The sequence below is a fragment of the Oryza brachyantha genome, chromosome 1 (assembly GCF_000231095.2).
Source record: "Oryza brachyantha chromosome 1, ObraRS2, whole genome shotgun sequence".
NCBI lineage: Eukaryota > Viridiplantae > Streptophyta > Magnoliopsida > Poales > Poaceae > Oryza > Oryza brachyantha.
In genome coordinates, this window is record NC_023163.2 from 11,835,063 (window position 1) to 11,902,256 (window position 67,194).

The window sequence follows — 67,194 nt, forward strand, 5'->3', positions numbered from 1 at the left end:
GGACAAATTCTCTGGCCGGATACCTGGGATCCAATTATCTGCAAGGATTTTAATAGTCCTTCCATCTCCAACTCCCCATCTCACCCCTTTCTTCAGTAAATCCCTTCCAAACAAAATGCTACGCCAGGTAAAGGAGGCAGACCTTGGTTTGGCGGCATCCCAGAAGCTTGTGGTTGGGAAGTATCTTCCTTTGAGTACCCGTGAGCACAAAGAGTCAGGGTCTGTAACTAGGCGCCATCCTTGCTTGCCCAGCATTGCTTGATTGAACAAGACAAAATCTCTAAAGCCCATCCCACCGAGGAACTTGGGGGTTGAAAGCCATTCCCACGATTTCCAGTGCATTTTCTCGCAGATCATGACAAAGTTGGGAATAGCTTGTACCACCGCCTTTAGCATTGTTTCTTTCCCTGCTCTTGACAGAGGTTTATCAGTCCAACCATTAAGGTGGTGTTTAAATTGAGAAAATTTTTGGGAGAAGTGTCACGTCAAATGTTTGACTGGATGTCAGAAGGGGTTTTTGGACACAAATGAAAAAACGAATTTCATGGCTAGCCTGTAAAAGGCGAGACGAATCTTTTAAGTCTAATTAATCCATCATTAGCACATGTTGGTTACTGTAACACTTATGGCTAATCATGGGCTAATTAGGCTCAAAAGATTCGTCTTAAGATTTCTTTCATAACTGTACAATTAGTTTTTTTGTTCATCTATGTTTAATGATTTATTTAGATGTCGAAAAATTCGATGTGATGTTTTTGGAGAAAAATTTTGGGAAATAAACAAGGCCTAACTCTCTTCCACACTCTGCCAGGCAAGAACGGGAAGGAATTTGTTGCAGCCCTACAGATTTCTGTTGGCAGGCCTAGGTAGGTGTCTTGCAGGGTTTCATTTGGAACCTGTAATTTTCCCTTCACCCTACTTATCTCTTCTGAGCAATGCTTGCCAAAGAAGATGGAGGACTTGTGAAGGTTAATCTTTTGTCCCGATGCCCTACAGTAAGTTTGCAGTGTGGAGTTCAGAGCATGAACACTTCTCTCGTCACTTCTCGCAAAGAAAATGCTATCGTCTGCAAAAAAGCAAATGAGAAATTTGTCGTTGATCGCAGTAATGCTGAATAAATTTGTGGTTGAACCTTTTATATGTAAACTCATATTATGGCAGTGGTAGTGTTTGTGTGTGTGAGAGTCGACGCTGTTGCCGGACTTTTGTTGTTCGTTTCTGAGTTTCGTGTTGCAATAAAAGTACTGCCTCTTCTAAGTGCTCCATGTTTTTTTTTGTCCCGTTAAATGTTTTCATGTGCTGCATTAGTTGATTATATTTTCGGAAATGCTAACTTATATTTTTCCGAAAAAACATTGAAAACGACTAGTGTGTTAGCTAACGCTATGTATGCATTAACAATCAGTATGTTTTATTTTGAAGACCTTTTACAGTATTTACATTCATAAACTAGCAAAGATCTAAAGGCTCGTAACGAAAAGTATCTCATAAAAGATATTAGAGGTACAAAGCTACCAGAATATAAGACGTAAGTGGATTTGAAGGTACCGCGAGGTAGTTTAGGAAGGTAATGTAAAATATAAATTACGTGGTGAGAACAGAAATTACGTCCTATACTATTTGGCTTTCAAGCTTGGATTGTTCGGTTTCTGTCGGTTACCGAACTTCAGCCCGTTTTACGTGCTACATGTCATATTTGCGTGATATTGATAATTCTTTCTAGTTTGTCACTGAAAAGCAAAAGAAAAAGAAAAAAAATCTAAAATGCATTTCCTGCACAGTGGAAAAAAGAAAAATAAAAAATAAAAATCCACGAAAAGATACCAACGCAACAACAGGCCAAGATAAAGGAAATAAAAAATATATAGTTACCACACCGTTACAATTTATTATTTTAAAGCTTATTTTTGTTGGTATGCTAAAAATAAAATTTATGATTTGATATACCTATTTCTGTATTAAATATATTTCCGTTACGAAGTACAACAATGTAAAATGGTATATATAAAGGATATACATTATATTATATGCATACATAATATATATATATATGTATATATGTATATACACATAGATGATTTTTAATTGGTCGTCAAGGACATCTGTTTTGAAAACAGGAAAAGGTAACCAACATCCATTAAGCACGTACACACTAAATTGTTTGACACCTATCACGCTTCGACCCTAGGAACCCCTGGTCGGTCGCCCATCCTAAGATTGCTCCAGGCCAAGCACGCTTAACTTTGGAGTTCTCTCGAGATAAGATTTCGAAAAAGAAATTGTAACTTATTGATATGAGTATCTATAGGTCCGGCCCATGTGCCATGCCGTGTCCCCACAGGGCCCACGCGCAATGCGCAACATGCTCGCGCCCATGAAACTGCGAGAGTCGGCTCTCCTCTTGGCCACGTCCATGTGTCCAGGTCCGGCCTATGTGCCATGCCGTGTCCCCGCAGGGCCCACGCGCTATACGCAACATGCCCGCGCCCATGAAACCGCGAGAGTCGGCTCTGATTCCATTCAGTCACGCCTCGACCCTAGGAACCCCCTAGGCCAGGCCCATGCTCTAGGACATCAAGACTTCTCTCACACAACCAACACACGTCTTTTCTGCGCACTTTGTCCTCACTCGTGCACATCTAGGAATGACTTCCCGTTCAGTCACCCATCCCAAGATTGCTCCAGGCCAAGCACGCTTAGCCTTGGAGTTCTCTCGTGATAAGCTTTCGGAAAAGAAGTTGCAACAATATGAGTATCTATCAAATCCTTTTAAACCTTGGGCTGGAATGTTACAACACCAACGACACGAGAGGAAAGCAAGGAAACGACCCAATCAGCTCCTCTCCTCTAGTCATGGAGATGAAAACTCCCGCATCGTTTAGTATAGCCAAATAACCATTCCCAAGTCATTTCATAGACGAACACTTTCCACGCAAAAGATGAGTGGTTCCTTCGGCGTCCACCGTCGCGATTGGTCGGAGCAATTCCAAAAAAATTGGTGATCTTACGGAAGATCTTCCGTATGTGAACCAAGAACACGTATTCCTACCTATGAACCAAACGAATTGAAGGTAACACTCTAAAACAATACAACGTAACAGGGTAATACCCCCACATACCTTTTTATTTGTGTGGAAGACACTTATGTCCTTCTAATATCATTGTATTTACATTAATGCCACCTATTACATTTTTTCTTTTCGCAGATCAACAACTCACGTCGTCTCACCTCCGTGTACCTCCTTCTACCTCGCCAATAGTGTAAACTCCCTCTTTATTTTTAGAATCAAGCATCTATTCAGATTTTAAGCAACCAGAAACCAATTGGAAGACTTATTGTATTGTTAACAATTATGCAGCCACGTGCAGAAAAAAACTTTCAGATTTGATATCTTCAAAAACAATCTATTTTGGTATGCACGTGTGCAAAAAAACAAAACTATAAAATTCATTTTTGTTTTACATTTTTTTTTGCAATAGTGCCAAAGAAATTCAAGATGCCCTTGTAGATGTATATGGGTACGACCCATTTAATTCACCTTTAGAGATGGAATACAACAATATATAGATAGGTGAACTAAACCTTGCCTTTATATGGGAGAAAATCTGAACAGTAATCAAAAATTGAAACTCGAGATAATAAAAGTAGTCCTCAGTTGCTAAAATAACACATGTTTTTGATATAACACCATAAAAAATTACTAGTGTTGAAGACACATATCAACGGTGAGAATCACGTATATATCTGTATGAAACGAAAACACTTCTCCATATATTTTTAATTGCTTATTTAAAATAATCAATATGCTCTCGAGTTCAGGCACCAAAAGTAGTCATGCAAGTGTACTTGTCGATCATCACATGTAGGAATATCAATTATATATTTGTTGATCCAGCTACTCTAATGTTAATGTTCCTCCACATGTCAGCCATAAAGTTAGACTAAAGTTACGTAAGAGAATCTCAATACCTTATCGGTGGCCATGTAGTAGCTAGAACACAAACAAACGTGGTCCATCAGATCAATCTGACCAAACCGTCCCCATGTAATTACAGCTCCATAAGAATATGCAAGTACAGACATGCCGCCCGTTGATATGCAATAAATGATGTAAAGTACTGTGAAGTATACACACAAACTATTTGCCATTACACATTTTACTAGTAGTTCTAACTGGTACCATTTTATTTTCTAATTCTATACTAAACAATAAAAAATTACCATGGAGTAGATTTAAAATCCCAACTTGAGAAAAAAATTACAAAAACAAAAAATGATCAAGAATTTCTGAAGGCCCGCCTCTAACTCCAACAACATAAATATCATTTCCATTATATGGCCCATCCGTGGTGAAGAAGACTCAATAACCTTTATTTTATGTAAGCAATCATGTCTCGTGGTTAAGCAGAAGAGAGTAATTTCTTCAAACATACCTTGACAGCCCTCCAAAACCACGAAAGGTTAAAGCTAAAGCAGTCCATATGAAGAGCTTCTTTAATTGGTACAATTCTATAAGAAAGGGCATTCTGATCATGTGATGCTAATGCTAATGCCATACTCCAATGGTTGCACCAATCATCCTGTGAAAAACCCTCGGCGGCGGTGATAGCGCACTCTGCTCCGCCGGTGCCATGTGACCTTCCCTAGCCTCCTCCATTCAGCAGTTTCCAGTCACATAAGAATGTCAATTGCAAAGCTATATGCATGGGTGACAATACTGGCAAAAATCTCAACAGTAGTATAAATTTGTAGGGGTATTATCGTTTTTTTAGTTACGAGCCTGAAAGTCATGAATGTATTATCTTCTCTTCTGCCGGGATGCGGCGGATTGTAACCTCACCGCCGCTTGTAGATGTGCACACATAGTAAATGATGTTCTCTTCTGCGAGACTGCCGAAACTCACTTACGTGTTACCTTTTCGTTTGCAAAAAAAATCTAAATTATAAAATACTATTGATTAATTAATTAACAAAGTACTAAAATAGTTTTTTTTAATCAATGACCCATTAATTCTACTGGTAATATAATAGTACCAGTAGAGAGCACTGGAAAGGGACCCTCAATGGAAAATCTAATAAACAACATTCCAAATTAATGTTGGAATACCTCAATGTGGCTCATTTTTTTTGGTATTCTACATCAGGCACCTCACATGGATCCATTTAGAACTTTCCAAGTTCAGATGAACACAAACGACAATCCTTATTTTTATAAATTTTTGCAGTAATTTTTGTTTGCAACTTTTAATTGATTAACTACGAAATGTCTCACAAACTCCGAAAAAGGTTTGTCCTGCAATTTAAAGTGAAGCCTATGAACAATATCAGCAAACCAAAAGTTGAGCGCGGCCTAAAGGCTCCGAACATGCTAAGTACTGTAAATGATGCGTAGAAAGCAAAACTTTTTTGCATGGATATGGTTAGCAAAAATCAGTTATATCACGCAAAGGGCTGGGGCTAGAGGGAGAGCGCGGTGTGATGGTTCTAGAATTTTAAATAAATGATATAGTTTGTCTGATTTGTCCCATTAGATAAGATAATAAGTCACACTAGTTGGTGCACTGTATGTAGCCTAGACTAACTAGATTTGTTCGGAGTATTGGCTCTTATTTATCGAAATGATTAATATAGGATCTTTTACATGGTACACCTAAACTTTAATGAACCGTCCATCATGAATTGATCTAACGGATAGTATTAGGTAAGCTGTGATTTTTTACCAGTAAAACTCTATTTTATCGATAGTTAAAAAAAATGGAAAGGTGATTAATGTTGTATCAATATACACATTCATTATTAATATAATACATTTTCGCTACTAAATTTTTAAATCTGAATGAAAATTACGATAAAACTAATTAAATTCAACAGAAAGTTTAATCTAAAAGCTTGCCGTATATATGTTTTTGAGGAGCAAAGGGAAGAGACAACAGGTTTACAATTTATCAATTGCTTGGAAATTTTTAATATATCAATTGGTCTTTGTTTTCCTTAGATGTGCTTTTTTAAGATTCGTGTTTGTTGTCCACATGCCACTTTGTTTGATTCCTTTTGTCACCGTTTGATCCTAATCCAACATCTAACAAAATTATTTGATGGATTTAGTTTGTTGAAGCGTTTGATCAATAGATCACAATGAGTGTGTCCGAGAGAAAATGTTGCTTTCTCGATGATATATATATGTCCATGTGCATGCATATATGCATGCAGAGGCCCATATGACTGGAAGCGCACAATACATACATAAGCATATCTATACTTAATATAAAAAGGAGGAGTTGGAATTTCTCTATGGCTACCCCAAAATATATACACAACATTGACTCAATCGATTTTTCACCATTAGATCAATATATCCAATGGCCTAGGAGGATCTAAAATGCCTCTCTCTTGCAATCGTTCACAGGGCACGCCCCTCAACTGCGCGCCCGCACCTGCCACGCCGGGAACTCAGCTCTGTCGCCCTCCACTCCCGCCGGTACGTCTCTTCCCCGCTACAGGCCGCACCAACGCCTACCGACGGCCGCAACCACGCTCCCGGCTGCCCCCACGGCTCCGCCGTCACCGACCATCGCCCACCCACCACTGGTCGGCACCCGTCCCACGGCGACGAGGCTACAATTGCTAGGTTCTGAAAGAGCCACTGGACCGTGGATGGCAGCGCATGCGAGAGAATGGGAATACCACAGAAAGTTTGCTTGTTCGCTGCCGGCCACGCCAACGCCCGTCGCCGGCCACCGCGCCACCCACTCTGCCGATTGGCGCCGACTCACCTCTATCGCTGGCCGTGCCCATGCTACCATCCGATGCAGTGTTTTCTCATAGAGTTAACAAATGGATTTGGAATTGTGTGTTTGGATCTATTTGCAGCATACTAATCTCAGCATTCTTTTTGTCTTTGCATATCAGTTTTTACTGTTTATCCCATGGCTAAAGATTTGGAGGAGGAATGAGCAACATGGGCAAAGCCATTGAAATTGACGATGCTAAATGCTTCAACCTATGAAGGCATGCATATTGTCAAATGATTAAGCTACTTAATGATTTCATGTTTTCATTTAGTAGTAAGATTTATGCTACCATGAGAACTACATTGTTACTATAGATCTTTCATTACAGCGTTAACCAATGGATTAAGAGTTCATTATGCCAAGGCTGATCGTCTCAAGTCTCAACATACTGATTTTGTTTTAATGAGGTATGAATTTTGGGGAAAAGGTATGGCTTGTAGTCCACTAATTTATGTTTAATTTAAAGTTTTGTCTGTTAATAAGAAGCCCCAATTAGAATTCATGGTCTGCTCCTTCACCAATACACTACATAGATTCCATCATGAATAATAATTCCTTATGGGAAGTATATGATTTTGTTGTGAATTTTACTTCCCGCTTATTCTCACTGTGACTACAACAACGATGGAATTCTTTCTTTGGTTTTTGTCTATATGAACAGATGTGGTTAAGTGCACAATGAATTCGATGTTGTTAAGAGTAACAACCAAGAAGATATTACTAGGTAAAATCACTTATTAAAAAATGTTCTTTATAGTATTTGTCAGATCTTGCTAATTCTAGATCCTTGGGGTGATGTTCTTGAATGCATTAATCTTTGAAAAATTAGGATCGACTGTATGAGTGTCTCTCTCTATATATGTTCTAGATGGATTCATATGCACTGCCGATGTGCTCTGATATGTAGAGGAGGGGTGTAAGGGCTCCTTTGGAATACATGATTCCCAAAACACATGAATAATAAAATGCATGATTAGAGTGGCCTATCAACATAAATACTATGAATTGGAGAAACACATAAAAACTGCACGAATAACCATTTGGATTGAGCATATGAAAAACACAACAATTAGAAGAGAGAGTATTTCTCTAAGAGGTTGAACCTCATATTGAAAATCCTCCAATTCCTATGTTTTGAGACATTCCTAAAGATTTTTTTTAAAAAAAATGGAAGATGCATTCGTTTGTTCCAAAGGGCCATATATGAATTTTTTTTGTAAGAATCTAATCCTTCAAAATTCCTTTTTTTTTCCCAAAGGAGACCTACATATATAATTGTGGACTTAAAAATTCTATATAGCCAGTGACACGAGAGTTCTATGCATGTCCATTTTTCACATGGTATTTTCAAATATATATTGCCGCAGTTACCACTTTTAGCTCCGCTTGTTTTCATGTCCCTTTACATCTAGGCCTGCTAATGGGTTGGATGAAAATGAGTTAAATGGGTTGGTTTTAATTTGGATTGTGTTTGGTTAGGCGCAAATAGATTGTAACTTCAAATTGTCTAGATTGGATTGGGTTACAGAGACAAATGGATTGGTATGGACTGGATTTGGTTAGGTTATTTTAGGTTCTAAATGGATTAAACCCGTGGAGGGTAAATGGATAGCTAATGGATAAGATAATAGACACACGTGGGGCCCACATGTAGAAATCGACCAAAATTTGCACAAAGTTGCTTTTATACATAACAGATCATCCCACTAAATTTCAGTCAAATTTGATAAACTTTTATAGTGTGAACGCGAGTTTTAAAATTTTAGGTCCGAGTTTATACATATCAAATGGTGCATCCATTTTGCAAGAGTGGGTTGAATCCATTTTAACCAAATGGGTTGGTGCGGGTTGGGCTAAAATCAAAGTTGAATTGGTTTGGATTGGATCCTAATGAAGAATAATTGGTGCGGGTTGGTTTGGTAGACTAATTAGCAAAGAAATAGATTGGAGCGGATTTGGATTGGATTACAATCCACTGGCAGGCTTATTTACATCCATAACTATTGGAGGAATCTCACTTAAACACTATTATTCCCCTATCACTCTCTCCCCTAATGCTTTGATATTAAAACATGCTAGGTGTTGTTCATATGCTAGCTAGATCAGGTATGTCTATATCCTACCGGACATTTGCTAGATAATGTCATGTGATTTTACTGAACTCATAACCCCGATTTTGAATATTTGTAGAGATTCACTTATAAGGATTATATATCGCTCTGAAAAAATAGGGGATTGAATAGCACTAAGAAAATGCAGCCATTTTTTTATAATCATTGTTTCATCAAAATTATGTGCTATTTTTCATTTTTCGAGCTGTTTATAAATTTTATGTGCAGTTTCAGACTCTTGAAGAACTCCATTGGACAATAGTTTGACTGCTATTCCAATAAAATTCTACAGACTATTAATCTATTATAATTGTGTAGTAAGCTTGCCTGCAAAAAGAAGTGATGTGCTGCCATTATCTCCTATATTAGTTTCCCCATCTATAATAGAGGCAGTTTCCACTGAAAGAGCTGAATATTTCTTTTGAAATTAGCAAAATAGTCATCAGTTGATGTAAGCTTCAGTTTAACAGCTTTTGACTACCACGGTAGAATATGTTCGACCAAGAATCCTTCATGTTGATTACCTTAAGCATATCACCAGCAGTAATTTTGTTGCTAATTACAGCTCAATAGGCACATATGTTTAAGCACAATATGAATATTTTTTATTGGGAAGAACATGGAACCAAAATTTGTGTAGATGTAGATTTTTCAGCATTAGTAAATCATGCTACAGGTCTTGGCCTTGATAGACTGTTGGTGCTGGATGTATCTGCCATTTATCAAATAAAGTTCCTGTGTTTCAAGTTACTGATTGCAAAGTTCTTAATTTTTTTCCCCTTCAAGTACTGCATTTCGATTTCTCAGTGACTCAGCGTTCGTTTATGCAAACCACTGTATCCTTTTCAAGTGTTCTTGAGGGAAAATAATGTTGCTCACATTGCCAGCTAAGCACTCTGCCTTATGAATTTAAATCTGGTATGGTTCCATATAACTCCCATGATAAAGAGTGAACCTATTTGTCAAATATTTAGATATCATGCTCTGTTTATCACAAATTATCAAGCATGTATATATACATGCTAGACAATTTCCTGTCCAATATGTTGTTGCTGGAGGGATGGGAGAAGAAAGGTTGACTGGTTTATGTCTGGCTTTTTAGTTTGTTCAAGTAAGAGATTTAACAACAATCTCATATTATTTTTTATACAACAATAAGTCATATGTCTAACTTGATTTCATTATCATCATTTTGAATAGGACTATGTTACTTTAATAACAATGCTTGATAATTAATTACTTGGGTTGGTAAAGATGACCTGAAACTATGTTGATGAACATAAACGTTCACACAGAAAATGTACTCCCCCATTCAAAAAAAACTTATATGGCTACTTTGGATTGGATTTACTATAGGATGGTTACCTTGAAGTCAGTTTATTATATTCCTTTAGTGTAGGTGTGGATTTAGCACCAAAATTCAAAATGACAGTAGCAAGATAATGTTGAAAACCTGTGGTGTAATTAGTGTAGATTAATGAAAAAACAGTTGATCTAACATGTTTGGTGCGACACGAGTAATTGATCCTTAGTTTAATTTGTATATTCCCCCAAAAGAATAGTAATTGATTATGCTAAATACATCATTCTAGAAAGAATAGAACGTTTGTTTTGTTACTATAGAGAAACTACACTTTATATCAACAATGTATTTTTGCCTTTTTTTCCCATTCTCTGAAATTTTCAGGGTTTTCAGACCTAAGAACAGTCAACAAGAAAGAGACCAAGGAAACTATAAGAGCAGGTACAATAGCAGGCTATAAGCCAGCTATAAGCATATTTTAAAGAGATAATAGAGGAGAGAGAAGAGAGGTGGACTACTAATTTGTAGCTAGCTGCACACGGACTCCAAGACATAGTGTGTGTATGACATGTGGAGCCAAGTACTAATGTTTTGTAGATAAGTATTATATGAATTAGCTATTAGATTGACTATAGATGAATTGGAGCTAGCAGTTGGCTATAACATTGAACTTGCTCTAATGTAGTGGATTTGTTTGAATGCCATATATATACATAGTTATCTTGCTTGAGGCTTCCTAACATTTATCATAGTTAGTGTAAAGAGAGAGTTACGTGGCATATTAACTTTTTTTATATATATTTCGTGTGACATGTGTTATGGAAAAATATAAAAACTTTGTTTATGATTGTCATATCGACATGGTGGGGAACATGTCTTGTACGTGCACGATTCCTAGTGTATATATATGGACGAGGGGACGGGCGCCCAGCACAGTATTTGGGCTGGGGCCGGGGCCGGCCCGTACCAGATCATTTTTCGATTCCGGCTATATGCTGGCAATTAATGCCGTTAACCCTTTAACTGGATCAGATCCCGTGTCAAGCTAGCCTCCTATGGTTGGTTGGTTGTCGACAGACAGGGCAGGCATGCACAGATCGAGCCTTAACAGATTGAAATAAAACATCATTCTGAAAACGAATACGATCGATCGAATCATCCGGTAATTAATTCCAACGATCTGGGGCGAGCTATACCTACCTACGCGTCGGGGGAGGGGACTCTATCTTGGAGCAAGGTCGATCGATCGATCGGCGCAGTCCCGGTGATGGCCAACGAAGAAAAGAAGGTTTAGTTAGTTGCTGGTCCGCGAGGATCGGCGGGGGATGAGCCGAGGTTCCAGGCCAGCAGCGGAAGGTTAGTTTAATTCAGGTTCCAGACCACCGCGCGATGACAAAGTAAGGTGCAAGGAAGTAGTAATAATTTCTTCGTTTGCAGACTGGTAATATGTAAGAAGTTAATTAGAAATTGATTTATTTTGAAACTATATTCAAATCGTACAAGTTGCTTTCTATGTTTTGTAACGAAGAGAGTATTTGTTAGTGCGTAGTAAGGGGTATTAAACAGATCAATTAAATTTGTTGATTTGCGAAATAGTACTAGATAAGAATGTAATAAGGCTAGTTTATTTAGGACAGAGGGAGCACATGCCTTTTTCTTTGACTTAATTAGACCCTATACAAGAAGGATGGTTGTGAAGGATCGAGACAGGAATGGTTGTGAAGGATATTAAATTAATGGAGATATTAAATTAACTAAAGCATGGTTGTGAAGGATCGAGACAAGAAGGTGTGTGAAGAAATTAAATATAATACAAGTTATGATTAGTTGAGAGTAGAGATTAGTCAAAGAACATGTGGTATGCTAGTTACCGGTAGCTTTGTCTGATATTTTTGGAAAAAGTACGAATTACCCTCTAAACCCAAAAACTAGACATCGTTTAACTCTCAACTTTCAATACTGGGCAAACTACCACCCTCGACCCAATCCAAAGCGGTATTGTCATACGTGGTATACACATGGTAGTCCAGTCAGCATTTTCTTTTTTTAATGATGGGACCCACCTGTCATATACCTCCCTCTCTTGGGCTGGAGGACAAACAGGGGCGAGGGCGGTCGGGGCGCATGGTGGGTGGGCGGGCGAGGGCGGAGGCCGTGCAGACAGCGGGCGTGCAGTGCGCATGGTGCAGATTGGGGGCGGGTGGTGAGCAATGACAGCAGGTGACCGATCTTGGTCGGCTCCGGTGGTACCGGCGGCGGCAGCGACCCCACCGTCAACGGTGGTGGGCGATGGCAACGGGTCGACAATCTTGGCAGGCACTACGGCGGCTGCTCCCTTCCCCCCGTGCTGCCGTCCGCCACCCTCACCCCTGCCCACTGCCATGCTCGACGGCGTATGCACGACCTCCACCCTTCCGCACCCACCCGCCGCCACCATTCTCAGCCCTGCACCCTCGCCCGCCCATCCACCGCTCTCGCCCCCGTTCTCCCTCTAGCCCGAGAGAGAGGGAGAGAGAGAGGTATATGACAAGTGGGCCTCACCATTAAAAAATAAAATGCTAACTAGACTGCCACGTGTACGCCACGCATGACAAAACTGCTTTGGAATAGGTTGAGGGGGATAATTTGCCCAGTATTGAAAGTTCAGGGTAAACGATGTCTGGTTTTTGGGTTTAGGGGGTAATTCAGCCGATCGCGATAATTCAGGGGGTAATTCGTACTTTTTTCCTTTCTTTAAATATGGTACGAATTAGACGCTTATAAGATGTGCACATTTTAGCATATAATAACACACTTTAATTTTATGTGCACCTCCGAAAATCATGCTATCATATTTTTAGATGGGTAAGGCCACCACCAAGATGATTCTTGTGGTCAACTAGTACGTCTTCTAAAAGGAAAAGTTAATTAGTCGTAAATAGCATCTATATTAAATTCATGATTTAAACCCTTGAAGACAGATTAGGTTATAAGAGCATTCTCAACAGTTCATGTAACCCATCCTCCATCCTAAAAATAGAGGACGAATACTACAAATTGAGCTCCAGCAGAACATCCACCCTATCATCTATTTTTTGATATCATCTATATTAGGAGAGAGGAACTTCATATTTAGATGTTGTCTCCATTCTCCAAAGAGATATAGAGGATGTTACATATGGATGATCTGCTGTAGTATAAAGAGATATAAAGGATGAAACTAGTTTAGATAATTATCCAAATAAAGATATAGATGACCAGATTTAGATGAGCTGCTAAGGATGCTCAGTCTAACCAGCGTAGTCTTATTAGCAATGGGCACCCAACTCGGATGAGTAACAATTTGGGTGAACCTTGACCATTTCACAGGATTGAATGTAGAAGAGATTTGTCTTCAGCTTGTTGCACAAAATCCTATAAAAGATTCATGGTACTAGTAAATAATGATACAACAATAGACACAACTTGAAATATGTGAGTCAGTTAATGATAAAACTGAAAGAAGACAAGCTGGAATAGCTCAGTTGGTTAGAGCGTGTGGCTGTTAACCACAAGGTCGGAGGTTCAAGCCCTCCTTCTAGCGGAATTTTAGAATATTTTTTAATCACAACCTGATCAATAAATTTCACCATAACTTTCAAGTTTACAAGTCAATCAACCAACTTACCATTCAATTTTTTTATTACAACCCAATCAATATAAATCTAACCATGACAATATGTTTACAGCCGAACAAACCAATAATCTGATTGTCCATAATGAACGTTGAATTGGCGAAATTGGATGATTGGGCTGTAACTAGGCCCACGACATTCAAGTTTACTGCAAAATCAACCAACTTATCATTCATTTTTTTATTACAACCTGATCAATAAATTTCACCATAACTTTCAAGTTTACAAGTCAATCAACCAACTTACCATTCAATTTTTTTATTACAACCCAATCAATATAAATCTAACCATGACAATATGTTTACAGCCGAACAAACCAATAATCTGATTGTCCATAATGAACGTTGAATTGGCGAAATTGGATGATTGGGCTGTAACTAGGCCCACGACATTCAAGTTTACTGCAAAATCAACCAACTTATCATTCATTTTTTTAATTACAACGTAATCAATATAAATATAACCATGACTGCTGTATCTACAGCCCAACAAACCAATTTGTCTAGTTTCACGACAACTGTGATAATTACAGCTAGGGATGTAAGTGGGCAAGTCCGCGGACCCACTTATAGGCCAATCAAGTGGGTAACCAGCCAATTAAGTGGATAACCCATGGTTGGTGGACTAGTCCGCTTACACCCCTAATTACAAACCAACAAACCAATTTAGCCAGTTACAGCCCAATCAACCAATTTCGCCAATTATCTATCTGTATCAGTCCATTCAGCCGTGACAGACAAGTTTAGGTTTTAGTAACCTTTTCACTGTCATGGGCCCTATACCCGTGACTGATACGTGTTTCGATCCATTACGGATAAGGGGTTCTGCAGTTATGTCAATAGCCTTATTAACTCCCCGTCCACAAATATTGCAAGTAAAAGAGAATCCCAAAGAATAAAAAAAAATCAATTAATGGTTCTACTACCAAATTAATTTAGGGATATTACCATAAAAATAGTTCCACGGTATTTATTGCTTCTACTCTCTAACCCTACAGTAGTTGTGTCATTGCACTAGCATGCTTGTAATAGTCCAACAACAGTCATAACACCTATCTCGACATGCAATTAACCGCAACCTCACGCAATTAAAATCAGGCTAAATCATACACCTCATGGAATAAATTTTAGGCACGGGCACAGACTTCTAGGACATTCTCAACCCATAACACTAGATGTAGTTTCTATAAACTCCACATCATTAAGGAACTAGTACTAGACACTACTCTTCCAACACAAACACTACTATTTCATACTTCAATTTAATGCTACTTATCTCACATGATATCTTGAATGTTATGTAGGAACCATGTCTCATGCAAGACATGGTTTCATTTTCTTTTCTCATTTATTCACTTGCCACATCATCTTTCATCCTAAATGGCAACTTAATTAATGTTATAGACACCATCCTAGTTATTGGGTTGGGAATGCCCTTAATAAGTTGTGCAATTAAATGGGTAGAGGTGATCGTTGGTTGAAGGGAAAAAAGTATAAAGAAAAAACTATTAGTGGAAGCTTGTGATTGGTTAAAAAGAGAATACGGCCTTCTAACTTGATATATATTTTATGAAAAAAATTTAACTATGGAACTTATTATATTTTGGGATGGATGGGTATATATAGATGATTTCTGGATATTAAAAAATCCTTATATGTAGAATGTTTGTGGATGGATCGAAGAGATCATCTATTGTTCTATGATTTCACTGCCAGATAACTGCGAGCTTGTTTACAAATTAATAAGTGCTCACCACTTGATTTTTTTAATTTCTTCTGCACAATATTTATCTTACAAAATCAGTAGAATATGACTCGTTTGATAACTTGACTAATCCCAGGTCTTGTGTAGAAATAATGTACGTATTTCGATCGCCATCGAACCGAACTCGAGTTGCCTTGCCTCGACGGCATGTCTTAATTGTTCGTGGAATTCTATGTGCATGCATACTTTGCAATAACTTTTCTGCAAGTGCGTCGCCAAAAATTCGTCCAACATTTTTCCAGGCAACGTCGAGAAAATTCTTACACTTCCCGTCTATAAATACTCATACGTTTCACAAAAATTACATACAACATATCAAACAAACCTACTTAGAATCGATCATATAACATAAGTGCGTGATCGAGTAGGCTGGGCATAATTAATTATGGGGGTACCCAAGCTGGCCACCATTTTGCTTGGTTTGGCCATGGCGGCCGCCATGGCGCTCCCGTCTCAAGCCCAGAACTCCCCGCAGGACTACGTGCGCCTCCACAACGCCGCCCGCGCCGCCGTCGGCGTGGGTCCGGTGACCTGGGACCCGAGCGTGCAGGCGTTCGCGGAGAGCTACGCCAGGCAGAGGGCCGGCGACTGCAGGCTGATCCACTCCCCGAACCGGGACAACCTCGGCGAGAACCTCTTCTGGGGCTCCGCCGGGAAGGACTGGACGGCGGCGGACGCGGTGAACTTGTGGGTCGGGGAGAAGGGCGACTACAACTACGCGTCCAACAGCTGCGCGGCCGGGAAGGTGTGCGGGCACTACACCCAGGTGGTGTGGCGCGCGTCGACCGCCATCGGCTGCGCCCGCGTCGTCTGCAACGAGGGCCGCGGCGTGTTCATCACCTGCAACTATAAGCCGGCCGGCAACTTCAACGGGCAGAGGCCTTACTAATTAGCTATATATATATATATATATATATATATACACGGCCTAATTACTTACTATACGTTGATACTTAATTAATAAGATACATATAGCTGCATAAATATATATAAAGACGTGAAAATAAAACGGTGGCCTACTGGCCTGCAGGTCGCCTCCAGGGTCCACGTACCACTGATGATTTAATAAAGTTACATGTCGTAAAACATAATCCTTGGATTTTTTTTATTTAACGTTATATACTTTTCACCATTCATCTTATTTAATTTCTTTTATAAATATGTGAAGTTATAATTAATTCTTAGAGTTTTTTAGTAATAAATAAAATCATAACCAAATAATTCATAATGTTTTAATTTTTTAAATAAGCTAAATAGTCAAACATAAACTTAAAAACACTCCAATACTTACCTTCTGAGAAAGTACCAGGGCCAGATGGTTTCACATGTGCTTTCTTTAAAATCGCATGCGATCACATCAAAGCTGATCTGTTAGCGGCAGTGAGATGGTTCATGAATTTCAAAACCCAGAATTTTCATGAACTTAACTCCGCTAATATTTGTCTTCTACCGAAAAAGGGAGCAGCTACGGCCCCGGATCACTATAAGCACATAAGTTTAATCCACAGTGTGGGGAAAATTATTACTAAGACGCTGGCAAACAGTCTAGCACCTAAGCTAGATCAGATGGTCTCAAATAATCAAAGTGCTTTCATTAAGAAAAGAGCGATTCACGACAACTTCGTCTTTGTCCAAGGAATGATCAAGAAGATGCACCGAAGAAAGGAAAAAACAATGTTCCTTAAGATTAACATCTCAAAAGCTTTTGACTCAGTAAATTGGTCCTTTCTTCTCGAGGTCCTACAAAGACTGGGCTTTGGGCCAGAATGGAGAAGCTGGATAACAAATCTGCTGACAACGTCAACCTCAAGTGTGATCCTTAATGGCATACCTGGAGATGAAATCCAACATGCTAGAGGACTGAGGCAAGGTGACCCCCTATCACCGATGCTATTCATATTGATCATGGAGCCAAAATCTTCAAAGCGGCAGAAGAAGCAAACCTTCTTTCACCGCTTATGCAAAACTAGAACCGTTTTTGTTGCCCACTGTACGTAGACGATGTGCTGGTATTCATAAAACCCTTGCAACACGAAATACAAATCACGACAGTTATCCTTGAACTCTTCACTAAAGTTAGTGGCCTATGCACAAATCTAGCCAAGACGGAAATATACCCAATAGCATGTGCCGACCAAAATCTCAAAGACCTAACAAACTTCTTACCAGCTGGGACGGTCAAGAGTCTACCCTGCACCTATCTTGGCTTGCCTTTACATATAACAAAGCTAAGAAAGGTAGACTTTGTTACTCTTCTGGACAAAGTTGGGGCTAGAATACTGGGTTGGAAAGGAAGATTCTTCGCTTCAGCAGGGAGGAAAACTCTGGTTAAATCGGTCCTAACCTCTATGCCGGTTTATCATTTGACAGCGATCTACACCCCCAAATGGGTCATAAAGAAAACTGATAAATACAGACAAGCCTTCATTTTGAAAGGTAACGATCCAGACAAAGTTCATGCCGACAGCAGCCTAGTAAATTGGCAAACAGTTTGTAGACCTGCAAAACTTGGTGGCCTAGGGATCCTAGATTTGGAGAAATTCACTAGAGCCCGAAGAATTAGATGGCTCTCGTTTCAATGGACGGATAGCACCAAGCCTTGGGCTAAGTTCGAGATCCCATGTGATGATTCGGACAAGAGCTTATTCCAGGTTGCTACACAAATCATCCTAGGAAATGGTAAAAAAGCATAGTTTTGGAACGACAATTGGGTGCACAATCTTAGCCCCAAAATCTTGTCACTTAATTTGTACAAGCTCGCCAAAAGGAAAAATTATTCGGTACACCAAGCTCTCCAAAACAATAGTTGGTTGTCTTCCCTCCCACAGATAACATCCATGTAGGAGATCGATGAACTTGTTTCTTTGGGAGGGATCTTACAAGGAATCAACCTTAACCATAACAATCCCAACAACGTCACTTGGAGGCTGATCAACAATGGAAGTGCATACGAAATGCAATTCACCGGTTCTTACTCACCCATCTGTTTTGGAAAACTTTGGAAGGCAGACTACAAACCAAAACACCGTCAACTAGGTTGGCTCATTCTACACAAGAAAACTCTAACAGCCGAGAACCTCCTAGGACGACACTGACCTTGCAACTGGATATGCAGTCTGTGCGGAGAGGCACTCGAAGACACCACCCATCTCTTCAAAGAATGTAACTACACAACAGAGGTGTGGAACCAAATCTGTTTATGGGGGAAACTTCAACGCAATGGAGCTGCCAAATAACAAGTCCCTACAGGATTGGTGGAGATCCTTTTGCGAGGTTAAGCCAAAATCAAGGGAAAGGAACATAACAGGATCACTGACAACAACTTGGTAGAATGTTTGGCTAGAGAGAAATGACAGAGTTTTCAATGACCGGCATGGTACGACTCTTCAAGTAGCATACAAAATAAAATTAGAGGTTGATTTAAGGCGCTCGAGCTTCCAACCGCCTTGAGAGCTAGACAGTGATACTCCCAGCTGTAATCATCCCTTGTAATCCTCTGGCTTTTTATAACTCCTTTTTTCCTCCTAATATATTCCGGCATGCCTTCTGCCGTCGTCGTTTCAAAAAACAAGAGCTGAGGGAGCGGTGAAAGTTACTCCGTATGGTAGACAATAACTTTGTTTCCTCGCACCGTTTCTGTGAAAAATTGACATGGGTTCAAAGGTGTGCATAATTAGGAAAGCTTTCGATCTGGTTTAGATGTGTGATAGAACATATACAGTAGCAACATAGCTAGGTGTACCCACGTATGTATGCATCAGTGTGATATTTTTCCTATGACATGTCGTCTTGTACTGCAAAAGCTAACACCCCTCCCACATCCCCGTACTCCAAGAGCATGGGAAATGCAGCGTGTTTGGTAGAGCTCCTTATTCTGGGATTCAGTGTTTCTGGTTCTGATACACCATGAATTGGATTCATGATAGAATCAGAATCAATTTCATTACGGGTTTGGCTAGAAATAATAATCTTGAATTCTAATGAGTTTTCGAGATAAATTGTCACTAATACCCCTAGCAGATGAATTTTGAACGTTTCAACCTAAGTTTGGTTCAGTAAGGGTTTGTAGCTGCCCTAGTGGAGCAACCCACCCTTGTAGATCAAGTCCACCAAGCGCAAGCTAACAATCCTGAAATAGCAAAACTCAAGAAAAACATGAGAGTTGGCAAAGCTCGTGATTTCACTGAAGATGAACATGGGACAATCTGGATGGGAAAAAGATTCTGCGTGCCCGATAACAAGGAATTGAAAGAGTTGATACTTCAAGAAGCTCACCAAACCTAATACTCTATTCACCTCGAGAGCACTAAAATATACAAAATGTTAGGGATAAGTTCTGGTGGCTCAGCATGAAGAGACAAATAGCAGAGTTTGCCGTCTTGTGTGATGTTTGCCAATGAGTAAAGGCAGAGCACCAGAGACTAGCTGGCCCACTTTAACCTCTCAAGATTTCAGAATGAAAATGGGAAGAAGTCGGAATGGACTTCATTACAGGATTGCCACGGACATTTGCAGGCCATGACTCTGTCCGGGTAATCATGGATCGTCTCACTAAAGTGGCACATTTTATACCAGTGCATACCACCTACTCTAGGAAAAAACTCGTCGATATTGACCTAGGCAAAATCATGTGTTTACATGGAGTACCCAAGAAGATCATATTTGATCGTGGAAGTCAGTTTACTTTTAAGTTTTGGAATAAACTACAAGAGGAATTAAGCACCCGTCTGAATTTCAGCACCGCCTATATATCATCTGCAGACAGATGGTTAGACAGAGCGAGTAAATCAGATTTTGGAACATATACTAAGAGCATGCGCGCTTGATTTTGGAGGATCATGGGATAAAAGTTTGCCTTATGTCGAGTTGTCATGCAACAACAACTATCAGGCCAATTTGTAAATGACACTTTTGAAGCGTTGTATGGTCGGAAGTGTCGTGTGACTCTCTTTGGGACCAAAACACACAGCATCATGTTTTTGGGACAGAAGTGCTAAGAGAAGCCAAAGAAAAAGTAAGAATCATCCATGACAGATTGGGCAGATTGAAGACTGCCCATAGTCGACAGAACAGTTTTGCTGATAAGCGTTGAAGAGACCTTAGTTTTGAGGCATGAGACTTTGTGTATCTTCAGGTTAGACCGTTGCGAGGAGTCATCGGTTTCAGATGAAAGGAAACTTAGAACTGCGTTTTGTGGGACCTTATCAAGTCAAGGAACGCAAGGAAGAAGTTGCCTACCAGTTAGAGCTACCTGTTAACATGGGCAGAATCCATGATGTGTTTGACATGTCGCGGTTGGAAAAATGTCTATGACTTCCCGAAGAGCAAGTAGATTCAGCACAACTTGATATTCAAGGGGATTTGACTTATGTGGAGAAACCAGCTCGGATTTTGGAAATCAGTGAAAGAAAAATAAGGAACATAGTTATCAGGTTTTGCCGAGTTTAGTGGACTCATCACTCGGAAAAAAAAAGCAACTTGGGAAAGGGAAGATGAGCTCATGGCCACCCATCCGCACCTCTTTGCCAGCTCCTCTAAATCTTGGGGTCGAGAATCCGTTTAAGGGGGTAGGTTTGTCACACCCTATTTTTTTTGTCCTAAGCCTAAAAATGGAAACTCTAATTTGTTCACAGGAAACAATGTTGGTTTAACCAAGCGAAAATAGTCCAAAAGAAATTATTTAATTAAATCATTAAATGGTCGTGTAAATGGATTTTTGTTTTTTGTCGGCTTGAAATTGACTAACGGGATGTACATTTGAATTTCAGCGGAATCACAGTAAAAATTCACCAAATAAAAATCATTCAAAGTTTTAAACGGCAATGGGTTGTTCGAATTCTTTTCCTTTAGTTGTAGGTCTTTGTTTGGGCTAAATTGGAGTTCATTTGGGTTTTTGGGCCTAAAAGCCTGCATGCTCTCTACCTTTGCCTCTCCTCCCTACGGCCGCCTGAACCCTCCCTAGCCGGCACCCCGCCCTCCCTCTATCCCCACCATGCCGCCACCCTCCCTTCCCCTAACCTAATCGTTTTATGATTCCTATTCTTAATTATATTTCTAATCCGGCCTATTCTAGTTTCCTTAGGACTCTAATCCGTATTTCTTTGGGACTCTATCTATTCATTTTTATAGGGAGTGGATTCCTAATTTATCTCTAGTTTTTACCCCTATAAATAGATCCCCAAATCCCACTGTTTTTCCCGTTGCCACTTGTGCCCACAACCTCCCACAAACAAGACGCCTTCCTGCCAGGTCGCCGCCTCCTCTCCCGATTGATGCCACCCTGGCCGCCGCCCTGCTATGCGCCGAAGCCGATGCCGCCTACTGCCGATCGCTGCCTAGGTTCCCTACCGTCCCTGTTCGGCCGAGCCCTCTGCCACCACCCTACCGGTTGTCTTCACTGTCGCAAGCCCCTGGCACCCATCCCCTTGGCTGCGTCCATCCCCTCGGCTGCGCCCATCCCTGTTCTGCCCGAGCCAAATAGCAAGCAGCAGCCCCAAGTTTGCCGAGTTCTCTTGAGCCAATCCTTAGGTTCGCATGTCGTTTTCCTTGCATATCAATCTAAATTTATAGATCATCTAATTGTTTAGGCTTTCTATTCTGTTAGCTAACATGAGATTGACTAGCCATGCATAGATCAGTTTTACATTAAAGTTGTTAAGTTTCCTATTTTGTTAGTCGTTAAATTTTAGTTTAACGGGTCATTAAAATCCTATCGTTGTTTTAGCTGCTAGGTTCACGTGTTCGCGTTTCTGTACTTATTCATCATGTGAATCTCTGGTTCGTGCATGTTTTGGTCTTGTCTTGCGAATACGTGTCCTGTCCACTATTTTCCTGAGTCGTCCAAGTTGTCAATAAAGCCGTTAACCCATTTTTTTGCATGTTAAGTAAGAAAATAATGTAACTTCTAAATTTCATAACTATTTAATCCGAAGTCTGTTTAAGCCCATTTAAATTTCAGTGGATCAATAATTTTGTCAAGAATCCATTAAAATTAGTTTTGTTTCCTATTTTAGTAGTCTTATAGCCTGTTTGTCTTTGTTTTGCTTGGATTGTCGTGTAGAAGCCGGTTCTGTCGAACCGCCATTTTACTTCGAAGTCGTCACGGAGGTTCCATCTAGATGAGAGCAAGGCAAGTAATACTCTAACCTTGATCATATTGATGACATGTTTTAAAAGCTATGTTTTATATTCAAACATGCATTGTTTTGCTAAACTATTTTACTTGGCAATTATCCACTGTAAAGCCGGTGTTTACCAATTATAATTATTTTTCAACTTAGGTAATTTGACTAGAGTTAGACCTAGGTTTGCACCAACGGGCACGACACCGGGTCGGCCATGGCGGCGAATGGACTACACCGACTGCCTAGGCACGACCTAATAACACTCGGGCTATGTCGGGTCAACACGAAAGCATGATAACCCATCATGCTTATTTAGTAAATAAGTATACATTTCTTCCCTCACCTCTTTGGGCTGCGTGAATAAATCTACCGGGCCGTGTCGGGCTCGCCTATTGTGCCAAGGCATCGGCCCAGGTACGACCCAAATATTGGCCCAGGCTGGCACAGGCTCAATCCTCGTCGTGCCCGGCCATGCTTGGGCCGGGCTAGGCCAAATGGTCGTGTTGTGGGCCGGGCCGTCGGGCCTCGGGCCTTATGGCCATCTACACGTTATTTGCGAGGTTTTTAGGGGCCACCCATGTCTTAAATCATGATGAGTAACTATATATAAAAAGAGCTTCCATATTAATTAACTATATATAAAAAGAGCTTCCATATTAATTTTGCATCTACAACATGCTAATTATTTCTATTGCTTTATTTTTTATTGAAATGGCATACACAAATCTATTTATTATTTATGTTTATTATAATTTAGAACTGCACGACTAATTAAAATATTACTTGTATTAATATTTAATTATTTATGCAACTATTCTAATTTATTAAGTATGAACCAAAATGTTTTGTTTTATTAGAAACTATCGTTGTAAAGGTAAACTTACCAATGTAAATTGGACAGATAACCCCATAAGTCATCACACCTCCATTCCTTCATCCAAACGTATCGCAGAATCATTCTATTTCATCCTATGCCTGTATCCAAACAAAAAATAAGGTTTAATTTGCCTCTTTAATCAAAGAGAAAAATTGAATCAATTCATCCCGTGATCCTAAGTTGGCTGTAGCCCATCCTAACTAGTCCACGAAAATAACCTTTTAGATAGAGATTAATTCATAGATATATAATGGAAAGAAGATAGATATAGATACATAGCGTTTATATATCATTATACTATAGATATATTTGAAAGAAACTGATTTGACTTCGTTGTCATCATTATACACACTCAGACAAGCTTTAGCACATGGCATTGCATAGTTTGTCTCACATACATGACTTTCCATCTATTTAAGACATTCCATATTTATATCCTTAGCATCAAATCAGAAGCATAGATTCGACACCAGCAGCACGCGAAAGCCATGGAAATAACAGGTGAGTGCATCTACCGCAGCCCGCCCCTGCTGGTTGCCCCAAGCGAACCGACGCCGGAGCACACTCCTCTCTGCCTCCCCAACCTCGACGACCAGCGCCTCCTCCACTTCCCCATCCTGTATATCTACGTCTTCACCGGCGCACTCGACGTCGACGCCCTCAAGGTGGCGCTCTCCAGGGTGCTCGACTATTATCCGCTCGCCGGCAGGCTCAGGGCTTGCGATGATGCAGGGGACAAGCTCGTCGTCGACTGCAATGCCGAGGGGGCTCTCTTCGCCGAGGGGTTCCTGTCCGGCCTCACCGCCAGGGAGTTCCTCCTGGGGCGTGCCAAGCCTCATGAGTCTTGGAGGAAGCTGATCTACAAGGTGGAGGAGCAGAGCTTCGTGTGCACTCCCCCACTTGTTGTTCAAGTGAGTATTCTTCCTGTTACAACCATTTCTGATGATTGAATACTTCTTATGATTAATAAGAGAAGCCTATGGCCATATCTTATAGGGGCATTTGCAAATTTACCACTCATTTTTTCCTAAATTGCATGGATGCCACTCGAAAGACAGTTCTAATGAAATTTTTATAATTTTCTAGTGGCAGTTTTGTAATAATATTTCAAACCAGTCGAAGTCGAATGAGTTAGCATACGACACTATGTTTCCTTCAGAGTTACACCTATGTATTTCTATATATACACATGTGCTTCTTTTTCGAATACCTACGTGATAGGTCGGGAAAATTCGTATCATTTTGGATAATAACATGGCATCCAAATACTATACTTGACTATGATTTTCTATTGTAATAAGTATAATAAATAAATAATTTTATATTTATTGGAGTACATTTTAAGGCTTATCTATCCATACGGTTCTAGTGTCTTCAAACTAAATATTTAAAGCTATCAATGTTTTCTTGTCTATTATTTGAGTTTTAGTCTATCTCATGTATCAGAGATCCGGCCTACTCCTCAATAGTCGGTTATACTTCCTTTGTGGGTACCTGGTATCCTCGGCTATCCATAATTATTGAGTGCAAGTTTTAAAAGTTTAACTTCAACCTTATTGAAAGCAAAAGAATTATATAACTGGATAGAGCAAGGTGCAGTATGTGGATCTTGTATGAGTTAATGTTGGTAGTATATATAGGACAGTATTGCTGGCATCATATCTTTTACTTGATTGTAGTCATTCTTTCCCAATTCTGCTTCATAGTGATTTGTTGAAATCGAGGAATACTTGTGGTTCTTAATAGTACTCGGGGATGATCTGAAAAAAAAAAATGGGCACCGCCCGCTAAATACTTGCAATATTATGCATATAGATGGTCTACTGTGGATAGTTATATATATATATATATATATGACCATTAAACTAGTCATTAAATTCTGTGCATAATTTAACTTCTTTATGTATAGTATATTTCTGCTATGTTACTCACTATATATAGCTAGTTGCAGCTACATGCATTTATTCAAAATTAAAGTTAATTGCCTCGCATAAAGGGTTGGTTGTAACACAAGGTGATAGTGATATCTGATGTATACTAACCGTAGCTTTTGGATGCAAATTTATCTGACGATGGAGGACAGCTGCGGCGGCACCATCCTCTGCACCGCCATCGTCCACTGCCTCTCCGACGCCTTCGGCGCCGCGCACTTCCTCCGCGCCTGGTCCAGCGCCGCCCGCGGCTCCGAACACGCAGCGCAACCCGTCGCGCCTTTCCACGACCGCGGCGCCCTCGCGCCGCGCCGCCCCCCGCGCTTCGCCTTCGCGCACCCGGAGTACACCGCGGCCGCCATCACCGGAGGCGAAGGCGATGACGCAGCCAAGGAGGCCTCGTCCCGCCTCTCCGCCCCGCCGCTGTCGCCGGTGTCGGTGGCCTTCACCCCGGCGCGCGTCGCGCGGCTCAAGGAGCTGTACGCGCCGACGTCCTCGTCGTCGTCGTCGCAGGAGTGCACGCCCTGGAGCCACCGGCCTCCCTCCGCGTCAAGCTGCTCTTCACCATGAACGTCCGCCGGCAGGTCAGGCCGGAGCTGCCGGGAGGCTACTGCGGCAACGGCTTAGTGCTGGCTTGCGCCGAGTCCACGGCTGGGGAGCTAGCGGCGGCGGCGCCCTACGCCGCGAAGCTGGTGCAGGAGACCAAGCAGCTAGTCGACGATGACTACGTGCGCTCCGTAATCGACCTCCTCGAGGTGCGGCGGGGCTGCATGCCGGACCTGGCGGCGACGTTCACGATCTCGTCGCTGACGCGGCAGGGGCTGGAGGACATCGACTTCGGGGCGGGGAGGCCCGTCCACTTCGGCCCGCTGACCAGCGAGATCTACTGCCTGTTCCTCCCGGTGATCGGCGACCCACGCGGCGCGACCGTGCTTGTGTCCGTCCCGCAGGCCGCCGCTGACAGTTTCGAACGTTGGTGCCTTGATGGACTGGATGCCGTGGACGACGATGACCAGAGTCCAGAAATATATTAGATAGAAACTCAACATAAGACATGGCATCATAAGCAATCTGAATGCCATCTCTCTCGTTCTCTCTACATGTACTCCCTTCGTCCCTAAACGTTAGACGTCGTTTAATTTTTATACATATTTGACTATTCGTACTATTTAAAAAAATTGAAATATGTAAAACTATATATATGCATACAAGTATATTTAATCATAAATAAAATGATTTAAAAAAATTAATAATTATATAAAATTTTTAAATAAAACAAATAGTTAAAAATGTATAAAAAAGTTAATAGTGTTTTTATAGACGGAGAGAGTATATATAAATTGCAATGAAGCGTCCCTATGGACATGTTCTGTTACTTCGTCCGGTCGTAAGTACTGGACGCTTCCGAGCACAGAAACAGTCTGCTCGTATCTTTGTTTTGCTGTCGGAAATGACATATAATTTTGATAATCGACTGTTTTTTTGCCAAAACGTCAGTTGGTTGCGTTGCGACGGGCCGGTTTCAATGAATTATGATTATATTAAAACAGAACAGACATCCAATAAAGAAACAAAGATTGCCAATAATGATTATAGGTATTTATATTTAGGTTTTCATTAATAGTAGACCATGTTTTAGGCTCCAATATAGAATCAGGTATTAGGGTTCAGCCGTTTAGGCACATGTGCCAATAGATAACACAGATTTTCTAGTAAAAGTCATACTCGCCAGCTCTACTACACAACAGGATTTCTAAAATTAAACAACATACATTGCCTAGCAGGATTCGTCCAATTCCAAGAGGTTTTTATAAATGGAGCCGAATTAAAATCATTTTGTTAGAGCGTAGTTAAAAAATAACCGAGCAAAATTGATCTACAGTACTATAGAAATAATTATCCTAGACGTTGGCCCCTTTTATTTCTAGGAGGGCCGTAAGTGGAGCCACCTAGAAAAATCGGCAGACTGGCGCCGGGTCCTTACCCTCAAGGGAAAATGCAATTATTCCATACAGTTGTGTTAAGACGACCGCACGAAAAAATACATCTTCCCATGTGATCGTTTTAAGACGCTGGCACACGATGATGCGCGCCTATATAAATTCTAGCCCGACCGCCACCTCTCCTCCTCTCCCTCGTCGCCGCCTCCTCCTCTCCACCTCACCCTCACCGCCGCCGAGGAATAGATCCGCTGCCGTGGCTTATCCTCCACCCCAAGCCACCTCTCCTCCTCCCCCTCACTGCCGCTGACCACCTCCCCATCGTCGACGACATCGACGATGCCGCCGGCCTCCACCGATCTCCACCACTAAGAAGCCGCCGACCTCCTCCCCCTCAGCGTCGAGCTCCACGACGCCTCCTCCCCCAAGCCGCCGGCCTACCCCAAGCCACCGCTGCTGGCCTCCTCCACGACCGCCGCCAGCGTCCACGACGCAAACGTCGCCGATCTCCTCCACCAAGAAGCCACATGCCTCCCCTGTAAGAGCCCTAGGTTCATAACCAGGTATTTATAAATTCATTTGTTATCCTTTAGATTGCATATTTACTATATTACAATTTGATCATATGCAATAACAAAATTAACTCTAATCGGTAAAATTGAAACCACTTCTATTTGAGCAATAACCTGAACAGAAGTATACATATTTAATATTTTATTCAAATATTAGTTTACTTATCATCACTAAATATAAATTTTGTTGAATTTTAACTCTCTATTTAGGTCTCCTAAAAATTCAAACCAAGTTTCAGCCTAACCCAATTCATCTTTTCACCAGATTTAAAATACTTGGGATTTATGTGTGAAACTTTCAAAAATGGAAACTAGGTGACTCAATCTATCTCAACACCAAAACACACATTTTTCACACTCTTATAGCTTAATCAAATTGAATTTACCAAGAGAGAAATAAAATAAATCCTGAAAACTGCAAGAGTGAATCTGTACTCAATTTTTCACCCACCTCTCACCCTCCTAAACAGCCATGACTTGGGCCCACTTGTCATTGACCTTGGGTGTCTCTTTAGCCCCCACAACACCCTCTTGGGCGTGCTCCCACCTCAGGATTTAAGGGGGAGGGGCAGAGAAAACCCCTTCATCTCCCTCCCATTCTGTTCTTGTTGCTGTTCTGTTCTTCCATGAGCTAAGCTCCCTCCTCATTTTCCTCCTCCCCAAATCTTCACAAAAATGCAAGGATCCAGCCCTGCATGTCACACCACAAGATCCCCAAGGTTGTAAGCTTTCCATCCATCCAAATAGCCTGCACATGCATCGGTTGCTGAGGGAGATCGAGAAGAAAAGAGGAGCTTGCTGCTTGGTGCAGAGCAGCAGCAGCAGTTGTTTTCCTCCTCTTGGTGAGCTTTCTTCCCCATCCATAGCTACTCTCTTAGGTTCCCCATCATGCTGAGCATTCCTAGTCTCCTCCATAGGTCACCGGTTCAAGATTTGAAGGCTAGTAGCAGGCTGCAAGCTGTTTTCTCTTCTTCGGTGACAACAGCTCGGTGTCTTTGCTTCCCTGTTTTGGTGAGTTTTTAGCTTCTTCAACTCAAGCTGAAAAGTGTCTTCTTAGCAGTAGAATCAAGTCCTTAATGTATGTTTTCTTGCATGTGATGCTCTTGGCATTCATGCACTAGATCGAGCCATCCACACGTGCTGTTTTGGCTGAAAAATGAGTGAACTTTGAAAATCCATAACTAATTCATATGAACTCCGATTTCAGTGAAACAAATTCTTATTGCTTCATAAAACAGATCTCTTCATTGTTGTAAAATAAAAATGACCAACTTTTTACTGTTTTTCTCTATAGGAATATAAATAGCTATATGTCTCCCTTGTGTGGTCTAGCTCTTCATAGATTCGTAAGAAATTATTGGTAAAAGCTAAAATTGTGAAACCAATTTTGTTGAGCTTATATTTTGTTACTCTTTGCTGTTGTGAAAATAAGCTTGACAATACTCCCCTTAAATCATGTTTAGGAGTGTATTTAGCATTCCCATGATTTTAACTTCTAAGATCCATAAATAAATAATGACAATACATAAAGCTGTGGAATAATTTTTCTTAGCACCTGTGAATGATGTACTGCCCACTAAAAATAATTATACATGTAAAAACTTGGTTTGAGTTGCAAGTTACTTGTAATGCTCTAAAGTAGACTTAATTATTTTTGGAGCTGTCATTATCTGACCTGAAGGCTTGTCATTTTCATATCTCCTAAACAATAAGTGATAATCTAGTGATTCTTTCACCTAAATTCAAGTTAACATGTGCTCTACTCACTGTATTTATTTCATGATTTATTGATCATTTCGCATGTGCATGTTTATTTGGCTCTTATTCGCATATTGCTTCTTTTCGGTAGATTTGGAGAATCCGGAGAGTACCGAGCCATATCCAGAGGAGGATAGTGACTACCCTCAGCAGGAAGGCAAGCACCTAAGCATATAGAACCTATGCTTTCTCTATAAATATCTTTGGTTGCAAAACTATACCTATATATGCATGTGTTTCCTAGATGTTAAAACGTCTGTTTTGGGTGAATTGGTAGATCCTAATTATGCATTTATTCCCTGTTATATTGCTGACCTTATCCCTTGTCACCACCGTATAGGAGTGTTAGGCTTGTTTACTTCATTCATGCTTAGCCATGCTTAATGCTAATAGAAGTATAAGGATTGACAGTACTATCATTTGTGGTGTATAGACAACTTGTACTAATGGGCATAAAACTTGACTAAATTATGGTTGATGAAATATGTTGGACTTGGACGGGTGGTAGGGCGATGAAGGAAGGTTGGTTTCCCCTGATGCAAGTAGCCCCGTCTGGGTCGTTAAGGACCGAACATTTTGACATCTATTCAAGCACCCTTCGTACTTACCACATGCCTTATTTGGGACCGGCTTGTTCTTTACTAGCTCTACTGTGATTATTTATACCACGTTGGAGAGACGTGAGGGCAGGTAGCCCTTTGGAGGGCCTCGGGTGCCTATGTTGGCTGGGGGTGCCTCCCGCGTGGTGCGCCCGCCTTGGTCACACCACACAGGCATGTGACTAAGTCGTCGGGAACCCCGGCGTGGTATAGGTGGTTGGGGTGGGATTAGGAAAGACATGTAATGAGCTTGTATCACTCGCGTACCGCACTCGACGGGGTGTGTAGCTTTTGATCCTTGTTCATTTCATGTGGGTACAGTTGTACACCTCTGATCAGAGTATAATCTATTCGAATAGCCGCGTCCTCGGTTATGGACATTGCTTGATGTGTTAGTCAGTTATGTTAGCATCAAGTGTGGATTAATATGGATGAGTTTGTGTTTGATGGTGGTGTTGGCATGCTGTGCCATGATGGTGTGGACTTGGGTAGTCCCTTGTTGTTGGTGAGAGCACCGTTTGGACTCTTTTGCTTATGTATTTCAGAATTGTATACTTGCTGTCAATAAGTTAAAATGATGTTATATTTACTATTACTTAACCACTTTTACTGTTATTTGCTTAATAAAATTGGTTTTATGCAACCTAGATGGCTTAGGTTAAGGTAAACCTTGCATACTCCTCTCTCCTTTTATATATAGTTTTGGGTAAGACTTGCGAGTACAATCTTGTACTTAATCCGGTGTCTGCAATTTCAGGTGAGGATTCCGGGTATGAGTTGTGCTTCTTGTGTGGTCACTGCTCTGCCAGGGGTGGCGAGGGCAGTGAGTGATCCCTTCTCTTGCAGCTTGGCTCTTACCCGGTTGGTTTGCCCTTGTGGGGTTGTGGCACCGCCGGCTTTCGTTTTATGCTTATGAGCTTTATTTGAGTCTTCCGCTGCTACTCCTTCTGTGTATGTTGGGACCTTGGACCCTATGTTGTATCATGTACCTTGCCACTTATTATCCATGATATGGTACTGTTATGACTATTAATTGCTTACGATGAAAATGTGAGGCTAGTCGCATTCCTGGGGACTAGCTAAGCATGAGTAACGGGTTTTGATCGCTTGAGATAATCGGAGATAGCGGTTTGGATCGAGTCACTGGGGTATGCTTTTAGTCGCTACCTTCGAGTGGTTGATGGGCATATGACGGAGTAGACTGGCAAACTATCTTACGGTTATGTCTTGCGCTCACTACTCGGCATTCCGATTATTATAACAGAAGGTTGTCAACCGTGATCATGGACACATTGAGGACGAGTGGCTATTTATGCGTGTGTGGATCTCACTCCTCCAATAGTATGTGATGGTCACGTTGGACATTGGATGTTATAATACTTGGGGTGTCCACATCCCCTCTCGGTGTCAGGCTCCACGATGTCGCCGGCCTCCATCAAGCCACTACTAGCACCGACCGCATCGGCCTATTTGATATGTGTGCAAATTGTGAGACGTGCTATTTGATATGTGGGTAAATTGTGAGACGTGCTATTTAGAAATGTTCATTTATTGTTGTGTGAGATGTTAATTTTTTTCAAATTGTGAGATGTATTTGCTATATGCGGATCTAGCATGTGCTGGGCCGAGCGCAAGCTAGCCAAATGGGATAATCCATTATCCCTCGTGGTCGATATAATAGAAAATGTTGATTTTCATAGATCCTTGGGTGCAGACAGGCGGGACTTCCATACGGGTAAATGCATTTTGACCACTATAATATGATAATCTCATCCAAAGGTGTTTTTTAAAATTATTGGGCGGCTTTAGTAACACTGCTCTTGGATACTTTAGCTTATAATTATCCAACTTACAGTAATCTAACTCAATGATCCAGATTACAATAATCCTTGTTGAAACAAACATGGCCTAAGTCACTTAAGTGGAAAGGGAAGGGGGTGTTCAATTAAAAGGTATCGAAAGGATTGACTGAGTATTCAAGGGTATATAGGGAATTTACCCTAGTAAAAGCATAGTTTCAGTTGAATAAAATTAAAAACATTTAATTAGAAATTAGGAGGTAGGCGCACCCCTATCAGTTTGGCTTCCATCCTCTTACCTCACTTCTCTCACGACTTGTTTGGGAAGTCTAGGTGAGAGGATTATGAGTTTAGAGGAAATTAATGGTGAGGTTAGTATGAAAATTTGATTTTGAGTCTATAGCAGTACTGGGAATTAAAGACGACGTTTAGATGGAGATGAGATCTTAAATGAAAATAAAGGGCTGAGATTTGTGTAGACAACATAAAAATGGAATTAGTTAGCTCCAAACTCTTACCTTTCTATAGGTATTAAAAAGTAAGATCCTTAGGTCCGTGTTGATCTTGGCAATAACTGATCCCGTCCCAATAGGTCACATATATATTCTCTAACCAAATGGAGAAGTTAATAGACACATCCATTTTGATTCCTATTCCCTTGTAAAAACTACCCTGAATCAAAGGGACCCTCTAGCTCTCACATGACTACAGGCATGCTAGCTAGTCTACATTACACCCGGCCAGATCATAGGGCGAAACATCTGATGCGCGAATGGTCCCATGGCATGCATCATATCCACGCGAATTGTCAGACAATGCAGTGACTCTTTGGTGCTTCTTCTTTATCTTTTTTCTTGTGAGACTCTTTCCTTATCTAATTTTCCTGATTGCATGGGCCTGGGTCGCTTGAGTGTATAATGTATTTATTCTGCGAAAAATATTTAAACACAAAAAAAATTATGTATGGGATATTCGAGTAGAATGTTTGTATGTATTAACTCTATATAAAGTTTTTATGTATAATTTTGTGTATAAAGTTTGTACATATAGTAATTCATATATAAAGTTTATATGTATAATACTCTATGTTTAAAGTTTAGACATATAATATTTGGTGTATAAAGTTGATGTATAGTTTTTCTAGGAGTAACATGTTTCATATAAAAGCGTATAAAATGAGAAAAATACATATGGGCTACGAGCACACACATAGCCTAGCAATATTTTGGCCATGTGGGTAGGTTGCCATGCAAGATGCACATTTGGATACGAAATCTCACTATGGCCGCGTTCAGCGACACAGCTAAGCTAACTTAGCTCCCTCGTTTTTTGCGCGCACACTTCCTGAACTGGTAAACGGTGTATTTTTTGCAAAAATTTTCTATAGGAAAGTTGTTTTAAAAAATCGTATTATCTATTTTATTTTTTAAAATAATTAATAATTATTTAATTATGTACTAATCTATTACTTCATTTTCTGCGTTGGGTAAGTTAACTTACCCCCTCCACAACCGAACGCGGCCTATGTACATATATAAGGAGGCATTATCATTCACATGGATGGGTGGGACACAAACCTTCGTGTGTTTAACATTACCATTCACATTGATGTTGCCGCGCGGCTCGTAGTTGCAGATGATGAAGACACCACGGCCAACGCCTCGCACTGCACACGCACGCAGCCCACGCTAGTGGATAAGGGTGTCAGTGGGCCGGTTCGTCAACCTGCTTGTATGCCAATTAAGTGGGTAGCCCACCAGATTACCCGCTTAATTGGCTTATAAGCGGATTCGTGAGCAAGCCCACTTACACTCCTACTGGTGGAGTCACGCCACACCACCTGGGTGGGTGTAGTGCCCGCACGTACACCTTCCCGGCCGCGCATGAAGCTGTTGCTCGCGTAGCTGTAGTCCTTCTTCTCCTCCACCCACCCACGACAGCACCGCTTCCGCAGCCATCCAGCCCCTGCCGCCGCCGGCGGAGCCCCAGAAGAGGTTCTCCCCGTACGGCCCGTCCGAGTGCTGCAACCGGCAGTCGCCCTTCCGCGAAGCTACAGAGCTTCGCGCTAGCTCCAGGACGCCGGCCCCCGCGCGCCGCGTTGTGCGGCGACACGTAGTCCTGCGGCGAGTTCTGGGCGTCGGAAGGGCGGGGCATTGTGGCCACCGCCAGCCATGGCCAGCGCGAACAAGCTCCAGATGGCTAGCTTCGCTGCCCCCTGTTATCTCTTATAGTAAGCTTACTACTCTCTCCATTTCATAATATAAGATGTTTGACTTTTTTGCTTGCAATATTTGATCATTTGTCTTATTTACAAAATTATGAAAATATCATTTATTTTGTTTTTGACTTACTTTATTATCAAAAGAACTTTAAGCACGACTGTCATTTTATATTTGTACTAAATTTTTAAATAAGACGAATGGTCAAACGTTCCAACAAAAAAGTCAAACATCTTACATTATGAAACGGGGTAGTATTATATAAATATATAGTATGCTTGGTTTCTTTTTTTATATATGTAGCTCGTATGTGCATGCATTGGGCATTTATAGTCGATCTTGTGATAGGATTTTCTCCGTTTTGCATGGAAAATGTTTGGCCAGGAGTGGCGTTTTAGTCTTGTGGGTGCTGGCAAAGAATTCAACAAACAAGTTAATTAAGCGATGGTACTACATGCATGCTGATCATCAGGTACTCGGTGTTCTAATCTTTCGATGACCAGAACGTCGGAGCAGAACAGAAAAGAGATTTAGACAAACGTTTCAGTCAAGTCATGGCATGTTTAATTCCCTGGTGGAATAGAAATACCGCAACTACGTACGTGTATCATTAGGATAAGAACCATGGATGTATTCATGTAATTAAGCACGTATAGATGTGTATACCTATTATAAAAGGGACAGTGTTTCCGTCATGCGTCTAGCGCGTGGCTACCCGTTATTTGGTTCCGCTCACGCTGATCGAATTGAATCATGGAACGATTAACAATCCAGTGGAAGAGATGCTTGCCTCCACACCTGAGGTTTCTGGGCATGTCTCAATAACAATGACATTTGTGTACTTTATCTACACAATAATTCTTTTTTATTTCTTTGCACATACTATTTTTATAAAACATTTTTTGTATTTTATTTATACTTTGTCATTTGTTCCTGCTTTTCGACAAAAACTTACATTTTTTTTCGTGTTTTTCTCTACACGAAATAATTTATGTAGAAGTATTTTGTATTTTTTAACATATTTTAATTTTGATGTGTTTTTTCTACAATCTGAAATTTAGTTTTTTTTCTGATTTTCTACCTAATCTAAAATTCCTTTGTGGTTTTCTCTACATAGAATTGTTTTGTGTTTTCCAACACATTCTCAAAAAAAAAATATTTCTACACAATCTCAATTTTTATTGCTACATTCTCAAGATTATCTTTTTATATCTTTTCTATTTCACATTCTCAAATTTATTTAATTGTTAAATTTCTGTTTTTTTTCTATTCCTAGCTTCGTAAGTTTCTAAAACATAACATATTAAGAATCTATATATTTTTCCGGTAGTGCATTATCGAGTTTGAAACATAGTAGAGATTTCTTATAAAGTTTCCACTGACCATATGTCACGTAACATAAAACATCCATGCGCTTTCCTAAAAATGTTCTCCCATATGAGGGTTGGGTATTGATCTATATGACTTTATAAGCATAATTTTTTGTAAATAATTAAATAATATGATATATTTACTATTATATGTCACAACACGATTTAGTGTGCCTTTATATTCCTTCGCTGCCAAAAAAATACCCATCTTATTTAATTAGTTTATGATGTTCATCCCAATTTACTACTCTCAATTATAAGCTTCCCGATGTTTGCAAAATTAATTCTATGTGACCGCATTTTACTATTTCTTACTCAACACGTAATTTATTGTCAAAAGTTATTTTTTTAAAAAAATATTTTAATTTTTCAAAGTGGCCTCGGAGTGCCAATCGGTTGGGTCGCAAATCAGACAACTTGGAGCTTAGGCGAGAACTTGCTGAAAAGCGACGCTGCCGGGACGATGAGCAACACCAACCCGAAGACCAGTACCAGCAACTTCGTGCTGCAGTGAAGGATACGACCTACACGACAAGATTGAACTCCAATGACGGGAGAGTGAGGAATGACAACACCAACATCGCTAGTGTAGCAGCCATAACAACCGCAGTCAGGATCGATCATGGGGATGTTGCTCACTCAATAGCTCCGACACTAACCTCAATATTAGATTCCCAGTCTTCACCACATGTCTCAACCAAGTCGACTGGCCAAGTTGTTTCAAGCTTACCGGGATCGAGAAATATGATGGAACCTTTCACCCTAAATCTTAGCTAACAGTTTTCTCCGTGGCTATTAGGGCTACTTGCAGCGACTCCAAGGCTACTGGTTACTCTGGCATAGTCGGTCCGATACTATTTGTCGAGTCTCCCCAAGTGATTTATTGATTCCTTGGCAGAGCTCCGTGATTGGTTCATCACCAATTTCCAGGGTACCTAATATAAGCTACTAATCAAATACGACTTGTATCAAGTCCAATAGCGGAAGAACAAATATTTTCAGGCCTACATCAAGTGATTCTCTAAGATCAGGAACTCAATTCCAGACATCAAGGATGGCATGGTCATCACTGCTTTCGTAAGGGCGTCAAAGATGAGTCATTCATTGCAAAGTTCACCTATAAGCAGCTGACTAGCATGAAGGATTTGTTTTACGTGGTGAACTCCTATGCCACATCGGCATATGCAGTTTTTGCATCGCGATCCGACTGGCATGACAACAAGTCTCAGCAATCCTCCAAAAAGAAAGGAGAAGTAGAAGGAGCACCGCAAGCACTTGGACAACAAGAACTGCGACTTGGACAACTAGAAGAGCTTGTAGCTACGGCTGATCGGTAATCTATCCAGAAACCATAGCTCAATAAGTATGATAAGGCAATGAACAGTTGGTGCCCATATCACCCTAACTCTACAAACACTACTAAGAATGGTTGCGTCACACGAAGGAGCTAGGCAAAATCCTTTTGGGAGCAGTCAGGTTTAGCAAGAGCAGGCTGGCTGAGAAGAAAGAGGACGACTACCGAGAACCCACACCAAGTTGACTCGCCTCTTTGGTGGTCTGCTAGCCTACGAGTCCACGATGAAGTAAAACCACTCATCAAGGGAGATCAATGCAACCACGGTGAATATCCCTCGTTACCTATGATGATCAGAAGTCCCGATCACGTTCGACTGCTCGGATCATCCTTACTGAGTGGTACACCTAGGCCAGTACTCACTAGTATTGGCCCTAGTCATCAAAAACATGAAACTCGGGAGGGTGGTTATCGATGATGTAGCATCCTCAACATACTCTTCGCCAAGACCTTGGACAATATGAAGATACCAAGGTCCGAGTTACATCCTAGCATAGATCACTCTTTCATGGGGTCATCCCTAGGTTATTTACTGCATTTCTCGCACAGATCGCTCTTCCTGTCACCTTCGGTGCCAAGGATAGTTACTGGACAGAAAGCATTTGTTTTAAGGTGGTCAACTACGAGACCACCTACCATGTCTTTATCGGAATGCCTGTGCTAGGAAAATTTAAGGAGGCTCCGCATTGTTACCTCATGGTAAAAATGTCAGGCCCTCATGGTGTTATTGCCTTGTCCAACGATATCAAGCAAGCCTTCGCCTGGGATGCCCATACTTGCGAAATCGAGCAAAGCATCGAAGCAAAAATCGATCAGGAGCAGATCCATGAGAAGTCAACTCTTTAGCCTTAGGATATGATGTGCTCATAGGCACACAATTAGATCCTAATAGGAATTAGCACTCGTACCTTTCCTAGAAAATAATAAATATATTTTTCCATGGAAACCCTCCGATATGCCGGGGGTTCCAAGAGAAGTGATTGAGCACTCTGTTAATGTTAAATCTGACGTGAAACCTATCAAGCAATGACTGTGGTGGTTCGCCTATTGCTTTTGCTCCATCTTACACTTTATCGATTGCATTATGAAAAATTTGCGGGTATAGTATGGTGTTTTACTGGTGCTTGTTACGGATTCTAACACAAGTCAAATAAACATAGCACTACCAGCATGATGTAAAAAGTTTTAAAATGATTCAATTTTTATAGATTTTTAATTAGGATTTTCATATGTTATCACTAAAGACATATGTGGCTTGCCACTAAATACGTCTATTGCTACGTCTATTGTGCGTGGAGGAATCAACCAAAGGTTGTCGTCTCATCGGTCTACTATGGAAATAGTCAACAACTGGAAATGGGCACTGTGGAGACGCTGGAACCACACACCCACCTTCCTAGAGGGCCGCTGGTGTGCACCATGGCCCTTTGGCTATGGAGAGGATGAATGGCAGAAAAGCGGAGGTTGATTGCATAAAGTAGGGCATGAATAGTTGTTCCTAAAAATATTCTAGAGACAATCATAGAGATGATTGTATCACTTACTATGTTTATGTATATTTTGAATAAAGTAATGTTCCTTGAAGTAGATAACTTACTTGTTGATCAATGAGTAAGTGACTCATTCATGAGACTCTTTGTTAAGTACTTGTTGACGCTAAAAATAACAATCAACGGTCACACACGTAGGCATGGGAATCAATCTTAGACCACTCCAGTGCAGGACCTAATTCTTAGAAATACTGGCGTGCCAGTCAGTTTGATCCTGTAACTGACAAGATATAGCATAGAAAACAGTTAACCCTGAAATCGCTATCAGCTAGGTAGCCGATACCGTCCCAGGACCCTAGCCGATAGACCAGATAATACGCTTTACATGAATTTCATGATAGTAAGCATAAATATGCCCAATCGGCTGCATCAGAAGTAGGATAAACACTAAATAGACCAACCAGCTAATTAATCTTAAAAGATCGGACCCAACCGAGACAGTCGTAAGATTAATGAGCCGACCGGACTGCTTCAGTGCTTATCGCACGTAAAGTTAACAGCCGATACGAGACTAAGTGCGGAATTAGACATAAACTAGCCTGCCATACTAATTACCAGCACGAAATAACAATAAGTAACAACATGCGTTCTCACACTAGATCTAGAAGATCGAACCTAATCGAGACAGTACAGACCTAAGCATAATCACACATGAGATCAATTAACTATTATAATTTGTGAATAATAATATATATAACAGACCAGCGTAATATGTCAACCATTTTATTAAACCCAGCCCGATCGGACAAACTTCTATGAGTATATCGTACCAAATATACATAGATCAGACTAACCAAGACAGTACACAATTGAGTATGATACAACCATAGAAATATGAAGATCGACGAGCTTAATGAGCCAATCAACAGATTACTTAGGATAATGCTGGCTAAAACTCCAGCAATAAGCCCTCATGAGCCTCCAATCCAATCTAGTAAGGTGAACCCAGCAAGCCAAATTGATCGGACCGAACTAAGACAGAATTAGGCTAACCAGAAACCACGTTTACCAGATTGAATAGAAGAACTCATCAGGACTTGATCGAGAACTACTACTACTTTAAGCTAAAACAGATCAAAGCAATAATAGAACTCAGCCCACCGATCAACCAGGCAGGAGATCAGACTTAACCGAGACAGTCCTGTTCTAGTTGATCGACGGGTTTTGATGAACTAGAACTTACATTGCGAAGCTGACAAAGCTCGCGCCGAAAGATCAAGCAAGTCGAAAATTTGAGGCGATGCGCCAAGTTTAATTGATCTGAAGATAATTTACAAGGACCCCGGGTACACATATTTATAACCCTGGGTGATAACTAATCTATCCGGACAATAATCCGTTATTAAGTAACTTATGGGGTTTGGACTCTAATTAGATAACAGAATCCCAACCGAAATCTAAGATAAAACCTAATTAACCTACACGGACTCACAGCTAACACCGAATCTATCTCTATGCTCTGGGCCCAATCGGACTCCACTTCTTGTCCGACTCGGACTCTATCGACCACAACCACTCCGCATCCAATCTCCTGCTTCCAGCCGATCTGCGCTTTCTTATCCGATCAGGTCTTAGCTATGTTTCTATTCGTAACGTCAATTTGCCAAAATCTGGCGTGAACACATGCCCCTCAATTTCGGAATAATTGATTGTTCCGAAATTTTCTCTTTCGTAGCTAGTCTCCGCTATCGGCTCATACTATAGCAACGGTACAGCCTCAACGGATCCCCTGTTTCAGTGCACTGTGCTAACGGTCACCTCCACTAGCTTGCGTTATAAGCTCTCTTCCCCTCCGACTTAGACCTTCCTCACCATAGCTCTCTCCTTCCGCCACAACCTCTTGCAATCTCTGAAGTACACATTCCGCGCTCCATTTGCCCTTGAACAACAACGACCTCCGGAGCCTACTTCCGCCCCTCACCAAGGAGTCACTTCACCGGCCCAACCAACGCATGGCTTCTTCGAGCACCTCCCCGTCAATGGACGCCACCCTCTTCGAAATCCCCGAGGTAACCCCGTTATCCTGCTTCTCTTTCCGCCGTACCACGATTTCTGCCCATGCACCTCTCTTTTAGCCGCTTTTGATCTCCTAGGGTTTACTGTTTACCTCTTGCCCTCATTCTGTTTCAACTTACTAGCCGATCATATTAGCATCGTAATCGGCCCCTTTAACTTTGCAATATACTCACAGCAACCCTTCCATTCCCTTTTACTGTTTCAGAACCATAAATCGCATATCCTCATCCCCTGCCCCAATGCCCCTTTTTTCTTTCTTGGACCATTGGGAAATCCAGATCCAACCGATGTTATTTGCTCAGAAGCCCTTAGAATCCCTTTTAAGAACGCTCGTCTCAACACTTCAGACTGGACCCATTCCTTTAGATCATTTCCAACCCCTCTACCCGGCCGGAGAGACTGGCATAATAGAGTTTGTAAGGCCAACGGGACTCAATGGGAGGAAATGGACATAAGGCACTGCATCGGCTGTTAACTGATCTTGCGAAGTTAACCTCCTGGAGCCGATGTTATTCTCCCATGGGAGCACTGCCTCATGCCCATATACCAGTTGATAAGGTGGAACTTGAATGGACCCATGACATGCCATCCGATAAGCCCAGAGCGAATCGGCTAGCGAGGTGTGCCATCTCCTGAGTTGCTCTGCTATCTTTCTCTTTATTAACTTGATCAAACTCTTGTTTGAGGCCTCTGCCTGTCCATTAGCCTGAGCGTAGTAAGGAGATGAATTGAGAAGCTTAATTCCCATGCCGACAATGAACTGTTGGAACTCCTCCGAGATGAATACTGACCCTTGGTCGGTGGTTATTGTCTGAGGAATTCCGAACCTGTATATGATATGCTCTTTGAGGAAGTTAATTACAACGGCCGAAACCCTAGCCTCACCTCCCCGACAAGCAAAACCCTAGCAATGCGCGATGGTTAGCATGACCGCGAAAGCCTTCCGCCCTTGGATGTGCGTATACTGGTAGATGCACTGCTACGTTGCGGTGTTGATTGGCATGAGAATACCATGAGAAGTTCGTGCAAGGAGGAGATGCTTGTGTGTGAAGAAGATTGTATTGACTAGTTCCTCCACATTGATGCATACTTCGCCTGGTCCCTGACTCTAATTCCGTTGCTCTTTATGTCGAGTAGTAACTATCTATGATCTACTTACTCACAAGATATCCTGGTCTATCGGTTACCCTATAGAGCTTACTCTATAGAGCTTACTGTCTTAGGCCCTATTTAGTTTCCAAAAATATCACATCGAATTTTTGGACACCTAAATAAAATATTAAACATACATAAACATTAAAACTAATAACACAATTATCAGGGGAAATGGTGAGACGAATCTTTTGAGCCTAATTAGTACATAATTAGCCATAAGTGCTACAGTAACCAGTATGTGCTAATTATGATGAATTAATTAGGCTCAAATGATTCGTCTCGCGGTTTTCAAACGGAATCTAAAATTTGTATTAATTAGACTATGTTTAATACTTCAAATACATGACCGTACGCGTCGATATGATGAATCTCCTGAAAATTTTTGGGATCTGAACGCAGCTTTAGTGTAAAAAACGTGCCTCTTGTACATACGTCGTACTTGAATGACAGACAGTAGTAGACAGTGTCAGCAACGTTAAATAAAATAAGTATTATGCTCCAAGTACAGGTGTCCAGGGCATAAATGTTAGTACATGATCATCCGTTTTCAAATATAAAGCACAAAAGTAGTAACATTTTGCCCGGTGCTAACTGTGACTATTATTTTCCAAATGTTACGTGTTAATTTTGATGCCCGGGAATGGTAATTCTAGTCAAGAACTGCACGTCATGGCCAGTTGAAAAACTATTTGGGATTATTTCATGATATTGATCGCTGGAAAGATGTCAGATTTAATTAAATCTATAATAGTCGCTACGTGTTCGACATTAAATTCAATCTACTCTCTCCAGAGCAATATGTCCGATTGTTTAGGACAAATGCACGGTTTACAAAAATCATCTCTTAACTCTTATTTTCTATTATAATATATAAAATAAATTTAAACTTTTATTAAAGTACTTTTTTAAGGTTATCAATATGTGTTATCAAATGTGTTAAAAATAAATATTTTTAAAATTATTAATAGTTAATAGTTAAAGTTACAAAAGTTTGATGGTAATCTTGCCCGAAAATCATTGGAATTATCAAACTGAAAAAGTAATCAATATGAGCCGAAGTAATTTAATTAACCAATCACAAAATAGTTAATCACAGTGTAATTAACCAAATAGAAACAATACTATGTATATATTCTAACAATAAATTTTTGAGAGATCTGTACGAGAGCTACATGTGTATACAATTTCTAGCATCCTACGATGGAAGGAGAAGAACAGAATACCCTCATCAATACGAAACGGTATTGCTAGGGTGTCAAAGGTATAGGGTTAATTTCTTTGAGTTTTGTGGCGCGATAATTGACTGGAAGATAGGAATTAAATCATTTTTACACAAAATTTAAACTTTAGAAACAGATTTATTTTGAGATGGTTGAGGATCGTTCTTAACTACGTCTTCCGCCTGGAGGTGGGGAGTGCTGTCGTTGTATCCGATACCCTTCCTCTTGGTCGGGAAGATCATGAAGACGAAGCTCGACAAGAACGCCATGCCCAGCGGCAGGTTCTTGAGGAGCTCGCTAGTGTTGCCGCCTGGATTCTGGCCGAAGAAGCAGCTCTGCAGCGCGATGTCGCTGAACGCGACGGTGAGGAACACCATCGCCGTGAAGAAGGCGTGCACGAAGTCGACGGGCTTTAGGCACAGCTCGCTGTGCCCCAAGTTCTTCTCCTCCTCCTCTTTCCGGGACATGTTGAACACGTTAAGCCCGCGCCGCGTCGCCACGCCGTAGTAGAGCTTGCCGTCCCCGTCGACGACGCTGTCGGTGAAGGAGAAGAAGAGCGAGAGCGCGGCCAGGACGCCGACCAGCACGGCGGTGAGCCACTTGTTGGCGTCGTTGCAGCTGCCGTGGTTGGTGAAGGACGGCGACAGCGCCTGGTACGCCAGCACCGTCCCCGTCGGCAGCAGCTGCGCCAGGTTCGCCGTGCTGGCCATCACCTTGTCGGCCACTGGCTTCGGCGCCGGCGTCTGCGTGCTCGCGTCCTTTTTCTCGCGCTCGTCGACGACGACGGCGGCCCTTGGCGTCGGCGGCGACGGATCAGGGGCGGTCGCCGCGGCCGCGCCGCCGTTGGTGATCGACGTCATGTTGATGACGGTGGCGTCCGGAGCCGGAGGAGACCCAACAGATGGCATTGCGTTTTGCTTCGATATCGAGTAATCAAGCAGCTGGTGTGTTGTAGATATCTGTGGCAGCTAAAGCACCTGCGCTTATATAGGTGAAAACTATTTTGAATGATTCCAATGTTATGTGCGCATTGAATTTTCTAAGCTTGAATCTTACCGAGGTCTACATGTACTGTGCATGCATGGAATTCAACCGATGAAGCATAGACTGCAAGTGTGGTCAGCAGCTCAGCGCCAATCTCTGCACTGAGTACAGTTTCTTTTTTCTTTCTACATCGTACTCCAACTTGGAGTTGGTGGAGTGCTGGGAATTTCCATTTTTACCAACGTGGCAAAATTTGTCGCTCGCTGCTACTAGACCATAAAAAATAACGGTTTCGTCGTGGCATCGATTCATGCCTTTTTCCTCGAAGCCGGGAAGATGATTTTCTTCTTTTCTTTTTTAAAATTTTGGGCCTGTGGGAACAACGAGCAAAACAAAAAATAAAGTTTGGTTAACTTTTTGTGTGCAACTTAGTAGCCGTTTGGTTGTTTGGACGACCGAAAGCCAGCTCGGAAATACTGTGGGGTGGAGAGAGAACGACATTTTGAACCTCCCGTTTTGGATACAGGAAGATGATTTAACAGCAAAGCCCCGCAAAAAGAATTTATTTTATTTACCTTAACTGCATGTATAAGCTACAGGTATCTTGTAATTTAATCGCGGAAGACAGGAGGAGCTACCTTATATCGACTGGGAAAGTAGAAATACTACATGTGTATACGAGGAGCTAGAGCTTCTCCTTCCATCATAAACAATGCATCCATTATTTTCAATGGTCTATGAATTCATATACTACAACTCCAGCGTCGTGTCCATGCTGATTTCCTAAATTTAACGAATAATCAATGATATATGTATATGTATATATCTGCATGCATATGATGCCATTAAATTTATATTTTAAAAAAAGTATTTTTCATACCACGCTAATTTAGCAGTTGAGGATAATATATTAACAATCGAAAGGCATTAGGGTCAAATAAAAATCAGATATCTTGACTAGAGGTGTTAATACGCCTTACTTTTTTCCAAGTTAATTAGGTCCAAAATAGATTCAACTAAAATATTATAGATTTTTGAACTAAATATTTTTAAGATTATAAGTAGAATAAGAATAGGACACCAGGGTTGTGGTCCATTTCCACCAATCTTTTCTATCAACAGCCACGTAGTATACCGATGGTCTTGAGTACATATGCATTTACTGTGTGGTTTTCAGTTTTGATGACGTGGGGCGTGCGCCGGATCGAGATTTATGTGCATTTTTCAGCTGTAGTAGACATGTATGAATTGAACAATTAATGATACGTTAGTTAGTTCAGTTTCAGTGTGCTGGATATTGCATTTATATCTGCATGGTTATCAGTTGCAAGCTAGCAACTTACGTGTAAACAACATCCTTGAATATTTCCTTTTGTTTTCTTCCCTCTAAGACCACATGCACTATAAGTCGTGTACATCACTACTCTTAACGTAGCATGTTTTCATCCTCGTTGACAAAAGAATCCCAATGTGCACCATCTAGATGGTATTGAGATTGAGAGAAAAAAAATTTATCTTTTTTTCGTGTTAAAGCATGACCAGCATATATAAATTCTAGTTCTGGAATTTTGGGATTACATATAAAAACTACACAAACAGTTGTCCTAACTCCTAAGGCGCCAAAAAAAGTTGTATTGAAATCTCCAATAACAGAGAACTCGCTCCCCACAAGTTAGGATGAGCTCATGCATGTTCCCAATCTATCATGCACGAGTGTGGAAAGAACGACGCGTGGGAGGAAGAGATAATTAACAACGTGTTCCGTAGCAAGAATTTCCGAACAACAATTTTTTGTTGGTTTTCCTAATATACATTTGTGAGTAATAACTGATTAACGAGGTCATCAATGTCAGGTATTATAATCGGCACAGGTTAAGTATACCATGAGCACACTAGAGCTAGTTTACATCTATCACTACTAATAAGTTAATCTATGTCGGGTAAATGTTGGAACCATCACAGATGTATAGATGGAACTGGAACAAATAATGACTTTATTTTTGTCAGGCCTACGTCGATCGGAACAGTTACATATATAAATGGAACCGATATATATTACTATGAATACATCTTTGAACACATACATATGGATATATATCTTAAGAATAAAACTCCTTTGAATTTTAAAAATATTATACCTAAAAATCTTATCTTGGAATAAATTAGTACACATAAGGAGGGGAATGGGAATTTTTATAAGAGGTTCAAGTGCATGTAAAATTTCTTTTCTTTTCTCTATAATTTATATGAATGTAAAATTTCATCTAGTTTTCTATAGTTTATTTGTACAAACTGAACGACAATCATAATAATTATTACTTAGAAATCTATTTTTTTCTTTCAAAACGCACGAGCGGGCCTCTAAGATCAGATCGTCACGTGCACAATGTGTGCGTGGATACGTGCGTGCGCGCACACTATCTTAATTACTATGGGAAGCATATACCAAGACGAGGAAGCATATACCCAGAATGTATTAATTTCATATGGGCTATCATTACTTAATCTCTTTCTATGCCACGGTGGCCACGGCACACAACCAGGGAAAAACAGGCGCATGAATATGACAAACTTCCAACATGTTATTTTAATTGTCTTATTTAACATTTAAAATAAATTTTATCATTCATTCTATTTAAATAACATAATTATTAGTTATTTTCATTTATTATGAAATACTTATAATTTTTATAATTACATAAAAATTATAAATAACTAAAGTTACGACCTCAGCTTATGAATCGGTGGGAGGAAGTACACCGTACACAGTACTCCCTCCATTTTTTTTGACGCCGTTGATTTTTTTTATTTATATTGGACTCTTCGTCTTATTAAAAAAATTGTCGAAATATACAAAATTATAAATTATACTTAAAGTTAATTTAGTAATAGATCGATCAAATCATAATAAAATAGTTAATAATTATATAATTTTTTTTGAATAAGACGAAGATTTAAATGTAGATATTTTTGAGAACAATTCAAATGTAGATAGAAAGTCAAATAAAAAACGGAGGCGCGCGCTCGGCGGCTAGCTGACCGTACGTACCTCCCCGGCCCCTTGCGGTTTCCGGCGAATTGGTCGTAGAACGCGCGCCGCGCACGCCAGGCCGTCGACCGATCTAGCTAGCTATACCCATCCACGTTGACGTGGCTGCGAGCGTCGCCGCGCGCGGAGATCGATCGATCACTGGCTCGCGCGACGGAAAGGGACGCCGCCGTGCGCGCCGAAGGAAAGCCCGCCCGCCCGCCCGCCTCACTAAGCTAGGCTGCGACGACGGCGTGTGCACGTACGACTCAACCGGTCGTCGTCGTCGCCGTAGATAGGTACAGCACGTACACGTTCCGTGGATGTGCAGACGTAGGCGCGCGCGCGCGTGCTTCGAAGAAACGGACAACACAATGGAAAGGAGAATTCCATTTTCTAGCTTTTGTATACACCCAACGGCGCCACCCGCAGTTCACTTTTGCTTGTGATTATAAGCTAAAATTTAATCTTTTCTAGCTTTAAATTTAAAGTTTAATTTTAAAGATTTTTTTCACCGAAATTAATTATTTCCTAACCATATATATATCTATTAAATCGCTAAGAATACATATATATAAAATATTTATTTATTGATTATTTTTGTTTAAAATTATATGGTTTGCTCTTTTATATAAAATACCCAAACAATCACGCGCTCTTATACTGCAAGTTAAGTTAGAAGAAGGCTCCCGTCATGTTCCTATTTGACCCTGGCCGGTACATGCAAGTTTTCGCTGCAGACCAACGACTTGAATTTAGTGTTGACCTTTCTTAATTAATTCCACCCATTAACACTTGCGTTAACTATTTGTCAATGTCTGGGCTCTCTGCCTATGCTATACCGTATCACTTAATTAATTGCCGTATAGCTGGTGCCTCCCTCCTTCTCAGTGAGCGGTTAAGAACACGTGGGGAAATAACGCTGTTGTGTGGTCATCATATAGCAGGGAAAATTAGAAAAATACCCCCAATTACCACACTTAGTTTAAGATCTCTCCTTATAAATTGATTTGATATCTCCTAATTCAATTTGGTTTGACCCTGCCCCCTATTATTTCTGCTCACGCATCAATTAATCCTTGTAGCTGCACATGCTCACACCAGCTCATAGGAATGTAAATAGACCGAAAGAATCTGTGGTTATTAATCATGCTAGTTGGACCGGGTGTGCTTGAGGTCATGCATTTGTCTTATTGGATCTTCATAGCAAATTTAAAGTGAGAAAGAATAATATTTGATTTCACACTGTATGTGTCCTTGGGGAGTAAGATGTGCTTGAGTCTATATGTGTGGATTATTCGTTTCTTGTACTCCCACTAGATTGAATTTGACTGATATATAGTAGGCTTCTTAACCACATCAATCATGAGATGCCCTAGGTCATATAAACCATGAAGAATCACCACGAGTGACGGTAAATAATCTTAATTAGGATTAATTGCCATGACCAAATATAAGCTCTAATTAACTTACCTATCATGTACTGGCACCATTAAAGTCCACCTATACAATTAGAGAACAACTTCAATAATAAAATCCTACTAGCAAAAGGAGGAATGAGAGAATCTGTAAAATAAGCCAAGTTAATTATACATAAACAGGAGGTTCACCATTTGGTTTCATTATACATAAACAGGAGGTTCACCATGCGTGGTTTCATGATTCTGGAATTAGTATCTTAATTACCCTGATTAATCTGGATTAATTGATCAAACCATCGCCATGTTGTTTTTAAATTAAACGGCTAATACTCTAGAGGTATCATAGTTCACTCATCAAACATATGCTAATTGGCTTAGTTCACCAGATCACGTATAGCAACTCGTGAGTAGATCTACTAATCTAGTGGCTGTATGTGTGTACGTTTTGCAATGAATTCGAATTCGTTGGCCGGCCTATTAATTGATTTTTGTTCTTTACTATGATTAGTTAGCAAGCGTACAATGAATCTACAATACTATAAAACTCTAGTAAAATTATAAAATATGTTATACATCGATCCTTAGTAATTCATTGTAAAATGTTGAAATATGATATGCATCCTTACTAACGACGTGTAACTCACTGGAATAATCTGATCATTCTATCATCCATTTTGTTACCTCCATTAAATTTCATCAAACTGGCCAAATTTAAATTAGAGTTCAAAACTTCAATCGGCAAATTGGTGCACTTTTAAAATGTAGATAAGATAGTCAAATACATTCACTTAATTTTCGGGTAACCCTGTTTTGTTTGAGTTTAGTTCTAGGAGCAAACCTTTTCTACATTCAGACTTCAACCTTGTCAAATGGAAATTCTATGAATCACAAAAGCAGTACTTCACCTAAGTTTCCATCTCTGTTTAGTGGACCCATGTCGACCCAGCTAGCCTATTCAGGAGGCTTGGCCAAAGTAGTCAAAAAGTCTCATTCTCCCCCATATATAGCAGCAATTTCTTCCACTTGGAATAACACCACATGTTTCTGTCCCCCTAAAGCCTTGTTCGGTAAGGCCTGGAACGGCCCGGAATGGCCTTTGTTCCGGCCGGAACATAGTGGCCCGTTTCTAAATCTGGTCTGGCCCAAAAGCGTCGTTCGTTTCGGCCTGCCTGGATTGGAAACGGGCCCGTTTTGGCCTCGTTCCCTCTGTTTCTAGTCTGGATCAGATCCCCACCTCCGACCTTCTGGCTCCAATCCACGCGAGGTGGCGGCGTGTGGCAAGGGATGCAGGGACGCGAGGAGACGGCGCGGCTGGCGACGCCAGGACGCGAGGAGATGGCGCGGCTGCTCACCGACATCGACGCCGACGGCGACCTCCGCTGCATTCTCGCCGGTAACACTTCCTGTTCTTGCTAGGGTTTTTGCTAGGGTTCTTGGCTGCCTTCTTGCCGGAGCAGCAGCGGGAGGAGGTTTTTCCCTAGATCCGTGTCCCGGTGGTGGCGGCGGCACCTCGTGTTCACTTGTGGTTGTTCGTCTCACGTTCACTTATGCCTGCTCGGGAGGAAGTTTTGGTTTTGTTCCTTTCTGTTGTCCAATGAACATTAGGTCCATAAAATTGCTAGTTCTTTTATCTTAGTGATGTGCAGCTGCTAGTGTTGCAACAAGAAGGGAATGTTTTGAATTATAAGGGCAAATCATTGTGCATGATTGGATCACGGATGGAATATTTGCCATGACAATCTTGTGCTCGGTTTGTCATGGAATATTTGTGCTAATATTTGTGAGACTTAACCAATCACCTAAAGAACAACAGTCCACTGGACAGTGATTTGAAAGTGAAAGAAAACTCACTTCCTCATGTTATATTTCCATTTGATACTCGATGTTTAGCATCCCAATATATAATATGGAGTCTTCTTAGTTGTTTTCATTTCTGAACTGGAAAATGAGTTGCTATCTATGGTGGCCAGAAAATTATAGTTCTAGATTGCAGTGGTGTTTTGTTGCATTGTATAATGGTCTTTGAATTGATTTATATCATGCTAATATTGAAAGCTAGAATATACTGAAGAGTTTTGCAGATGCAAAACTCACAAATTCTTGAAATTTATAACTCAGCTTTTCCTTGAAAATTTCTTGTTTATTATATTTTTCTTGGCTGATTACCTCATCTTTCAAAACATTGTGCTAATATTTGTTATGGAATATTTGCCATGACAAACTTGTGCTCGGTTTCTTTTTGCTGATAATTTATCATAGTGATACCTCTTAATTGTAATTATTCAACCAAAATTTCATTAATTTGGGTACAGTACGGTAGCAGTAGTGTGCATATATAAATTTTGATTGTGCATTTCCTCATTTCTAGTTACTTTTATTCAGATTGTACCAGCAGTTCCTAGGATTGGTGAAGACGAGCCGCCTCCTTCCAGAAATATAATTGGATGCATACCTAGTATAGTTTATTTTGGGAGTGCACACAATTATATGCAAAGATGACAGTGTTAAGAAAAATATTTGGATAGTATAAGCATGTTTTTGTTCAAGAAAAACAATTATAAGCATGTTTTTGTTCAAGAAAAACAACCAAACAGCTTTATATATAGAGATTAGAGAACTAGCCACATCGCCTAATGCAGAGGCACAACTGCACTAGCCTGAACAACTCTGCTCTAACTACATCACCTTCTCTGAATTAAGCAATATGGGAACATCGTTCCATCCATCACCAAGCTCTGGTTGTTGCTTGACCTTGGCAGTTGCAGTGTGCCTGTTGCTCCCATGCTTCTTTGCAAGTGAGTGTGTGCATATAATTCTAGTTTATTTTCTCTGCTATGAGCCATGACAATCTTCATTCTAGCTCATGGCATTTATTAATTAATTATATCAGGATATACTATATTAGTAAACTCTGAAACTAACTTGTTCTCTAATATACACGATTTGTTGCAGGCAAAGAAGCCCTGGCAATGTTTGAGAAGGCTTGCCATTGCTTCGATGATCGCAATGTAAGTGCGACATCATTTATTAATCAGAGTCAGAGGTTTTTTTTTTCATTCTTAAAGAGACATATACCTATTTGACTAAAATGATGATGTGTATATATAGGTGTGGACAAGTTCAGTGATCGTCTGATGGCAGCATTGTGATATGGTTGTAATGGTTGTGATCTTCAAAAGAACTTACGCAACTTAATTTTTAAAGTGATCAAAACAAGGTTGTAATGGTTTTTGAAAGACCTGGTTATGTCTATCAGCTCGTGATATGTTGTGGTGTCCTTTCTTTCTTTTTGCAATCATCCGGATCATCATACAGATGAAGGGCTTCAGCATTTATTCATTATTTATAAATGAACAGAAAACTTATGATATGCTGAATGGCCTGTGATATGTTGAATTTTTCTATACAGCAAGTTTTCTTTTTGTAATCTGCTTGTGATATGTTGAATGACTTCATTCCAGCTCAAACCAAATGCACTTTTTTGAAGAGGTGGATTAACAAAAGGAGTGGATTCAATCCATAGGTGGTTTCAATCCATAGTGAAATCACCTGGATTCATTCAAACCTGGCTAGGAACTGTTCCAGCCAGGATTGAAACTTAGCTAAACCGAATGAGGCCTAAAACAGCTTGGAAGCAAGCTCTGTTGGTAAACACCACCGGATCCTCTAGACAATAACATATCCATCCATCCAAAACGTTTGTTCATGCAAGGAATTTTTAGGGATATCTGAAGAAAAGAGGAGGAATTTGCTTCTTGCGGCAAAGCAAGACTCCCTTCTGGTGAGCTTATTTAATTCACTAGCCTATTTGTACTCTTGTCCAAAGTATGAATGTGTATTCCAGTTCTGGTCTAGGCCAATTAGTTCCAGAAGTTTGTTTAAGGGGAATAGTCCCACATAGAGAAATAATCATTTACTGTAACCATAAAACCTTCGAGTTAACCATTTTACACAAAACCATCGCAAAAGTCTAAGTGGAATGCTAAATAAACCCGAGTCCATTCAAACTATAGAGTGAAATTGGAGCTAGGTTGTTACATGTGGTATAAGAGCTTCAATCGACACATTATTGGTATGCATACGTGTGAGCCCATGGAAGTGACATGTTGCAGCATTGTGGCACCAATGGCAGATCTTGGTTATTGGTAAGTTGTAGAGAGTGTAAGTATGAACCTTTTAGCATTGCTTAAAATGTATGGTTCATATATTGCTTTGTCAATCATATATTCATTATTCAGTATCTACATATATGCTACAATATGCATATTTAGGCTAGTCAATCTATATCACGACATCAATTCAATGATCTTCATTGATTGCTCTAGTTCTATGCTTATCAATACGGAGTGTTGGAGTCGTAAGGGAATTAGACTAATATTGGCAACGCAAGCATGTTGCTTCATTGGTTAAGGTGGGTGTGCCCCATAGGTTGTAGAGACAGTGAGAGGTATTGACCCAATCCATCCTGTGTAATCCTCCATCCATGTTCGGGGATGTCGTAATAGTTTATAAATAAGCAGTAACAACACTGACAGACCAATATGGTATTCTCTCTCGGTAGTGCTTGGGTGCATAGAGTCCTAACCTTGTGTCACACCTCGAGTTTTTTCATTAGGATAAATTACAAAAGAAAAGAATTAAAAATTATTTTGCTTAACACAAGACTGAATTAAGTTAAAATACATCATTAAATAAAAGGTTTAATGACCAAGAAAATTTTTCTTGTATTAATTTGTTGTGCCAAAATATATCAATATGATTTCTAGCGAAATTTTTAGATCATTCTAAATGAGGTTGAATAATTAAAAGTCATCTGAAGTTAAATAAATTAAAAGGTAACCTTCATTTTTCTCTCTTTCTTTCTTTTTGTGGGGTGATGAGCCCATTTCTCTGGCTGTGAGCTAGCCTAGGCTACAGTCCCCATCCTCCACAGGCCGCCACCCTTTTCTCCCCTAGAAGGCCACCACCCCTCCCCTCTCTCCCTTTCCTTTTCTTTTCTAGGCTTAGGACTCTACAATTTTGCACCCATCATACTTCTAATATAATATATGTTTCGTCGGTATAAAAGGAGAACTCGGGGCCCCTTTTTCCTCTTCCCAGCTGGCTGCCTCCCTCCCCACACCCGCCTCCTGTTGTCCTAGCCGGCCACGCTACCCTACTACCGCCCTGCTAACACCGCGGCCCCTGCTACCGCCACCACCGACCGTGCCCTTACCAGCCATGCCGCGTACTTGCCTGCTTCACGGCTAGCCACCGACCTGTCCATCAGGCGTCGTTGTGCCGCCACTCGCCGTTTTGCCTCCGTCATTGCGGTTCATTCATTCACTGTCATGAACCATTCTCCTAGTAAAGTCATAAATTTCTCATCATCGCCATAAGACTAAAACCTCTTTTTTGTTCATTTCTTCGTTGTTTCTTTTCGTCACCGTTGTACTCATGGTTGTGGTTGCAATCTCAAGTTTTGTTTGCCTCCAACGGCTATGGAGCCGTCATTTTGTGCCGCTCACATGGCCATAGGTTCAATCGTATTTAATCTAAGCTATCCAAAGTGTTGTTTTTTCATCGCCTGCTAATAATTCGTTAATCCAGTTTTTGTTTAACTAGAAAACAACTCCAGAACACATAACTAATTCATTAATTTGAAGTCCGTTTAAGCCCATTCAAATTTAGTAAAACAATAAATCATCATGAATATAATAAAAATGGTTTCTTTACATGGTTGTAATGTCCAATGTACTGTTTTGAGTGTTTTTATTTGTATGTTCTATATTTCAGTGATTCCAATGCTCTCGTTTTTTAGTAAGTCATAGCACAAGCTAATTCAGAGTCTCAAGGCAAGTCATACTTCACTCATTGATCATGTTGCACCCTATTTTAAAATTATTTTACGTATGCATTGTTTTGCCACTATGTGTGAATCCTATCATTACGCTACTATACCGTATTGTTGTATTTCCTTTACCTTGTCACTTTGGGTTTGGGTTAAATTATATTATGTATATTTATATGCTTAGTCCTGCTTAGTTTAATTTAACTCATTTAATTGGGTGGAAACACCATTTTACTCATTCATAACTAATTGAGACGTGAGCTTCTAATAAAATTAGTTGATGGTATAGTGTTTTACTAAATCAACTAAAATATGGTTTAATGGTGGATGGTGGGTTCATGGTTTTGCTAGCTATGCCCCTGGCAGAAAAGCCTTCTAAGAAAAACAAACTTACTGCAAGCCAGCATGGACAATGATTGGCTTGGAAGTATAGCTTTCTCCCTCCCCAGGAACCAAGGTGACGATATGCGGAACGCAGTTGGGTCGGCCTAAGGAAGGGTTGATCGGTTTCCGGATTTACCGTGGAACAAGGATTGCAGCTTGCCGAGCAGATGTCTACTTATGCGGGGAATGCAACGTCAATGTGGTGTGAATAGTTAGAAGTGGGTTTATGTGGATGGTTCTATCATAGCCTCTCATCGGAATGTCATGGTGGCATTCTTGCGTTCAGGTGGGTACGTTAGAACTGTGTCTTTGTGGATAAAGTTATACACTCTTATCGGAGTAAAGTTGTTTCACGAATATGGTTAATAACTAGTATAGATGGGTGAAGCTAGTACAGATGTATAGTGTGGTTTAGCACAGTATTAGTGGAGGGTAGGCATAGTACAGTGTGGTGTAAAGCTGATCAATGTTTGGTTTAGTATTGATTAAAATTATCAATGTTTTTCCATCACTAAATAAAGTTTTTGAAAGTGTTGTTTGTGAAAAATAACCCTAGGGACATTCCATTGTACTCTTATGCATCTATATTGCATTTGTCGATGTGACTTATTGAGTACGGTGGTTATACTCAATCTTGGAAAACCCCCTTATTCTCCATAGGTTAGCTACGATTTAGAGAAAGTTCCTCGAGAAGGTTAATGGTGGTTGTTCGCTCAACTATGCATGTTAGTCACTACCATGAGAATTAGTTTTGTTTAACTCCATTGCATTTGGAGGACTATTATTTTAAGTGTTGTGTGTTTCATAAGACAATGGGCATTATTATTAAATTGTCATAGTATGCACCCCGGTGGTCCTGGACTAGGATTTAATACATGATAATGTTCAAAATTTATTTAAATTTCTGGTTTTACACCTTGTGTAAATATGGGTGTACATGTGCATAAACTTTGCATCGCAAGTAGAGAAGTACATTAGAAACCTTGTCTCTTTTTTGTCTTTCTCCGCAACCTAATTTATCTATTGTAGAGTTGGTTCTTCTATGTGTCACACTACCCACATATTATCATTTACCCCTGTTTAGTACTTAGTGTATTAATCGCAATGTAATAATGAGCATATTGGCTCCTGCTTTAACCACCTTTTCCCTGCGGAAAAAAACATTGCTACCAGGAATACTCATGAGTAAAATACTACAACGATATATGTGCGCTTTCAAATTTATGTGTGAATCTAAGAAATATCAACATCCACTCATTCAACATTGCTACTCTTATTTAGAAAATCATGGACACAATGAGATCAGTGGCTATTATGCATGTACGGATCCTATTTATCAAGTAGTTTGTGGTGTCTACATTGGAACGTGGATGATTAACTGTAGTGGTGCTCAATAAATGCTAGCAAAATTAATTAAACCGGTTACCTTGACTAATGGTAATACTTGTTAATGTAGAGTTCAAGCGAAAGATATGAACAGCCAAGACATCCATAAAGGCTCTGGTTCCGTCAGCTATAGCTTCTCATATAATCTTCAAAAGTCAGAACCTCTTCCAAACAATACTCAACTTTTGAAAATCTAGCGTAGAATCTAAAAAATGAATTAGAAGCCAGAATCTAGAAAAACTCAGCTTTTCAAGGTTGTGTGAAGCTAGCTTCTCATCAAGTATTTCTTAGGCATTTCTAACATATCTCTTTTGGAGGAATTATGCATAGAAAACGACCTACATACCTGTGAAAAAATTTACGTTTATATGATCCCTTACATGACCCTGAGTTTTTATGTTGATCCCCTCTGTGCCCATTTTATTAGTTGACCATCAAATGACCATTAGATTTTATTATAAAATAACTATATTGCCCTCTCATACATATGCGTAACCTACTCCATAAATTTCCATGTCAAAAAATTAATAAATTGAATAGGATCATTGACTAAAAATTTTGAAAAACAATTCAAATTTGGCATTTTTAAAAAATGGTTAAATCCATATGTTGCTTCAATAGAAAATGGAGAACCAAAACTGCTTGTAATTTAGATCTAAATATTGGGGAAGATGTTAAAAGTTCATTAATTATTTTTAAAAATTAAATATATTTTTCCAATATGTGAGCAAAATATTTCATCGTGTTTTTTTTCCAATGAACCGTTTCTCAGTTCAAGAGGTTCTTTTTCAAATCTAATGTGGAGCTTGATTATTTTTGTGGCAAAATTTAAATAAAATTATGTTTCATTTTTTATATTCACTAGAAATGGTGCCCATGCATTGCACCAAGTAATGTTAATTTTAATTGTGTAAACAAAAATAAGTTTTGAAAACAAATTGCTCGTCATGTCAGAAATAGTAAATTATCATCAACATATAACTAACTTGGGAAGCGTACTTTGTATCAGAAAGCTTGTAATTGAAAATAGTAAGTTGTGTTCAATATCAAAAACAAATTAAATTAGGTGGTCTTCCGCGGCCATGGAGGAAAAATATTTTCTGCCGCCACTCCCGTACTGGTGGGTCTTTAGCATATCCTCAGTCTTGGCGAGGATTTTCCCAACCTTATGGAATGGTGAATTGAAATTAAATTGGACGTGAATTTAGCATCCTATTTAGGTTAAACATCTGCTTGGTTTCTTTTTTAAAGAAAAAATAGGAATGAAATCATAGTGCTATTGCAATTCTATTTTTATAGTTAATTGTATTTCTACTTGGATTTAAAAAATAAAATTAAATTGTCCAGTGTGTTGTTATTCCTTGGTAAATTGCGCCGTGCGTTGTCAAACTCCCACGATAAAAGATCAGGCTGACTATGGGAAATTTGCCAACCTAACTTATATATCATGTAAGCGTAATTTTTTACATCCCATATTGGTGAACATCTGCTTGGTTCTGGTTAAAAAACATAAAAACGCAATCCTAGCGATAATGTGATTTTATTTTTATTGTTAATTGTATTTTTATTTGAACTTTTTAGAAAAAGTCAAACTACTTCGGCGTCGTCAGGCCCACGAGAGAAAAGATCAGGCTAATTGCATGAATTTCACATTCTATTCAAGCGAAACGTCTAATAAAAGAAGTAGACAAAAATCATAGCGCTATTGCGTTTCTATTTTTGTTGTTTCTATTTCTACTTATAGATTTTAAAAAATAAAAAGTAAATTGCTTCGTGTGTAGTCAGGCCCCGCAAGAAAAGTGTGTGACCCAAAATAAGGGGAAAAAAGGAAATTAACCCCAGCCCCGCGACCCGACGCTGGCTAGCGCGCAAAAAAGAAAGGAAATTAACAGGCGCAAAATTAGAAAAAAAATTAACATGGGAAAATTTCAATACAAATGTGTTTCGGTTTTTTATATTCATAATGAACTGTCAGTAAGTTATCCCTTACCATGTTTCCGGATACAAATAATTTGTGCATAAAAAAGTTATAACTTTTACCGATATAATAAGGGTAATAAGATTATTTCCACAAAAACTAACGGTTAAAATGATTATCAACTAACTGAACAGGCATGTAATTGATCCAAATGAAAACTAGGGTATAGAAAGAACCAAGCAAATCAGAAGGTCGTAGAACTGTCCGTGTAAAACTTCACTGGCACACAAGCAATTGACTGGACTCTATACGACTCACAAGTTGAAAATTCTGAGTTCCGCAACTGAGGAGCGCTGTTCTAAGAAACACCATCGCACAAGTGATTTTATCCCACGCACCATCGGCGTCGAGATGCCAGAACCTCACCACCGCCTTCTGTGAGAACGGCCAGTGCCCGGCACGACCCTCCGGCGAATGCAGCTCCTCTGACTTAAGTTAGAGAGACGTGGGTGGCTGACTGTAGGTCCCACCGCCTATAGGCCTACATGTCAACCACTCTAGCTTAAGTCAGAGAAGCTGGTTCCCCTCTGGCGGTGGCGAGGATGGATGAAGAGCGATGGCGGCTAAGGGCTAGGGATAGAGTTAAGGCTGATTGGCTGATTGACTATGCTAAAATTTGATTTATATAGTTTGGCCATCATACGTACTAACATTAAAGCCAGTGAGCTTAATCCCAGATGTGTAGAACGAAAATCTGACAGAACTCAGTTAGGCACTCTTTTTATTTTAGTAAGGATGCAATTCTTCAGTAATGTGGAATAAGCATGACGAACATCTGAATTCAAGCCTAAATGGTTGTGGTTTGATTTCATATTCTTCTGGGTAGACAAACTGAATTAGTTACGCAAGTGCGTAGTAATCCATGATCATGAAAACAATGCAGCAAAAGATCATGCTAACATAGCCAGGCAACGCCATTTTCGGCTTGGCGAATTATTTGAAGTATCAGGCACAGCAATACTGGATGACCAACAGTCCTCCATAACTGCATAGATTGCATAATAACAGGTCACCAAAGCACACATATATAGACACACTGACCTCTCAGATCACCCAACTAGCATTTATCTAAAATTACGACAAGCAGGCTTCCCCCTTCTACAGACATATCTACAAGACAGAAAGAGTTCAGAACTACATAGATGTTCAACGCTAAGCAGTGTAAATATTGCGGGTGATCTGACAGACAACAAAATCTTAGATGGCAGTAGGAGAACTAGCAAAATCCGCAATCCACATCATTTGCAACCCCCGCTTTGAACATTAACATGAACGGGTGAACGCAGTCCTTCACCTGAAATAAATTTATGCGTTATCAATCATGAAATCCTCCATAAGTGAAGAATGTAAGCAGGTAAGCAATGTTAATGGACTTGATTACATAATAATCAAAGAGATGTATAGTGTTCCAAAATACTCAATGGTGCGGAGAGAAAAAAAAAATAGATGCATCATTTAATCACCCTCTTCAGTAGGCAATTCTCATGTGATTGTACATGGGTTGCAGTAAAAACAGAGGATATAAACAAATTTGGATGACATATACAGTACTTAATGGCAAGACATCCTAAGATTATTCTGAACTACACCATTTAATATATCTAAATGGTGAATCTGAGTCTCCTACCTTACAACAACAACAAAAAATAGCCAAATTTAAGCTGGCATTGTCATGTACGCGATTGCCACCAGACATACGATAGAATTGCAAGTATCCACAGAGCCAGACAGTCATTGAACACTGAAAGAAAGGAAAACATGGCATGCCTTTCCATCCTCTTTGTTCTGACAAGAGGAATCAAGAGTACACTAGGCAACAATTTTCACCTGGTGGTCAGTATGAACAGCAGAAGACCATGAGCCATCAGTCCAGCAGATACGGCCGCGCCGGGCCACGGCAGGTGAACTCCGCCTCCACCTTGAGGTTCTTGAGCCGGAACGCCACGTGGGGGAGGTGGGACGACGAGCTGGTGAAGCAGAGGAGCACGACGCCGCCGGCGACGGCGCGGACCTGGCGCACCCTGCCGCGCGACACGGACCGCAGCCTCAGCGGCACGTCTCGCTCCAGCACCCACGGCTCGACCTCTTCGTCGCCGGCGCGGCGGCGGTGCAGCCACACCTGCAGCCGGGGGTACCCCACGCCGTGCGCGTGCGCGACGTGGACGAGGCAGCACGCGCCGTCGTCCGTCTCCCCGACGGCGTAGGGCGAGCGCGACGTCACGCCCGGCGGCGCGCGGAGGTAGTGGAACCGCATCGCCTTGGTGTCGAGCGCGAGGAGGATGGGCTCGGTGCGGTACTTCCAGTAGATGCGCCCCGCCGCGTGCATCGCCGGGAAGAACTGGTTGCCGTTGCTCCTGGCCGGCTTCAGCGCCGTCCCAGTGCCCGGGTGGATGCTCCAGGATGTGGTGCCGGAGTCGAAAACCTCCGCTCGAACCACTTGCCCGCGTTGCTGCAGGGAAATGACGCGGAAGCATGCCGCCTTTGAGCCGCCGGTCGTCAAGTCCGGCAGCAAGCAGAAGGTGTGGGCGGCGTAGCCGCGGTCCGGGAAGCTGCGCCGACGTGGGCGCTGGATGGGGACTAAATGGTGTCCCATGGGATGGAAGATGATAAGCTCGGTCCTGGTGGAGAAGAGGAGCAGGCCGCCATTGCAGTCCTCCAGTGTGCAGCGCCCGAAATCTTGGAGCCGGGTGAGCAAGAAGTCGCCGCGGCGGACCATGGCGGACAGGACGGAGTCGGAGTGGAGGCGCGCGGGATGGAAGATAGGGAGCGGGGAGTTTGCCTGGGTGGCAAAGTGGCCGAGGAGTAGCGGGTAGGTGTGGACGGCGCGGAGACTGCGGAGGAAGGCCGTGGAGCAGGCGAGGCGCCACCACTGCCGGCAGGCGAAAAAGGCGCGGGCGATGGCGGCGGCGGACGGCAGGCGGAGCAGAATATCGGCGACGATGTCGTCGGGGAGGGAGACGATGGTGGTTGGTGGAGGAGGAGGCTGCTGCGTCGTCGTCGTCGTCGCCGCCGAGGCGGTGCTCTTCCTCTTCTTGGCCTTCATCTCGGGAGTCGGGACGCCGGGCGGTTCGGTTAGTGCGCTTGCAGTTTGCTTAGAAATAAAGGGGTGTTTGGGACAAGGGCTAAACTTTAGCCTCTTGTTTTATTGAATTTGAACACTTATTATAAATAGTAAATATAGACTATTAATAAAACTCATCTATAATCTTGAACTAATTCGTGAGACGAATTTTTTGAGCCTAATTAATCCATGATTAGCATATGTGATGCTGCAGTGAACATGCTCTAATTATGGATTAATTAGCCTTAAAAAATCATCTCATGGATTAGCTCTTATTTATAAAATTTGTTTTTTTATTAGTCTATATTTAATACTTCAAATTAGTGTCCAAACATCCGATGTGACATAGGGCTAAAAAGTTTAGCCCCATCTAAACAACCCCTCAATAAATCGACGGTCTCCCAGCGGTCACAGTGTGTCATGTACTATGCTTAAGTCAAAAAATTAAAAATAAAATCCTGTACTATGCTTAAGTCAAAAAATTAAAAATAAGGGATTTTATGATGTTTTGCGAGGCATAAAGAGGAGGCATCAACGTAAGCCATTGATCTATGAGAGGATATATATAGAAAGAAAAAATTAGAATACATAACATTGGTGTAAATATAATGGTATTACAATAGCAAATGTGTTTTCGATATACATATGAAAAGGTATGACAAGGTATTAGTATGTTGTGTTGATATGTTCATTGATACGATATATTCGTACTTGAGGTTTATGTGTTGTCCGATCTGTTACAAGTAAGTTTAGAGGTGGAGAATCGAGGGCCGGCAATGGGGGCATGGCCGGAGGCAGGGGCGCCAGCAAAGGTTGAGCCGGAGGGAGGGGCGGGCGGAGGAAGAGGACCTTGATAAAGGTCTCCAGCATTGCTTGTGGTCGCTGAAAATAGAGGTAGTCATATGGTGTCGATCTGTTAGAGGTTCAGTTTAGATTTATTATGTAAATCATCTTTATTGACCTAGGTTGGTTGTCGTTGGGTATATAAATCTTCTCATGTTATTTGTTCTTTTATCTTGGATTACTCAATGATGTCCCAGCGACATATGTCATATCATCTTTGTTTTGTGGATTGAGTTATTGATTGTATGTTCTTCACAAATTTTGCATCATAACTTCATTACCATGGTCCTACATATGTTTCATAAAAAAAGTATTTATTTGATGTTTTTATTTTCTGCTTAGAAATCATAAGAAAATACCATAGTTTATCAAATCACCAAATTGCCATGTAAATAGGTGATTAATAGGAAAGATTTATCAAGATCTCGCAAATACAATCTTTATCACACAAATTGGGCCAAAATTTGGAAAACGACTGCAACAAAACGACTAAAGATTGGAAACTAAATACAAGATAACAAATTTTTTGTTCCCACCATGTAAATGATATTTTGCGGTACTTTCCAAATCCACTTGCACAATACCTTCCAATCCACTTATGCAGTACATTGCATTACATCCATAGCTTGTTGGACATAATTGCTCATGTGATCAATTACCTTTTAACCCATAGTAACTTTGTACCTCTAATACCTTTATGTGCTACCTTTCGCCATGAGCCGTCAGATTTATGTCATTTTAGGAATGCAAACACTATACAAGGTCTCTTAAAAATAATCCCATCAATTGTATTATTAGCATGTTTATAGACTAAATTTATATTTTAAAATTTAGTTTTGAAGATGATTTTAGGGTTTTCACCATGGTTTATTTTACGTTATTGCTTTTAAATTGATAAGAACATGCACGCAAAAGTTTTAGCTCTAAATTATTTTTAGTTCTTAATGCCTTTTCGTATATGCTTATTATAAGATAAACGATGGTGCTGGTATGCCTTTTCGTATATGCTTATTATAAGATAAACGATGGTGCTGGTATGCCTTTTCGTATATGCTTATCATATACCATCCATTATTTTTCATGACACTATGCTAAGTAGCACTGACATGATCGTCACCGTAATTAGCTCCCTACATGGAGGAAGGTTGCGTTCTCCATGAGGCTTGAGTTTCACACCTTCAACAACATCGTCGAATATGAAACAACCCTTCTCGTCGTCGTCTGCAGGGAGCTCGCAAGATACCTACTCACTTTCAGAGGGTAGAGAACAACTTGAAATGCATCTCCTGCACTTTGAAATAGCAGACGTGGATACCCTGGCTAGTGCGGAGGTGAACAAGCCAATCCCCTCCAACATGTTTGATATGCTATGCAACTAAGCCACATAAGTTAGTCCTAAAGACCCGAAGTAGCGTTGATCAGTATTATTATGTAATTGTACACCACCATCATCAACATCCCAGCAGTACCCATTAAAGCGTAAATTCTGGAATCAAGCACCAGTGCCTCAATGTCACACCTGGATTTTAATCCTAAGCCTAAATTGCAAAAAAAATTTGTAAACAATAATCGACTTAATTAATTCAGGAAAAATCCCTCTAAAGAAATTAATTTAATTAAAAACAAGGTTGCAAACCATTAACTAGATTTAAACTCAAATTGCAGAGTATAAAATTTTGCCCAAAATTTTAATTTAAAATTCGGCAAAAGTGGGGCTTTCCTTTTTCCCTTCTTTTTCTTTATTTTTTTCCCTTCCTTCTCAAATTGGGCCGAAGTCCAATTTTCCTTCCCTCTTTCTCCTTCCCCTCCCTTTTCTCCCCCTCGGGCCGGCCCAGCTCCCCAGCCCACCTCCTTCTCCCCTCCCCGCGTGCGTGTCCTCCTCCCTCCCGCCTTGGCCTGCAAGCCGCCTCGGCCTAGCTGCCCCGCCCGCCGGCTGTCACGCCCAGAAATTCCTCACACGAATTTCTGAACTTAATTGTGTATTAAATCCCTGTCCAGGACCAGCCAGGGTACACAAAAAGACAATGTTGATTACATAACCATCGTTCTTAGAAACAACTGAAAATTACACTTATTCTAGCGGAAATGCAGCGGAAAAAACAAAGGGGTAGACTAGCTCCAGCGGGTACGGCTCCAGTCCACAGGCAACACTTCGACGGCGGAACAGCTCACTCCTGAGAGGCACCTCCATCGGACTCTGCTTCTACCTCTGGGTTGGGAAAGTTAAGCAAGGCTGAGTACAAACCACCGTACTCAACAAGTAACACGGACAAGGGGGAAACAAATGATGCATAGGGATTAACAAGGACAGGCTCGGGTTAGTTGCGACAACGCAGCAATTTAAATAAATAACAGAGACTGAAAGAATAAAGGTAATTTAAATACAGTGAAGCATAAATAAATAAACAGTTGTAAAATACCACAACACTGTCCAACGTTACACCACGTTGCAACAGGCCCAACCACTACTCAACGTTACACCACGTTGCAGTAGCCCCGAGTGATAACAGATTTTACTCAAGTTATTAGGGTTCACTAATCACAGTGAAGCTGGGAGTTCGCCCGTAACCGTGGGCACGGCTATTCGAATAGTTTATACTCTGATCAGAGGTGTACTACTGTACCCACAAGACACGACTCCACTACACTTGAACGTGCGCCGACATACCACCACGGCATACCGGAAAGGAGACCGTGATAGGACCCGTCACACAACCCTCCCTATTTAATCGTACCACACTTCAGGTTTCACCCCCTCCTTTACACCAAGTCGGGCAGTCCCCTCTTGTGCCTCGGTAGATCCGGAAGCAGGAGAAGCTTTCGTTACACCACGATTGCCCGTCCATACTCCATCACGCCTACCCTTGCCTGGGTACGTCAAATAGTTCGAAGTCATGCTCCAAATCCCACCTTACCCATTTCGGCATGTGGTTAGCACTTAACGACTTCCAGGGTTTCCCGTGAACCGGTCCTTAATCGCCATGGGTGCGACTCTCAAAACCATGCACCCATAGCCCACCATTATCAATATTTTAGTTGACATTAACCCGAACCGGGTAGTGAATCATTATCTCGGCTATTCAGAACTAAGCACAATTATATGTGATCCCATGAGCTATTTGTTCTAAGCATGGCTAAGCATTAACCTAGGCCTGGCCCTAATCAAGTTACCCCTGGTCCAGCAATGAATAAAGTTGGATAAACAACGGCATACTAATAAGGTTTACCCGAAAATAGCATAAAGTAAGTATTTTAATTAAAACAATGCATATTTGAAATAAATAAGCGGGGAATTTGCAATAATGGGTTCAATATGTTCAAGGATGAGTGTCACTTGCCTTGCTCTGGCCCTTGGGGAACTTCGGCGACGATCTCGAAGTAAACCGGCTCTTCGGCGGGGTCCGAATCTAAGCGACAAAGCACAAAAATAAATAAAACAGGCACAAACTCTACTGAAACAGCAAAAGAAACTATTTTTAATGGATTCTTGATAATTTTATGAATTTAATGAAATTTGAATGGACCTAAACGGAGACTAGATGAATTACTTATGAATTTTAGAAGTTTTCTGGCTTTTTAACTAAACAGAAAAGTCCTAAATCAATTATTGCGCAATTAATGGGGCTGCTGACGTCAGCGAGGAGAGAGGGAGCTGACGGCGGACAGGTGGGGACCACCTGTCGGTGAGAGAGAGAGGGAAAGAGGCGCTGACAGCTGGGCCCGGGAGGAGAGAGGAAGGAGGGGCGCGGGGTGACTGACGGGTGGGTCCCACTCGTCAGCGAGAGAGGACAGAGAGGAGCGCGGCTCGGGCGGACGGCGGCGACCGGCGGGAGCGGCGGGCGACGCGGCGGCGGCGGCGCACGGCGACGGCGACGCGACGGCGACGGCGCGACGGCGACGACCGGCGAGCGACGACGGCGCGACGGCGACGACGGCCGGGGCGGTGACGCACGGGCGCAACCCGGCAGAACAGCGGCGACGGCGACTGGCGAGCGGCGGCAGCGCGGCACGCGCGGGCGCAAGAGACGGCGGCCAGACGTCGGCGACGCGGAGGCGACGACGACCACGGTGGCCGACGGGAGTGGCGGGCTTCGGCCTCGTCCGGCGACGGCGCGCGACTCGGCGGCGGTCGGCCGGAGAGGAGGGGGAGAGAGAGGGGAGGAGGGTGGCGGTGCTCACCGGCGGCGGCGAGAGCGCGGGCGGGTCGGCGAGAGCGAGGCGAAGGTGGCGACGCGGGCGGGTGCGGGAGATCGGCGGTGGTGGCGGAGATCGCTCGGCGGCGGCGAGGCGACCGAGCGCGACGGCGACGACGCGACGGAGGAAAGCGCGGCGCGGGGACGCTCACTGGCGGCGACGAGGGTGGCAACCGGTCGGCGACAGCGGGACGGAGGTGGTGACGCAACAAAGCAGCGGCGACCGGCAGTTGGTGGCGAGATTGCACGGCGGCGGCGAACGGCGGCAGCGCGGCGGCGACTCGAGCGACGATGGAAAACGAGCGACGGCGCGCGGCGACTCGGGATTTATAGGGTGGCGGCGACCGGCTAGGGCGGGCGGAGGTTGGAGACCGAGTCGGCGACGACGCGGTCTCGGCGGCGGCAGATGCGGCGGCGGCGGATGCGGCGGCGGCGGTTGCGGCGACGGCGCGGAGTCCGGCTCGGACGCGGCGCGGCGCGGGCGAGCGGGCGAAGCAGTCACTGACAGGTGGGCCCCACCTGTCAGTGGCGCGGGAGAGAGGAGGGAGGCGGCGCGGACTCGCGGCGCGGGCGTCGCGCGAGCTGGGCCGAAGCCGCGGCCCAGGCGGGGGCGCGCGCTGGCGGGCGGAGGGAGGCCGGTCGGCTGGGCCGGCCGAGGAGGAGGATGGGCCGGCTCGGCTGGGCCGGCCCGGGAAGGAAAAGAAAAAGAAAAGAAAAAGGAAAAAGGGAGAGGGAGGAAAATTGGACTTCGGCCCAATTTGAGAAGGAAGGGAAAAAGAGAGGAAAAAGGAGGGAAAAAGGAAAACCCCACTTTTGCCGAGTTTTAAATTAATTTGTTTGGCCAAATTTTATAATTCTGCAATTTGAATTTAAATCCTGTTAGTCGATTTGCGAGCCTCGATTTAAGTGAATCAATTCCTTTTAGAGGGATTTTTCCTGAGTTAATTAAGCCAATTGTTATTTACGGATTTCTTTTTAC

The 67,194-nt window shown here is 41.4% G+C and overlaps 3 protein-coding genes, 1 long non-coding RNA gene, 1 other non-coding gene and 2 pseudogenes across 5 annotated transcripts; 5 read left to right on the plus strand and 2 right to left on the minus strand.

The window, feature by feature from the left end:
• Positions 1–13,694: 13,694 nt before the first annotated feature.
• TRNAN-GUU lies at positions 13,695–13,768 on the plus strand. Its single transcript has one exon. It is a non-coding gene; the product is annotated as a tRNA-Asn (tRNA).
• Positions 13,769–15,939: 2,171 nt separating this feature from the next.
• On the plus strand, positions 15,940–16,714 carry LOC102701587 (pathogenesis-related protein PRB1-2-like). Its single transcript, XM_006644124.3, has one exon. It carries the CDS (start codon positions 16,009–16,011, stop codon positions 16,510–16,512), a length of 504 nt encoding a protein of 167 aa, XP_006644187.2. The 5' UTR covers positions 15,940–16,008; the 3' UTR covers positions 16,513–16,714.
• Positions 16,715–24,112: 7,398 nt separating this feature from the next.
• Positions 24,113–26,589, plus strand: LOC102713037 (annotated as a pseudogene).
• A 1,950-nt stretch (positions 26,590–28,539) lies between these two features.
• Positions 28,540–31,491, plus strand: LOC107303554. The gene is made up of 5 exons (XM_015833248.2): positions 28,540–28,572; positions 28,815–28,909; positions 28,985–29,078; positions 29,917–29,982; positions 31,182–31,491. The coding sequence occupies exons 1-5, from the start codon at positions 28,540–28,542 to the stop codon at positions 31,338–31,340; spliced, it is 447 nt and encodes a 148-aa protein (XP_015688734.2). The 3' UTR covers positions 31,341–31,491.
• Positions 31,492–31,776: 285 nt separating this feature from the next.
• LOC121054136 lies at positions 31,777–36,436 on the minus strand (annotated as a pseudogene).
• A 6,614-nt stretch (positions 36,437–43,050) lies between these two features.
• On the minus strand, positions 43,051–43,846 carry LOC102713318 (protein DMP10-like). Its single transcript, XM_015833256.2, has one exon. The coding sequence runs from the start codon at positions 43,815–43,817 to the stop codon at positions 43,227–43,229; it is 591 nt and encodes a 196-aa protein (XP_015688742.2). The 5' UTR covers positions 43,818–43,846; the 3' UTR covers positions 43,051–43,226.
• A 5,919-nt stretch (positions 43,847–49,765) lies between these two features.
• LOC107304700 lies at positions 49,766–51,971 on the plus strand. The gene is made up of 3 exons (XR_001550770.2): positions 49,766–49,933; positions 51,493–51,548; positions 51,649–51,971. It is a non-coding gene; the product is annotated as an uncharacterized LOC107304700 (long non-coding RNA).
• The last annotated feature ends 15,223 nt before the right edge of the window (positions 51,972–67,194 follow it).

Bases quoted from the DNA above. Each gene is read 5' to 3' on its own strand.
- LOC102701587 (XM_006644124.3), top strand. From the start codon at position 16,009: ATGGGGGTACCCAAGCTGGCCACCATTTTGCTTGGTTTGGCCATGGCG.
- LOC107303554 (XM_015833248.2), top strand. From the start codon at position 28,540: ATGACTTGGGCCCACTTGTCATTGACCTTGGGT. The intron at 28,910-28,984 runs GTGAGCTTTCTT...TCTCCTCCATAG, and splicing joins CAGTTGTTTTCCTCCTCTTG to GTCACCGGTTCAAGATTTGA. The intron at 29,079-29,916 runs GTGAGTTTTTAG...TCTTTTCGGTAG, and splicing joins GTCTTTGCTTCCCTGTTTTG to ATTTGGAGAATCCGGAGAGT.
- LOC102713318 (XM_015833256.2), bottom strand. From the start codon at position 43,817: ATGGCCAGCACGGCGAACCTGGCGCAGCTGCTGCCGACGGGGACGGTG.